The sequence below is a fragment of the Amborella trichopoda genome, chromosome 13 (genome assembly GCF_054954075.1).
Source record: "Amborella trichopoda isolate Santa Cruz 75 chromosome 13, AtrichopodaSantaCruz75HAP2 v2.0, whole genome shotgun sequence".
Classification (NCBI taxonomy): domain Eukaryota; kingdom Viridiplantae; phylum Streptophyta; class Magnoliopsida; order Amborellales; family Amborellaceae; genus Amborella; species Amborella trichopoda.
In genome coordinates this window covers 8,355,353-8,427,441 of record NC_142348.1, presented here as the reverse complement: position 1 = coordinate 8,427,441, position 72,089 = coordinate 8,355,353, and the positions used below count along the sequence as shown (strand labels likewise).

General features: G+C 34.2%; 4 protein-coding genes and 1 long non-coding RNA gene across 5 annotated transcripts; 2 read left to right on the top strand and 3 right to left on the bottom strand.

The window, feature by feature from the left end:
* Positions 1-2,097: 2,097 nt before the first annotated feature.
* LOC18432516 (uncharacterized) lies at positions 2,098-4,714 on the bottom strand. The gene is made up of 6 exons (XM_020666193.2): positions 4,612-4,714; positions 4,411-4,518; positions 4,091-4,178; positions 3,746-3,816; positions 3,562-3,618; positions 2,098-2,691 (listed from the first exon to the last, which is right to left on the bottom strand). Exons 2-6 carry the CDS (start codon positions 4,510-4,512, stop codon positions 2,434-2,436), a joined length of 576 nt encoding a protein of 191 aa, XP_020521852.1. The 5' UTR covers positions 4,513-4,518; positions 4,612-4,714; the 3' UTR covers positions 2,098-2,433.
* A 5,719-nt stretch (positions 4,715-10,433) lies between these two features.
* LOC148779003 (uncharacterized) lies at positions 10,434-11,027 on the bottom strand. The gene is made up of 2 exons (XM_088855351.1): positions 10,860-11,027; positions 10,434-10,697 (listed from the first exon to the last, which is right to left on the bottom strand). Exons 1-2 carry the CDS (start codon positions 11,025-11,027, stop codon positions 10,434-10,436), a joined length of 432 nt encoding a protein of 143 aa, XP_088711477.1.
* A 6,149-nt stretch (positions 11,028-17,176) lies between these two features.
* LOC110007107 (uncharacterized) lies at positions 17,177-20,006 on the top strand. The gene is made up of 2 exons (XR_016048684.1): positions 17,177-17,513; positions 19,061-20,006. It is a non-coding gene; the product is annotated as an uncharacterized LOC110007107 (long non-coding RNA).
* Positions 20,007-28,088: 8,082 nt separating this feature from the next.
* On the top strand, positions 28,089-31,530 carry LOC18432518 (NHL domain-containing protein). Its single transcript, XM_006842621.4, has one exon. It carries the CDS (start codon positions 30,259-30,261, stop codon positions 31,351-31,353), a length of 1,095 nt encoding a protein of 364 aa, XP_006842684.2. The 5' UTR covers positions 28,089-30,258; the 3' UTR covers positions 31,354-31,530.
* Positions 31,531-32,259: 729 nt separating this feature from the next.
* Positions 32,260-37,190, bottom strand: LOC18432519 (uncharacterized). The gene is made up of 2 exons (XM_006842622.4): positions 36,668-37,190; positions 32,260-32,734 (listed from the first exon to the last, which is right to left on the bottom strand). Exons 1-2 carry the CDS (start codon positions 36,734-36,736, stop codon positions 32,423-32,425), a joined length of 381 nt encoding a protein of 126 aa, XP_006842685.1. The 5' UTR covers positions 36,737-37,190; the 3' UTR covers positions 32,260-32,422.
* Between the last annotated feature and the right edge of the window lie 34,899 nt (positions 37,191-72,089).

Sequence of the window (72,089 nt, the reverse complement as noted above, 5' to 3'; positions counted from 1 at the left end):
ATAAACAGCTACCATGAACGCACATATATTGTACTTTTGTTAAGAAAATTGCAAATCACGTGCGGAGCAGGTGCATATAGCTAGTGCAACTAAGAGGTTTGACAATTACTATATCTCCAACATGAATTATGTATACATGATTCACATCATTGATTGGCATGAGCCAAAAAGCTTTGTAAGCTTTGTAGAAGCAGTAAGCAATCCAATTAAGAAAAGCCATGAATAAGCATGAGCCAAAACCTTTCAAAAAGCACCAAAAACCCCAAAGTGGCTATATGCTATGAAAAGGGAGAGGATTTCCAAGAACCAAATATAGGATTAGGTTCCTCTTCAAAAGAGCAAGAAAGCAATTTATTTCAAGTGGAAATCCAAAATAAATTGCTAAATTGAGCATTTGCAAGTAGATACACAAAATAAAACATAAATACCATGCTCAAATTGTCATGGGTGGTGTGCTATCATTCTGTTCATGCATGACAGCCTAGAACTCACCCTTCTGATCCAAACGAATTTCATTAGTCCAGCACATACACCAAGAGATTTGCAATCAAAAGAGAACTGCCATTCCAAAAATCTTTGCCTGGGTCCCTACATTCGTCTCTCCTCTCAGACTCATGGTACAACTTTCTCTCTCCTCTTAATACTTTATAGTACAAGTTTCTCTCTCAATTCCTAGCTTGTGCCCCTCATCTTTACCTCTATGTAATCTGACGTCTCTCTCTAAACCTCCTATTATAACTTCTCTATTATCACCTCACATTACAAACGCCCACTAATTATAGACTTCTAATACTAATCCTATTCCTAGCACAATTCTTTAGGTTTAACCTAAACTACTATTCTTGAACTCTTGGTTCGTGTGAAACTTTTTTTAAAAATTTTCTTCTCATACGGTCAAGTAAGAAAATATTTTCCTATCAATTGGTCTTAGTGCATCTTTTCAGATGAATGCATCTTTTTAGATGAATAGGTAATTCATTGATGTAATAATAATTCATGAAAAAAAAAAATTCATGTGAAAGTATTTTCTATAAAATATTTTCTCGCAAACCAAATTTGCAGTTAATCCTATCTATTTGATAAACCTGCATGCGGGGCTCTGCTTTTTTAACGTACATTTGTTTATGAAGAGCAAGCTTGGAAAAGCCTTCTTTATGAAGAGATTGGAACACTTAAACATAGTGCGGAAGGACGCATCCACGCTACCCAGCTCTTTGAACATTTCAGTGTCCAAATCGATAATATTTTGTATATGACGGTCTGAAAACAATAAAGTTATTTATCTTTGATTCAAAGCAGTCATAATCACGTATAACCATCTAAGGTGAAATTTAATGGCTTGTGTGTGACACAAAATTCAAGAATTTTTTTTTAAAAAAAAATTTACGTTTAGTCAATAGAATAAAAATAACTATCTAATTTCATCTCTAATGGTAAACACTTGTGACCACCTCGTACCAAAAATAAATAATATTGTATATTTTTATATACATGCACAATTTCTATAAATCCATATAGAAACTAATCACCTCTTTAAAAATCTATTTATAAGATGGATTTTTTGACCTAATTTTTAAAAATAATCTCTAACATAGAAATCATGAACATATAAAAATAAAAATAAAAATTAAAAATTAATTTCAAAATTAGAAAACATTTACAGTTAACTTTAAAATAGATGCTTTAATATACTTTACATTATGGTAAAGATTAAAAAAAAATTTAGACATTAATGGTCACTTTTATATGTTCCCATTTTTTTCAAAAAAATCTTAAACATACTTTAAAACACAAATTGATTCGTTAAAATCTATTTTTTTATTAATTTTTAAAATATGTTTTATTTTAATAATTCTTTATATGTTTTTCACATTTTAATCGATTTTTTTTATATCTTTTTTTATTTTTTTACTATACTTTATTGACCGCTTGAGAGGTTAGAACGGTTCAATCGACTGGTTTATTGGTTAAGCCATTTAAACTGCTTCCAAACCAATGTCGGCTAACCGTTCCGATTTGATTTCGTGAATACTGTTTAAATTTTACCGACCGACTCGATCCAATCCCGTTTGGAGTGAACATTTTTAAGCCACCTCCTTTTTCACCTCAAGGCTTTCGTAACATGCATCTTCAGTGGAAAGTAGAAGAATACAAATACTTCATCCTCACAAACAAACACACACAGCCCATCCCCTATACAAAATTGTCCACGTCACACGCCTATCTTCAACCACCGCTGTTTTGCAGTCCAAAGATTAATAAATACTTTCCTTCACACCCCCATTTAAAACAGACGCACGTGTTAAACTCTCAGAACAAACGTGTAAGAAGTGGACCCCAGTAACATGCATGCCTGCCATGGAACGCTCTGCCATTACGAAAGCGACGCGGAAGGACGTCATGTATTATCCCGCTGCGACACCCGGCGTAGTTTTAAGCTACGAAGGCGGCGGTTGTGAACGGCGAATATTGCGCCACGTTGAGCCGGCGGTCGGATCCGACGGCACTTACGCGAGCTCTCTTTGCTCTTTCACAAGCTCCTTCTTCCGGCCATTTTCTATGTTTTTCATGTGTGAAAAAGTATTGTTGGTCCTTCGGGTGTTCCGTCACGGACTCGAACCCTACTTCTCCCCATTCGGCTACCATTTCGGCAAACATATTTTGGAGGTCATCTATTGTGTAGCTCCTCTCCTGCCATACGAAAACAAAAGAATACTTCCTCAGAAACATAACTCAAAAACGAAAATATAAAGAAAAATGTGAAGAAAAGTAGCAAATCAGGATTTGCAGGTACTGTGAAAAACCGGTTCAGGAGATAAACAAATTTATTGCTCATAGCTAATTGGAGGATTAAACGTTTCATATTTTCTCTCTTTCCTAGTATCGACTTGGGTTCCGTTCATTGTAAAAATAACAATAGATTTACTCGATTTTTGAAACTTTAAATTTTATAATTAAAAATAAAAATATATTTTAAAACTATCACAAAGATATTATGAAACCATGTTTCAAGACACTATATTTGAAGGTGGGCTTTACTGTTGTTATCGTTTCGATCGTGGCCTTAGGATCCAAAATATAAAGGGAAAAGTTTATATAGAACCGAGGCTCTAAACAATTAAATTGGAGGCTCTAAACAATCAAATTGGATCCCACTTCAAAAATTTCACTTCAAAAATTTCACTAGAAGAGTTTGTTTTGATGTCCAAATATCCTCAATCATCAGGACGCATGGACGTGATAAAAAAAAATGGCTTCTAAATTTTAAAAATAGTATATTTTACGATGTATTTTTGGATAGTCAATTTTTAATATTTTTAAGTTTTTATAGATCACTCCACCTACACTATTTTTTTTTGTTTTCGAAGTTTTAAACTTTATAAATAAAGATAAGAAGTTATCACAAAAATTTACAGTATTGAAACCACATTTTTCAACAATATTTGAAGGTAAGCTCTGTACAAACCGCACTCGAATAAATATAAAACTGTTCAAAATGTGGCGGGGAACATAAAAAATTCCGTGGGAGAAGTATTCACAAGCTTCGGGTGGAATTCGTACCTCTGCTCTCACGTTAGCCATGAGCCCCACCATTTCCTGTACGAAATCGCAAAAACCCTGAAAATATAACAAAATAAAAATAAGCATTCCTCCAGTAATTAATAATAAGTAATCACTGTGGTTATTAAGTAAAATCAAACATTTGATCATGCAAAACCACTATTATAAATACTTTTATACTCACTTGGTCTGTTTCTTCCTCCGGACTATACAACCCTGCATCGTACAACGTCCTCTTGTTGTGGTCCGATAATACTGCCCCCCAAAATCACATAGAAAAATCTATTTAGACAAAAGTCCAAATAAATAGGAGAAAAAAAATCTGCCACTGGTGCTAAAGTTCGTCTTCGAGGCATTGAGAATGCTCATTGAATGATCAATTCAATAACAGAAACAGATCTCGGATCTCATTGATAATGGCAAGTTTCATACTAAGTATTCCGGCGATCCCCCTACTATCGGAGTCCGAACAATATTAATGTAGCAGAAGAAACAGAGAATAAACAAAAAGAAGTGATGGGTTGCGTACCTTCATATGCTTCTTGAATCTGTTGAAACCTCTTCTTCGCTTCTTCCACGAGACGGGGATCTCTCGCCCACTTATCAGGGTGCCATTTCTGATCAAACACGAGAGATAAAAGATCAATAAAGTATGAGTTGTATGACACGGCGAGTATTTAATGTCTCACATTTTAGAGAGAAACCCCATTCATAGTAGTTAGGAATAGTGTTCGAAAAATCGAACTGCCCTTGAAACCGGCCAAGGGGTGGATCCAAGTAACGGGCAAACCAGCAAAGTGCCAAACTTTTGGAACAGAGAATACCATCTGGTAGAGAAAGAGAGATTACCATTGCAAGCTTCTTGAAAGCACTCCGTATTTCGAAAAGCGATGCATTCTTGCTCACACCCAAGGTACTGTAATAAGAGGGCAGACCTTGATAGATTTCCATTTCTCTCTGCAATGAAACTTCAATCCATAAAACAAAGAGCACAATTTGAAATTCAGAGGAACTCGAATCGTCTACAACGAATGATAGAAGACAGTTTACAAATTTGAATCGAGAATAAATGACCAGGCCGGCAAGGATTTCAGATTTCTGCAAATGATTGGTGCATTTAGGGGAGAGACTTAGAGTGATGAACAAACGAAAATTAAGAACAAGGGAAAGGGGCAGATGGGATATATATGGAGTGAGATGAGACCCATGAGTATTATCTAGAGAGAGAAAGAGAGAGAGGAGAGAGAGTCTCAAGATGAATAGGGAAACATTCGGGATGTTTCTTCTTACGTGGCGCTCTTTGGGGCAGTGTTCCAGAAGATATTTTTTTGATGACGAGCATTATACTTTTGAAAATGACGAAAATATCTTTACCGAGCAACGAAAAATTACTGAAGTGCCCTTTAGTGCGGCGCGAATCCAAGCCACGGCGGGGAGCAGTGTTTTAAAACCCGACCACTGGTTTGGGAAAACCGCTGATTAGGGTCGAAGTTAGGCGCGGACAAAATTGGTTTTTGCCTTTTATTTTTTTTTGTATGCGTAAGATTTCTTAGTGCCGCAAAATCCCATCAAGAATTTTATTTTAATTTTCATTTTAAAAACAAATCATAATATTTTGTAGATTACCCATTCGGATCAATCTAAATTGTGGACCTAACGATCTAACATAGATCCGGAAGGTAAACAATCCAACCGATTGATCTATTTTCTAAAAGAATAGTTTATATAGAGCCCAGGCTCAATACAATCAAACAAGGTACCTCAAAAATTTCACTAGAAGAGGTTGTTTGGATGCCCAAATATCTTGGAATTGATCATCTCGACATCATGCTGCATAGACATGAGAAAAAATGGATTTAAAATTTGAAAATAGTGTATTTTGTAACACATATGTGGACGGTCAATTTTCAAGGTTTTCATGCTTTTATAGATCGTCCGATCTACACTACTTTTTAAGCTTTAAATTTTATAAAAAAAAATGAAAATATATTTTAAGGCTATCACAAAGATTTTTAGTATTGAAACCACATTTCTCAATAATATTTGAAGGCATGCTCTAATTTGATTGTTTAGAGCCTAGGCTCTACACAATCCACACCCTTTTCTAAAACACTCGCAGGAAGTAAAGGTACCACAGTGATATAATTGCTAGAAAATTTATTTTCAAAAATTGAAAATATTGACTACGACTACTATAGTAACTGTCAATTGGGCTGATTATTTGTCAGTGGGTTGATTACCCTTCAAAATGGACAATTTGTCAGTTTTCCTAAGATATCATGTTTTAATATAGTTATTAATGATTCAAACTTCAAATTATCTGATAAAAATTTGGGTACAGTTTGTATAGAGCCAAGGCTTTAAACAATTAAGTATATCGCAACTTTAAATAGTGTCAAGAAATGTGGTTTCAATACTGAAAATCTTTGTGATAGCCTCAAATATATTTTGATATCTAATTATAGAATTTAAAGCTTCAAATATATTTTGATCTCTAATTATAGAATTTAAAGCTTCAATTATATTTTGATATCTAATTATAGAATTTAAAGCTTCAAAAATAGAGTAGATGGAACAGATCTATGAAAACTTTAAAATCATGATAATTGACAGTTGAAACATACATTACAAGATGTACTATTTCCAAAACTTGAAATCCATTTTTTTCTCATGTCTACGCATCTTGAGGTCGAGATGATCAATTTGAGGATTTTTGGGCATCAAAACAACCTCTTCTAATGAAATTTAAATCAGTGGGGAGAGGACCCCTGCCCTTGGTAAGAATTGAGAGGACCTGGGCTCTTTTCCAAAGTTATATAAACATTTTCTTACTTAAAAGGTGAGGTTTGTATCATAGGAGAAAGCGGAAGGGGTGAAATACCTGCTTTGCTCACACTGAAAGAGATGAACTCTGATAAAAAAAACGAAAACCTAGAATCAAAACTTAGAAAATACCTTATATTAGTGATCATATACCTATCTTTGCTTAATTATGTCAAAAGCGATAGTTCTTAGTGTAATTTGCTATATTTCCATTAATAGAGTAAACCGGAATATATAAAGTGTATACAACCGAGAAGAGAGGGAGAAGTTACAACCGAGAAGAGAGGAAGAAGTTAGTGCATAAAGTTAAGAGAAGATATAAGGTTGACGTGGCATGGTAACTGTAATACTCCCCCTCAAGTTAGTGTGTGAGGGTAAAAAATACCCAACTTGTGTTGTAGATGATCAAAGTTGTCTTTGCCTAGTTCCTTGGTGAAAATTTCAGCTCGCTGATTATCCGTTCAAAGATACTTTGTTGAAATGATTCCTGCCTGCAATTTTCTCGAACAACATGGCAATTTAGTTCAATGTGCTTGATGCGTTCGTGGAAGACTGGATTTGAAGCTATGTGCAGAGTAGCTTGGTTATCATAATACAAGTGCATAGACTGAGAATGAATGAAGCCGAGGTCATGGAGAAGATGTTTAAGCCAGAGTAGTTCACATGTGGTGGTGACCGTAGCCCTGTATTCAGCCTCGGTAGAGGAACGAGATACCGTAGATTGCTTTTTTGTAAGCCAGGAAATGGGGCTATTGCCAAGGAAGGTACAATAACTAGTTACAGACCGGTAGGTGATAGAGCAGCTAGCCCAATCTGAATCTGAATACCCTGATAGCTAGAAGTCGTTAGACGACTGCAGAAAGATACCTTTTCTCGGGCTAGACTTGAGATAACGAAGGATGCGAAGTGCAGCACCCATGTGAAGGTTGATGTGGGTTTTGCATGAATTGACTGAGGACATTCACCGAGAATGTAATTTCAGGTCTAGTGATTGTCAAGTATATCAGGCTCCCAACGAGTCGTCTGTAAGGACTGGGATCAGATATAAGAGTTCCATCAACAATGTGGAGTTTGAGGTTTTGTTCCATGGGAAATGCTGCAGGTTTAGCACCTAGAAGTCCAGCTTCTTCAAGAATGTCTAGAGTATACTTTATTTGGGACAGAAAAATGCCTTTGTTGGATCTAGCTACTTTGATGCCCAAGAAAGATTTCAAGATACCAAGATTATTGATTTTGAAGTGGCTGTGTAAAACTCTTTTAATGATCTCAATAGTGGAGTTGTCGTTGCCAGTGAGTATAATACATATACTAGAATAATGATGATCTTGTACTGATTTTTTAAAGTGAACATGGAATAGTATGCTGTAGACTGTTGAAAAGCAGCTTGGAGCAGTGTAGTGGAGAACTTGGAGAACCAGTTACGAGAAGCTTGTTTGAGGCCGTATCGGGATTTTTTTAATTTGCAAACAAGGTGTTCTCCATGCTCCCCCTTTCGAGGAAATCCTGGTGGAAGTCGCATGTAGACCTTTTCTGCTGGGTCTCCATGTAAGAAGGCATTGTTCATATATAATTGAAAGATGGGTCAGCTTTGTGCAGCAGCAATGGAGAGAAGACAAAGAAAAATAAATAACTTGGCTACAAGAGCAAATGTTTTCGTGGTAGTCAATTCCCTCAGTCTGTGCGTATCCTTTGGCAACTAGGCGAACCTTATATCGCTCGATGCTGCCATCAGCATGATACTTGATTTTATATACCCACTTGCACCCGATGGCATGCTTACCGGGTGGTAGAGGGGTAACATCTCAAGTTTGATTGGCTTCCAATACTGCTATTTCTACAGTCATAGCATCTCTCCAGCAAGCATGTTTAGAAGTAGAGGTGAAACAACTAGGTTCTTGGTTAGAAGAGAGGGTAGCAAGAAAAGCTCTTTGGATGGGAGAAATTTTTTATAGGAAATGTAATTGGTAAGGGGATGATTAGTACCTGAGTGAAGACCTACAAAAGTAGAGTGAGTGGTCTCTCGGGAAGAGGCGACTTGGGCACACTTGTAGTCGGCGAGCCATCCAAGAGGACGATCATTGCGAGAGGAGCGGCATGGTGGCTGTGTTGATGATGAACTGAGATTTGTGGGTGAGTGTGATGAGGTGTTGAGTGGCGGAGAGGGCAAAGGGGTACTCGGTTCAGGTGGGGTGGATTGATCATCGATGAGTGGTGGATTGAGGGAAATGGAAGGAGGAGATGGTGAAGTTAGCTCATGGTGGACATCATGAATGATAAGTAGAGGAATAGGTGCGCTAGAATGTTAGATTGTATGGTAGAAGATACAGAAAAGAATGGAAACTGGGATTCATAGAATGTGACATCTCGATTGATAAAGAAGGTCTTGTCTTCCATGTCATACAGTTTATAACCCTTTTGTCTATATGGATAACCAACAAGCACACATTTCTAGCACAAGGTGAAAATCTATCTGTGGTCTTGGTATGAGCAAAGCATAAATAGCCAAAAACATGTAAGTGCTTGTAGGTAGGTTTGGAATGGAATAAGATTTCATGTGTGGATTTTCCATGGAGAATGGGAGAAGGCAAACAATTAATGAGGTAAGTGCCTGTTAAAACACATTCATCCCAAAAGGCGAGGGGTAAATCAGCTTGGAAGCGTAAAGCACTGGCTTTCTCAAGCAAATGGCAGTGTTTGCATTCAACAACTCCATTCAGTTGGGTTGTGTTGACACAAGAGCGTTGGTGAATGATGCCTTTGTCATTAAGGTATGCTTACATTTGAGAGGAAAGGAACTCAGGCCCATTATCAGAGCATTAAGGTTTTGATGGTGGAGGTGAGTTGATTCAACCATGGCAGAAAAATGTTTGAGACAAGAAAATGTCCGCTTTTAAACTTCATTAAAAAGGTCCAAGTACATCTACTATAGTCATCTACAATAGTTAAAAAATATCGTGGACCAATATGTGTTGGTGTAGAATAGGGTCCCCATATGTTACAATGGATCGATTGAAAAGGAAATGAACTGTCATTAGAACTAAGTGGAAAACAATTTCAAGTTTCCTTGGCTACAAGGCAAATGTCACAAGGAGTACATTTATTTACTGAAATAGAAAAAACAGAGTTCAGACACTAACTCCTGCAGTCGTTGGTTGAAAGGGTGTCCCAGTCGGTTGTGCTAGAGTTGGAAAGATGCCGCGTGATTACAGGAGTGTGTTATTCCTAGATCCTTGTAGAAATAGAGTCCATCACGTTCTTCACCTAGACCAATCACCCTCTTCGTATTGAGGTCCTGAAAAACACAAAATTTAGGAAAAACATATGGCAGCACAATTGTGAGTTTGGGTCAGTTTATTGATAGAAAGTAAATTCAAATTGAAAGAGGGTATGCACAACACATCATGTAGTTGAAGAGAGGGAGAGAGGGAACAATGTTCTTTGTGGGAGACAGTAACAATATCTCCATTGGGTAAACATACATATTGGGGTGGATGTAGCGGTTGTGTGCCAGAGGAAGGATTCATGGAGGAGGTCATGTAGTAAGATACTCATGTATCAATGATCCATGGGGATGACTGCGAATTTAAACTAGCACAATGGAAAGTCATACTTGCCAAATTTGCTGAAGACAAGTTGTTGGCAATGTTCAACAAGGACATCAACTGAGATTGTTGCTCAGGGGACAAGTGCACAACAATGGAGTTTTTGCCAAGAGCAAGATTCTCTTTGTTGGAGTGCTCATTGGAGTTGGATGCAACAACGTTTGAATGGCCAATTTGGGAGCCATGGAGTTTGCGGCACTGAGTCTTAGTGTAGCAAAAAACAACCACAGTGGTCGCAACGAGGTCGCTCACGTCCACGGGTACTGTGCAGCTTGTAGCTTTGGTCCCGCACATGACCAAAAATGCCACAGTGATCACAACGTTGCAAAGTACGCCCTTTCGATTGGTTAGGGTTTTGTCAGTCGGTTCGTCCTCTGCCACGACCATAAGGGTCATTGGAGGAGGCTGCCATGGCTTCGCCTTCGAGTGGCTGTGACAGGCGTTGTTTCAAGGACCTTGTCTCTCATCTTGCAATATAAGATCGTAAGTTTTGCTAATGGCAGGCAAATGATCCATGGTGAGAATGTTGTTGTGGACATTAGAGAAAGAATCATTCAGTCCCATCAAGAACTGAGTGACTCTTTCATTTTGTTTAGGTTGGGATATCTCTTTGGCAGCTCCACAAGAGCATTTGGGGAGAGAAGAAAGCGAGTCTAACTCGTCCCAATAACCCTTGAGGGTAGTGTAATATGACAAGACAGATAGATGGTCCTGTACAAGATTGGAAATATCTAGCGAAATGCGATAAATTTAGGCTGCTTTGCCTTGAGAGAAACGTTCCTGAAGATGTTCCCACACTTCTTATGATGTATCAAAGTATTTCATGCTATTGGTAAGATCCTTGTAGACTCCATTCTAGAGCCAAGAAAGTACTATAGTGTTGCAGCGTTTCCATGATGAGAAATTAGCATAATCATCAGCCGGTTTGGTGATGGTCTCAGTGATGAAACCAAGTTTGTGCTTGGCATCAAGCGTTGTGCTCATAGCATGCTTCCACAATGGATAGTTATCGTCATTGAGGAGTTGACAGACAAGAACCATGCCCAGATTATTCGAGTGGTGGAGGTAAAAGGAAGAAGAGTAGTTCGATGTTTCTTCAGATGATTTATCAAATCGTTCGCCATTAGAGGAGAAAAATAAATGACTAAGATGGATGAAACAAAAGATGAAAGGGATCAGTTTTGCTCTGATACCATATCAAAAGTGATAGTTTTTTTTGTGACTTGCTATATTTTCATTAATGGAGTAAACCAAAATATATACAGCGTGTAAAGAGAGGGAGAAGTTACAACCGAGAAGAGATGGAGAAGTTAGTGAAGGAAGTTAAGAGAAAAGAGGGAGGAGTTACAACCAAGAAGAGAGGGATAAGTTAGTGAAAGAAGTTAAGAGAAGATATAAGGTTGACCTGGCATGGCAACTGTAATAAATTCCTTTGTAGAAAAACTTGAGAGTACTCGTCTGGTACCCCAAAAACCCTAAAAATAACCATTTAGAATCCCAATTCCATAACCTATTTAAAACTGATCTAAAATTAGTTAATTGTAATGATAGCAAATCCCATAAGATTTTGAATGGCTAAAGGAAAAAAACCTTCCATAATTAAAAACGAATAAAATGCTGAACAACTTTTGAAATTTCCATCTGTTCATTTGGGGATGTTGTCCTAATTTCAAACTACTCCAAAACATGATTTTTAGTGATTTTTAGTCATAATTGGGCCGGGCAAGCCCTATAGGAAATGGGCCAGGCTGGGCCATCGGTGATGAACTCACTATCCTTGGTGGATCCACTTTGTACTAGTTTGGGAACTATCATGCTTTAAGAATTTTTTTTTAAATTGATATCTACAGTTAAGTAGTTAATGTTCATCCAAAAAACCCTAGAGAATTGGTGGTGTTGTACGACTAAATTGTACATTGGCCCGAACATCTTAGAACATTTGTTTAACCACACTACATTCAAATAATCTTTATTCATCTTTGATATACCTTTTTATTTGTGATAAATGAATTGTAAGAAAAACACCCATTCAACACCCCATCTAGGATTGAGTCTCCAGTCGACCACCCATCTAATAAATCAATAGATTTTAGATTTTGAAAGCTCAAAGTGAACATTTTATTTTCATTGAACTTATTTATTTTTAATTGATCATAAGGTGAATAAGAGAATTTTTGAAAATTTTAGAGTAATAGATGTCCCCTTCATTTGGAGTTCGGTTCCAAGGACCAAATGGTACTTTTGGTCATTTGGTCCTACACCTTGTATACTATACGCCCTTCTACTTTCCCTTCGTGCAAATTAAGCCCGAGGCAAAAAGCTCACGAACAACCACCAATACATGCCATAAAAAATGAACATCAACTTGTGATTTTTCTATAGAGCCAGTCCAAGGAGCAAGATGAAGTAAAAAGAGAAAATGCTGAGATGAAGTAAATTTTGCATATATTTCATTTTTTTATATAATTTATACGTAAATTCCTCTAGCTGACAGCAAATAGTAAAATGGTAAATGGGCCAATTTTGGGCAAAAATTATGGGGAATGTCGGGTAAATCTCTCGCGTTTGCTCTTGATGAGAATTGTTAAGAGTCGTCCAAGAATAATTTGGGTCTCTCCGCCAAGACGTTCTTTTAAATTCAACTTCAACGGGCATTCCTTTGGTAATCCAGGCATAGCAAATGTAGGTGGACTTGTTAGAAATTGGAATGGGTCTAATCTCTTTGGTTAAGCAGGCTCATGTGGAGTAGCTACTGCTAATTGGGTGAAGCTAGCATCGTCACTTCAAGGCTTAAAGATCATTAATGAGAGATTGAGGGGTCAACTTTGTTTGGTTAAAGGTGATTCTCTGATATCCAATGGTGCAGGAGTGGTTGAAGGTGATTCTCTTAATATCCCATGGTGCAAGAGAGAGCAAAGGGTGCCTTTACAAGATTTGCTTGTAAGGAGGGGAATGAGTTGGCTTACTCTTTGGCCAAGAAAGGGGTTAGGTTGGATGCTTCGGTGACTTGTGATGATGCAAATTCTATTTTGTAATCTCTGATTTTCCTTAATAAAATATCGAATATTGTTAAAAAAAAATTTAGGGGGAAAATCGGTCAACTCTTGTTTTTATTTTCATTTTCAAAACTACCTCTCTGTTTGAGGATATCGTCTTCGAAATGTTTTTTAATTTATTTTTTTTAGCTTTTTCTGTTCATAGGGCAGTGCCCAATATAGAAGGTAATTCGATATTCTCATCTTTAAACCACCTTATTTCTTAGCAAAACAAGTTACTATGGTCCAAGGATACCAAATTCATACCTCCCTGAAGTGCATAAGAGAAGGTGGTCCGAGAATGAGTAGCTTGGACTGCCTCTGAATGCTTAACAAAATCAACCTTTGCGCTACGAGGATGCCAACATCAGATCTCTTTGAAGAGCACTATAGAAGGCTGTCTCATGATGGTAACATCGGACCGACTAGACATTGGCTCCAAACATTAGGGCACAACCCTACTATAGATAAATAAAAAAAGAAAAAAAGACATTGCCCTTAGCATTAAGGCACAACCCTATCAATGAAAAAAAAAAAAAAGTGATTTGAGGATGGTATTATGAGACTAAAGGTAATTTTAAAAACCAATTCAGATTGACTGTCGTTATGTTTTCTGTACTTTTAATTTAATGTTGACTCATTTCATATCTTAGTTTTTTGTCCGTACGTAATTAACTCAATTATCAAAGACAAAAAGCTATGAGTGAAAAACAAATAATATGGACAGTGTCCTAATATATTGTGGACAAAAAGATCAGACGGAAAAGTACCTCCAGGAATGGGAGATTAACTTTTCACTGGGTTTAAAATGGCCAGTTCGGTGGCGTTTGATAACGGTGTAAAAGGGTGAAAGTCCGTGGTACCTGGCTTTCACCTCGACTGTACAAATCAAATCACGGGTTTGGGGACGTTACAAATGGGTGAAAGTCGGAGCATGTTTTACCCAGATTTGGGAACGTTACAAATGGGTGAAAGTCAGAACATGTTTTACCCCTTTTACTGTTCACTAAAGCAAGGGGTACGGTGTGCGTCAAAGACTCTCATGTCTCTCTCTCTTTCTTCCACGCTCTCTTCATAAACTTTACTAACCCACCGTTTTATCCGTAAAAAACCGTCGTTTCTCTCTCGTTCTTCCACACTCTCTTCATAAACTTTACTAACCCACCGTTCTTCTTAAGGTGACTAATACTTTAAAGAACTGATCTTTCATTGACGACTTATACCAGAGGTTCATGTTTTAAATTTTTTTTTGGTCTTTTGCACTTTATTTTGAGTAATTGGGGTTGATTTCTCTCTTTCCCTCTCATTAAGTATCTGTTTATGTTGAGAGGTGCAGATAGATTGTGGTGTCATTCATCCATTAACAATTTTATGGGTTTGAATTTTTCTTTTTAGTCCTTTGCTGTGTTTCATTCATCCATTAACAATTTTATGAGGTTGAATTTTTTTTGGTGTTTTGTTGTTTATTTCTAGTAATTATGGGGTTGAATTTTTTTTGGTGTTTTGTTGTTTATTTCTAGTAATTATGAGGTTGAATTTTTTTGGCGTTTTATTGTTTATTTCTTTTAATTATGCGGTTCAAATTTTTTTTTTTGGTGTTTTGTTGTTTAATTCTAGTAATTGGGGTCTTTATCTTAATATTTATTTTTAGAATGTTATGGGTTTCAATTTTTTCATCTTTTGTTCTTTATTAATAGGGGGTCTTTATCTCATTATTTATTTTTTTTGGGAACTATATGCTGAGAGTTGCTGATAGATTGTGGTTTTTTGTCCTAATTTTTTTAGCTATCATGAAGCACTGGAATTTCAATTTTTTTACGTGGAACTGAATTTGGGGTTTTGGGGATTCATATACATTAACACGAAAATTACATTTCATGCAAACCTAAAAATTTATTATATTGTTTTTATTATGAAAAATCAAATTTGTTTCTTATTTATATAAATATTGATAGCATCAGGGGGTCACACTTTTATGAAATCTCTAAGCATAATAAACTTTTATGAATTGTATTGGATGGATGGAGACAATCTTATTTAATTACACAATGTTATTAAAACATGACATTTCGTACTTTTTATTAATCGAATATATAATGAATAGTATTACAGGTAGTTTTCAGTTTTTATATTGCCAAGTGAAATTACCAGGTACCACAGTTTATTAAATAGGATTTATGGGTGTGATACTACCAATTTTTATCTACATCCCAAAATCCAAATAAGGTTTAGAGCTTCCACGATACCAAATTTCACCTGTATACCATAATAAAAAGAAAGTTATCAACAGGGTGATTCCCAAAAAAACTACAGTGAAAGTATCAACGTCAGGGTAAAACATATCCCAAACAATTGGTAGCATAGGGCTTATATGATGTGGATGTTACGTAACACATAGCCAAGGCATCTATCATCTGTTCTTAAGATGGAAGGTGGAGATGAGCCATCGTGCAGCAGTGATATACATATTAACCTTACATGGTTCTTCTTCACCGTTCCTCTTAAAAATAGATGGTGGATGGCGCATGATATAAATGCTAGTGGGTACAGAAGTGGCGCAACCACCGTCGGTTGAGAATACAAATGGCAGAGGTACTGCCTATTTACATCGCCATTGGATTCAAAGAACGGCTCATCTTCACTTTGTATTCTAAAAAGACAAGTAGATCCACTGCATATTTACATCAAAGCCGTTGTGCATTTAGTCTCCCTTTAAGCAGACCATTGTACTGGCAGAATGGAAAGGCCATATGATATAGACACACATGTGTGACCATAAGAAATAGACACGAATGTCAATCATAATAATTTTAAAATGGGTGTGGTTTGCATGAGGTTATCATAAATGTAATTTCGATATAAAAAATTCTTAAGAAGGTTTGAGAATCTATTTTTATATTTAATTATAAAATTTTAACTTTAAAAAATGGTTCAAATCAAGCAGATCTATAAAACATGTGAAAATTTGAAAAATAGACGTTCCAGATAATGTGCTGCAAGATACACTATTTCGCGGACTTGAAATAAATTTTTTTTTTTCGTATTCATACATCTCGTTGTCGACGCAAACAACCTTTTATGATGGATTTATGAGGCCCAACTAAAACATCCTTCATTTGGAGGTGCACTTTTAATTCTACATTTTAAAGTTTAACTTTATATAAAGTATAATCCTTTTATGGGTATTCTTACACATGGAGTATTTTTTTAATATACTCAATATTTTTTTGCACGAAATACCTTTATACCCATATGTAGTAACTTTTTTGTCTAGGGGTATATTAGATAATCAATTAAGGGTAAAATCGTTTTTATTTACAAAAAAAAAGTTATGTACTAAATACGAGTAATGATACTATGAGACCCTTCCACACCTATGTGAGTAGGACCTCAAATTATCAATATTAAATTTTGATACAGATCTCTAAAAAAGTTATGACATGGGTATAGGACTTGGATGAATGAGTTTTCTACATATGTGTGTCAAAATTTAATGGTGATCCTTTGGAGTCCTACTCATAAGGGTGTGAGAGGATCTCATAGAATCATTATTCATTAAATATAGTTGAGAATGTCATTATTCACATGAGGAGTGACATCACGTATCTAGAGTATTTTTATTGCTTATTACCCACTAATAGACTATTAATAGTTTCTTATAGAAATATATATTTTATCACTCTTAATGACCAAAAATATTCTTGCTAAAAAAAATTAGATAGCAAATTATTGTACTGAGTATCCAATATTGAGTACATTAAGAAAGAATAGGTGTACCCCAACAAAACCCTTTATAAAATTCTTAAGAAAAATAAGATTTCTATTGATATCAAATATTTTTTAAAAAATACAAGAGCTTAAGTTTAAAAAGCGCCTAATGTTAATAATAAAAACATTGGAGAACCTCATATCCATGTCATCACTAGATTGCAAACGAAGCACTCATGGTAATGGGAAAAGGGTTGGGTCGTGGTGGTAACACCCGCACACTCTAGTCATCATATTAGGGTTTCCATTTTTACCACTAAACCTTCAAAAAAAATGCATGACTTGTCTTCCCCAATTAATTATCCAAAAAAAAAAATTATGGTAATAGAATTTTTAAAGTAAAAGGTGGCAGAACCCCTCAAAAGTCGATCAGTCAACAAACTAAGCTAATAACCCAAAATATTCTCCTACCATTATCACCCATTGAGTGCCCAAAGAAAGCCATTCCCTTTCAAATTACTTTAATAACAGTGAAACCGAATCTCTAACTTTACAATAGAGAGAGCATATTTGTCTCCCTTTCACAGTTCATGGATTGAAGAAAGAATAAAATGATTGTGTTTCACTCAATAAGACCGCTGATAAAACCTTGGAGGTGAAAGGCCTTTTCCATACCTAACCACTTATTTAGAGAGAGGAAAGTGTTATGAATTGGAGGGGTGGATGAGAATGGGGTGCAATGCCTGTGGAAAGAAGATCAAGCAAGCCCTACGGTCTCTCAATGGTAAGGCCCTATTTTTTCTTTTCTTCTTCTATTGATCATTAATTCATGGGCTTCCTCTCGGGTGCACTTCTACCCGATTACATGATATCATTCACCTTCTGGTTTACTGCTTAGCCTGGTTCTATTCTTCCCATGAATTAACTATCTACCAGTGTTTCAAAACCACAAATCCGGGATGGGACTCTGCCCATGCCCGGGTCTAAGTAACTCGCGGGAGTTGAGCAGGGTCTTGGCCGAGCTAAAAACTGCTAAAAACAATTGAAAATATAAAAAAAAAAATAGGAAAAAAATGTTTAGAGTAAAATTAAATAAAACACATCTAAGAAAGAATAGGTAAAAAAAAAGTAAAAATGGATTTTGAAAAAATCAATATGTGATGGGGGTTACTTCATAAATAATCTAAAAAGAAGGGAAACTGTAAAATAAATATTCATGACCAAAACACTTTTTAATTTTTGCTTAAATGATAAAAGCTATTAAAAAATTTAATCTTTGAGATGTATTTTTGGATCTGAAACTTCATAAATTGATAATCTCATGATCATTAATCTCAAAAAAAAGAAAAAAGAAAAAAAAAGAGCATTTGAAACTCAAAAATCTATTATTTTATTTCTTTCACCACCATTTCTTTTCAATTCTTTGTAAATCATCCAATGTGCACTACTTTTGAATTGCAAAATCATGTTTTAAAAATGGAAATGCATATCAAAAGACAATGTGTTTCTGTTCGCAAAACTTGGCGATATAAAATGACAATGTAAATACTGCCCGGACTAGAAACCTCTCATAAAGAGGTAATATAAAATTAGGCACACTAATCAAAGACACCATTTTACTGCTTGATTGTCAAAAGAATGGCCTATATTATATATAACTTAATTTTTTGTCATTTTTTTTTTAAAAAAAATGAGTTGGGCTAAGGCGAGTTACTGGGACTCGCCTGAGTAACTCACCTAAGCCAGGTCCTAATTACCTTAAAATATTTTTAATATTTTTTATATTATAGTAAAGATTAAAAATCGTTTTAGTCATTAATAGTCACTTTTATATGTTCTCACCCTTTTATATAAAATTTTAAAAATATCCACGGGCACAAATCGATTTGTTAAAATCCATATTTTTCATTAATTTTCAACTTCATTTGAGTATTTTGTTTTAATCATTTTTCATATTTTAGTAGAATTTTTTTTTAGGTATCTTTTTTTATTTTTTTCAACACTTTTTTATATGCTCGCTGGTTAGAGCATTTGAATCCGCCGGTTTACCAATTAAGCTGGTTAAACCGCTTCCGAGCCTATGTCCGATTAACAGTGCTGGTTTGATTTTGCGAACACTGGTTTTACTTCAAAAATCCAGGCCATAGACGAATTTTAGAAGTTGACTGCATTTGAACATATGTTCCGGATTGTCAAAAACAAAAAAAAGAAGACTGCATTTGGGCACGACCTCATTTAAAATTTTCCCAATGCAATCTGGTGTAAAGAGAGAGAGATATTTAAAGTTTTCCATTAATCAGGTGTTATTGATCTTTTTTGTGACTGCGGCAGCAAGATTTTTCAAGCGAAGGGCACAACAAAGAACATGGAATGCTTCTCCAATGCAATCTAAAATCGATCAAACGCAAAAAATTCCGATTTCTACCTCCACCGAACCATTTGAACCTCAAGACCACCGACCCCCATTTTCTCTCTCAACCCACACCCAGATAGTAGAAGAGAATTGTGGCCCTACGATCACAAAACAAGCGGTGGTGGCCCAACAAGACCAAATTCCTCAACGCCCTGTTTCTCTCTCTACCCACGCCGAAATAATGGAAGAGAGTTTCGCCGAAAGATATGGAAATTTCGGCTGGTGCGACACCCGTCAGGGCTTTCACGAGCCACGAGACGAAACGCGGACAGGAATTTATCATGCTGCCCGAAACGAAACTTGGGGAACACACCGCCAATTGCGGCCAATTTATTCTCCGGAATATGGCTTTTGCCGGCCATATAATGCCGGATTCCCTCTAGAAAGAGAGTGGACCATCGATTTTCCGACTCCTGCTCGTGATGCGAATCGAATCGACTCGATGTTTAGCGAGGAGAACCCAAACGCGTGCTGTATAGTCTAGAAAGAGGCTACGGATTCTCTCTCTCTACATTTTGTAGGGAATCCGTTCTCTCTCTCCAGGTTTTGTACGGGATTTTTTACTTTTATTTGTAATGGAAGGTGCCGTATCTGATGAGGGGGAGATCGGACGGTGGGGAGTGGGGGTTGCGTGATAGTTTGGGCGATCTGGACCGTTGGTGTATGTTAATGTGGATAGGGTTTGGGTTTGGCTTTGCTTTGTGTAGAGTGTTGTTTATGAGTGGGGAGGGTGGGTTGTGAGTGCAGGGTCTTGGAATCAGATTCACATCTCAACTTCTCCACCACTTCCTCTTACTTTCTTCTATGTGAATTTGTTTTTTCAAATATATAGTGTTCTCAGTGGAAGTGAGGCTTGCTCATCAAGATTCATCCCTGTGCATTAGAGTGTAGGGAAAATCGAACCGCAACGGTTAACCGAACATGCCCTACCGAAAGTTGTCAACCGGCTTGACCGGTAAACTGGACTGTTCAACCGTATTAATCAAGCAAGTACCCGGCATTAAAAAAAAGTATTAAAAAAATTTAAAAATCGATTTGTACGTGGGGGTATTTTTTGAAAGTTTTCAAAAAAAATGGGAAAAGTCAAAATAAGTATTAATAGCGAAAACAATTTCCAATCTTTGATAGAATGATGAAAATATATTTTAAGATTATCACAAAGATTTTCAATATTGAAATCACATTTTTCGACACTATTTGAAGGTTTGTTTTACTTTGATTGTTTAACAACACCTTTTATATAATTTTTTATTAAAAAAAAAAAAACTCAGCCCATCACCAAAACCAACGGACCGAGGAAGTTACTGGTCAGAGTGCTCGACTTTTTATTCACTGGTTCACTACCAACGGCAATTGTAAGAATCTAGGGTTGTAAATGGGTGGTATCGTGATCGGGATCAAGTTAGGTCCTAGTGGTCCAATCCAAGTCTAAATAAAAATATAAGTAATTTATGTATGGACACAAAATAAATAAATAAAATATAAAATGAGTCAATTTTGGCCATAAATATTGAGAAAGGTTATTTACTGTAGAGTTTTTAATTTTTTCCCATAATTCCCTCTTTGCGCATCTAGCATCCATGAATTGGTTTAAATTTTTATTTTTTTTAGTTATTTTTTTATTGTTTGGGCCGTGTTCTATGTTTTAAGACAGTTGGCGATCGATCCGAGGTGCTATCCTCGGACCACCCACATTATGTATAGTGTTACACCACATTATAGGTAATTCGAGGATGAAGATCTCGGACTACCCAAATTGTCGTGTTACAACACATTATTGGCAGTATGAGATCTCCATCCTCAAACCACCTAATGTGATCGAACACCATAGTGTAGATGGTCTGAGGATGGGACCTGGGCTTTCTTTCAAGTCGGAGGCTTCCATGGGCTTTCTGTAGTATGTGAAATTGGGTATATGACTTTTTTCCTTCTTTTTCCAACTGCTTTAGATATGGTTAACTATATGGTTATTAGCTGTGCTTGTGAAATAACAATATATTATTTGAAGTTTGGCTAAGGATTATGCCTTTTATTGCGGAGTGAGTATTATATGAAGTGCTCACTATACAATTAAGGCATATCTCTAAATTTTGTCAAAAGATGTAGTTCCCGTGTTAGAAACTTTAGGATGGTTTTATAATCTATGTTCAACCCTAATTATGAATTTTAAAATTTAAAAAACAATACAAATTAAGCAAATCAAGAAACATTTGAAAATATTGAAAATAAACAATCCAAATAACTCGTTACTTGATATAGTATTTTAGGATACATATATATATATCGAAATCAAGGTGATCAATTGGTAAAGGTTCTCCAACTATTAGAACACGCTTTTTATTGGAGTTTTAAGGTACATTTTGATTGAATGAGGTTGCAACCTTATATAAACTTTCTCCATTATTGTTTGCCAATGTCATGAGTCGTTGAGGCTATCTTGCTAAGTCAATTATTCCTTTGTGGGTTCCCATTAATGAGAAGCATAAAAAATGAATTTTGCAAATAAAAAAGGCAAAAAACAACCAAGCGAAGGCCTTAGTTCATCACACGTCTACTCCCTTTCTCTTTTATATATATATATATATATATATATAGTTCATCACACGTCTACTCCCTCTCTTTCATGTAATATATATATATATACACAAGTCATTCTCTTCCATCACTGAAGAAATTATTATCTTCATCTATCTAGGCATGGCTCTCTTAGTCGTCCTCCTCTCCATATCACTTTGTGCCGCTTTGGGATATGATGCCCCTCCACCAAACCAAGAAGACTACATTCATCCTAAACCAAGCAAGGCCTCACCCTTCGCAATTCAAGGAGTTGTGTACTGCAATCCCTTCAAATATCCACCTTCTAACTTGCTCCATCAAGCCTTTCCTCTTCCATGTAAGCATTATGATGCATATTCATTTTCTACATATTTTTAACCATTTTATTACTGTTCGTATTTTAGTAGTCCAAATATTTGATGGTCTCCTTTTTTTTTTCTTTTTTTTTCTTTTTTTTCTTATAAATTGAAATTTCAGAAACGGTGATGATTTGGTGAGATGTTATGGTAGAATAGTGCTTGGTTGCCATTGGATTAGTGAGTAGGATGATCTACACCATCTAAACATTGCCACATGGGCAATGCTCCATCTCAAGTTCAATTCCTACCACGTAATTATTGAAAAATAAATCTTGCCATATTTTAAGAAGGGAATGTATATAATGGAAGTACTTATTTTTGGTATAATGAGATCGCAATTATTATTGACCATCAGATATGAAATCAGATGATTGGGGATGTGCCATTGATTGAGCAAAATGTTCAAAATAAATTTTTTGAATGTTATGACACATTTGAATCCATTAGATTTTACATGCAATAGCTAATAATGATAGACATGCAATGAATTAATGACTTTTTTTTAAATGATTTATGCATATAACTTTGTGTAGGGTGCAAAGTATAAAATAATACAGATAATATGACATCCCTTGGATTTATTTATTTTTTTATAGAAATGAGGAAATTTATGAACATGCCTAAATTGTATGTTGGAAAGTATTTTGACAGGGTTGCTACCCTATCAAAATAAGTAATGTGTCACCTCAAAACTCACAAAAAGTTATAAATCTAGCATTGAAAAACCTTTAAATCGATCACATTGGCTTTGACCATTATAATTGTAAACAAAAGATATGATTTCAAGCCCTAAAAATAAGTTGTATTATACAACTCATTATCTTGACCATTTATTTCATCCTAAACATAAGTGTTTTAGGATCTGCAATATTTGTACCATTTTTTTAGCTTCAAATTTTATAATTAATGTTGAAAATCGATTTTAGAGTCATCATGGAGATTTCCAATGCCTAAAGTACTTTCCATATGAGAATTCAAGGTGAGGCTTTACTTTATTTTCATATAACCTAGGCCCCATGTAAAGTGCATCCTTGTATGTTTAATTGATAGGAGTTTCATGAGTTCCCAATGCTAAAAAGATGTTTTGACTTAATAATAAGCTTGCCTTCGACATGAAAGGATCTTATTTTCAAAATGCCAATCCATTGTTTCAAAACATCTCTAGGTTTTGATTATTATAATATAAACTTCTATCGCATCGCAAAGTACGAGTTTTCAACCTATTAAACATGTCTTTTTTAAAATATAAGGGCAAGCAAAATATACTTTCCCTACTACATATGACTGATATATTTCTCACTATTCAAACGTCCATTCGAATGGACGGTTGAGATGACTTCAATTACAATGCCATATTTTTTCACTATTTTATTTTTAATTTTTTTCTACAAAACATTTTAACACAAAATTTTGGATGTTCACGCCTCTCTCAAACTTGCGCTTGTAAAAAATATAAAAATAATATTCTTAATAAAATAAAATAACCAAACTGCCCCTGAAAGTTTTATGGGTATTTTGGTTATTATATTTTATAGGTATTTTGATTATTAATATTTTTTAATATTATTTTTAAGTACCTTTCATTGAGATGATGGTACATACCAAATTTTATATTCATATAATTTGTAGATAAAAATTAAAAATAAATACTATGAAGGATCAGATCTATATCAAATGGTCAGTGGCGCACTTGATCTAAATTGAACGGCTCGATGAGGAGGAGAAGTATATATCTTTTATACAATAGAGAAAATATAAAAACCTTTCCCAAAATATTAAGGGTGAAATGGATCGCCACTAAAGGAGAACGGTGTAACTTATTCCATTGCTTCCAAACCTATATCATGGGTTGATTACATTAATAACTTATTAAACATGCACCTTAATAAGTTAAATTTTAGATTCCATTTTTTTGTTCTACGATTTAGATCAAATAGAGAAAAACGCATCATATATATTTGTTTTATGGATCATAAGACCCCATCTTTTCTTTTCAGTCCATACATAAATTTCTCACTTCATTATTAATTAGCGTTTCGGGACTTAACCGAGTCCATTTGGACTTGGCCGAGAAACTTGGTGTCGGCCCTATTTTTTTTTAATGATGATTTGGGAAGTTTTTTCTAAACATCCTTTTTTCTTTTTTTTTCTTGTTTGTTTGAATATTTCAAGGTAGAAACTAAAAATTTTAGTAAGTTTTTTTAATGTACTTTTGTGAACTTCTAAAGAATCCCATTGTGCATTTATATATTTTTTATTTTTAATAATTTTAGTGATTTTTAATATTTTTTTATTTTTTTTCTGATTTTGTATCCCCTTTTTGACAAGTGCATTATGCAGCCGAGTCAATGCACGGAATATTCTTAAAAAAAAAATTAAAAAAAAATGAACCAAAATTAATTAAATTTAGGGATTGTATACAATGAGACCATTTATCTTTGGAATAGGGAGATCACAATTACTTACAATTATCCGATGTGAAATCTGATAGCATAGGTGAGTCACAAAGTTTGTAAAATATGCATTTGAACTCTGAGCTTGGTCAATGAAATAAATACAACTACCTAATTTCACATTCAATGGTCAAGATTTATTGTGACTACTTCGTACCAAAGGTAAATGATCTCATTATATAATTTTCCTTAGATTTATAAAAGAAGTTCTTCTTTTTTTTTCTGTTTCTTTTTATAAGAGAAGTTCTTAATGGTCTTTTTTGTTTTTGTGGGTGGGACTTGGTTTCAGATGGTAGGGTGCGAGTGGTGTGCAATGGTGGGGAAATTGTGGACAAAAGGACCGATACAAACGGCTATTATTTTGCATGGTTTGAGAGGGAAAGGGAGGCGTATGATCCCTCTAAAGAGTGCGAGGTTTTATTGGTATCTTCACATAATGGGGCGTGCAAAAGAGCAACGGATGTGAATGGTGGGATAAAGGGAGCTGCCCTAAAATTGGAAAAGAAGCTCAATGAGACTAATACAGTCTTGTATTCATCAGGGCCTCTTGTTTTTGCCTATTGATTCGAGAGAGAGAGAGAGAGATGAGTTGAGTTGGGGCTCCCGACTGTTTCAGCATTTTTCCTTCCTTGAATAAAGTCAATTGTTTAACCCAAAACATTATTTAATCTTGCCGGAGCATATTGTTGATTCACTCCCCATGGGAAAGATTTTTTTTTTTAAGGGAATTTTATCTAATTGCATATAAGAATGGACTATTTAACAATGGAAAAAGTCTATATAAAGGTGAGGCCTTAAACAATCAAATTAAGGCACACATAAAAAAATCACTGAAACGACTTGTTCTAATGCTGAAAACCCCTCACTTCAATCATCCCGACATCAATATGTATGGACATGAGAAAAAATAGATTTCAACTCTTGGAAATAATACATTTATCTAGATCTATAATTTTCAATATTTTTTAAGTGTTCATCGGTTTGCTTATTCTACACTATTTATAATCTGTAAATTTTATATTTGGAGCTGAAAATAAATTTTCAGACCATCATAAAAGATTTCTGATAATGAAACAACATATTTTGGTACTATTTGACATTGCAACTTACTTTGATTGTTTTGGGTCTCGGCCTTATACAATACCCTTTAACAATGGTACGTATCTTTTGATTTAGTTTCAAAATACCCATTAAATTATACATCACACAGGGTTGGAATAGTTGGAAAACTGTTAAAATGTAAAAAACGTTGTGTATTTTGATAAGTTTTTATGAAAAGTACTAAATTTTTATTAGAAATTTATTCAAGGACTACAATGAAGATAATATAAAAATTGTTAATTGAAAAAGCAATGTATTCACGCCCACACCCTGTTTAGCCAGCCCATCTGCCTCCTCATTAGCTTATTTGTAGACATGCCCAAAAGACACTTCCATTCTACTACAACTATCATTATCTCAAATTAGAAGTACCTTAGTTTTCAAGAAATTTTTCGCTCATTCTTGCAGCATTTTATCATAGTCAACAAATCTCCTTTTGCAATGATCATGAATACCAAGTGTTCTACTTCAATAATCTTTGAATCCCATAAAATAGTTGATCTTAGTTATTTACGCAACAAAGGAGGAATATGATCATGAATATAAACCATCTGTATTATTTAAAAATTAATTTGTATAGGTACCTTGTCAACTATTTTATTAAAGACTCCCTTCTCACCAAAAGGTAGGGGCTCAAATCCCCACTGAGTCACATTTATGTAAAAAGGGCTAGGGTCAGATAGTAGCACCCCCTTACTGTAGTTATCAAGTTGTGATTTTCATTCCTGCTAACACCACTTCATTAATACCTTCAAAACAACTAACTAAAGTATTTGAAAAAATGGGTAAGAGCCTGACTTCCCCATTAGATTACCCAAAAAAGATAAAAAAAAAACCTATTTTGCTAGAAAACGTCACCAAACAGTGGAACTCTTAACTAGTGATGGCATTTTTGTTAACTTAACCACAAAATGGCCAAATGGTTGCCCAGTATCCCTCTTGTTATATGTTCCAAACTTGGAATAAGAGCTTTTAAAATATGTAAGTTTTGAAGCTTAAAACAGGCATTGGTGTACATACTTTTGCTCAGATGACTAGCTCCAAATTTGACTTTTTAATAAAAGGAAAAAGTTTGTATAGAGCGGGGGCACTAAACAATCAAATTAGAGCCCATCCCAAAAATTTCACCAAAAGCTGTTGTTTTGATGCCAAAATATCTCAAATTGATCATCTCAACATCAATATGCATAGACATGAGAAAAAAATGGATTTCGAGTTTTGAAAGTAGCACATCTTATAACGCTTTTTTGGACCATCCATTTTCAAGATTTTCCAGTTTTTATAGTTCTGCTCAGTGTTTTAAAAAACGCCGAGTCGAACCGGACTCGCCCGGTTCGACTCGAAAATCGTGAAAAGGGGACCGGATCGCCTAAAAAATCGGAAATCGTCCGGTTCTAGAGAGAACCGGACGATTCTGTACAGTGAATCGCCGATTCACTGTACGGAATCGGCAAGTCCGAACAATGAATCGGCGAGTCCCGTACGGAATTTTTTTTTTTTTTGTTTTGTAATCCATGATAGATTTTTTTGTAATACTTGATCGATTTTTTTGTAATCCATGATCGAATTGTTTTTTTTTTTTTGTAATCCATGATCGAATTTTTTGGTTTTTTGTAACCCATAATAGAAGTTTTTGTATTCCATGATCGAAATGTTTGTTTTCTTTTCTTGTAATCCATGATCGATTTTTTTGTTTTTTTTTTTTTTTTGTAACCCATGATAGAACTTTTTGTAATCCATGATCGAATGTTTTGTAATACATGATCGAAATGTTTGTTTTTATTTTGTAATCCATGATCAAAATGTTTGTTTTTTTTTTTGTAATCCATGATTGAATTTTTTGTTTTTTGCTTTTTTTGTAACCCATGATAGAGTTTTTTGTAATCCATGATTGAATTTTTTGTAATCCATGATCGAACTGTTTTTTTCTTTTTTTGTAATCCACGATTAAATTTTTTGTTTTTTTTTGTTTGTTTTTTTTTGTAATCCATGATGGAATTTTATGTAATCCATGATGGAATTTTATGTAATCCATGATCGAATTTTATGTAATCCATGATTGAATTTTTTGAAAATTTGTGATTTTTTTTTTTTAATCCATGATCGAATTTTTTTTTGTAATCCATGATAGAATTTTTTGAAAATTTGTGATTTTTTTTTTAATCCATGATCGATTTTTTTGAAAATTTGTTTTTTTTTTTTTTTAATCCATATTATTCAAAGAGAAAATGAGAGAGATGATGATTCTTAGGCCACCCTATCCCAGCCATATTATTCACATATCGAGTCCCAACAGCAACACTGTAGGGATGAGCACGAAATACTATAAATTAAATGCTGAATGGCCGTTCATGCAGGGAAAGAATATATCAATATTCGCATATTCATTCAAAAACATGAAAATTCTTAATGGAGTACCCTCATTTTTTATTGAATTCCTAAAAAACAATATTTATAATGAATTTTAATAATTTTTTTGAATTTTTTTTAAGCTTTATTCTGACCGATTCACCCGATTTCCGATCCGGATCCCCAATTCGCCGATCCGGATCGGTTTTTTGGAAGCCCGATCCGGATCACCGATCCTTTTTTTAAACCATTGGTTCTGCTTGATCTATAATATTTTTGAAGATTTAAATTTTATAATTAAAGATCAAAATATATTTTAAGACTCTTACAAATATTTTTATTATTGAAATCAAATTTCTTGACACTATTTGAAGGTGGACTTTACTTTGATTTTTTAGAGCGTCGGCTCTATTCAAACTGCACCCTTAATAAAAAGCATGGTGTGATGGGTTGCAGCTGGGAATACGAGAAGTAATTTAGCTCAAGTAACCTAAACAGATAAAATTATCCAAATATATCTTGAGGGTTAAAATGGGGAAAAATGACAATTTGGATATTTTAATGTGATTCTTGAGTATGCACTAAAATGAAAATATTCTTAAAGAACCAATCATTTTATTGTAAAACTGTTGTTTTAACGATCTAGATTTTCTATGGTGGAGTTCAACAATTCTAGTGATATTTTTGGTAACTAGTTTCAAATAAAGGGATGGTATTGATATAGATGCTTGAAGGGTGTTAGTACACCTTTCAATGGTTGATTGAACCGTGTCATCAATCGCCCAAAAAGAGTTTTATATTTTATTTTTATTTTTATTTAAAAATATTCTTTATATTTGGGGTATAGATGTATTTCTATGGTGTATGAAATAAAAATAATAACAAATATTTTAAACAAAAAATTTGACCAAAATTCCTTTGAAACAAGTTAAGGTTATCTTGATGAATTTTGTATTCAAAATATTTTTCCTATGAAAAACATCTATAGCCCAAAATTTAGATAAATGTTATTTTAAACAAACAATAAAAATAAAACACGAAACTCTTTTGTAGCCGTTAGATGTTGTTATGTTTAATATGAGCTATACAAAGGGGTTGCATCCCTCGACATCAATGTTATATACAAGGAAAAAGTTTATATACAGCCGAGGCTCTAAGCAATCAAATTATAGCCCGCCTCAAAAATTTCACTAGATGAGGTTATTTTGATGGCCAAAAAATATCTTCAAATTGATCATCTCAATTTGAAGATGGATTTCAAGTTTTGGAAATAGTGAATATTGTAACACATTTGTGGACCGTCAATTTTTAAGACTTTCAAGTTTTTATATATCTGTTCAATCTACAATATTTTTGAAGCTTTTAAATTTTATAATTAAAGATGAAAATATAATTTAAAGCTATAACAAAAATTTCCAATATTGAACGTACGTTTTACTTTGATTGTTTAGAGCCTCGGCTCTATTCAAACCGCATCCTATATATAATCCAACGATTTTCAATCCATATCACCAATTTGGATGAAATTGGTTGGGGATAAACTGGTTTTGAGATGGTATGTATCCCAACCCAATTCTTTTCCCAACCCTCTAATATAGTTTTTCCATTATTTTTAGGTTTATTTAGTATTTTCTTATGTCACCTTTAAATCATCACCCTATAAACCCCTATTTTTATTTTATTTATTTTCAAATAGTATTTTGGATAATCGATTTAGAACGACCAAGACCTGATCCAGATCACTAATCCAATGATCTCACACAGATTCGTGGCTCAACAACCCACTCCACCAATCTAGGTCTTAAAACACTAGTCCACATGATGCCGATAGGAGACTTTCTATCAATAAAATATAAGGGTGTTTATGTCAATCATATTCTAGGGTACATATATTATGCTTCCGCCGGAGCATAATTTACTTATAGTCTCTCAATTAAAAGACCTAACTGGGAGGATTTTCAATCAAAATTTTGAGAACTACTTAAGAATTGATAATTATTCTTAAAAGGATTGAAATTTGAGTTTTCAAACAATTAGATTTCAACATCTAAAAATTGAATGGTCTCTATTCAATCTCGAGTCATCATTTCCTTCCATCGTATAGAGGTTGTAATTAAGAATTTTTTTTATTGAGATTAATCTATAGGTTAATGATGCCACATCCATAATTTTGGTGTTCTAAAATTATTTCTAGATGGGATTTTAGGAGATTCTACTCGCGCCCATAAGTAATCTTTCTAGACCAGGCCTCATTTATCTCTCTGCCTCTGAAAACAATTATCTCAGATCGCAAGAATAATGATGGCCCTTTTTCTTTCTCTTCTTCTGTTTTCCTCCCTAAACGTTGTCAACGCCCGACCTCCTCACTCTATCGCCGTAAAATCGCCGGGATTTTCACCTGAATCTCTCTCATGGGACGATTCCGGTCAACACTTCGTCATCGCCTCCCCCATCCATGCGACGGTCCTGACACTTTCCGACGCCGGCATCTTACAATCCCTAATTTCTGACCCTGATTTCGCCGGAAAGTCCAGCCTCTCAAGTTTAGCCGTGGACGCCAAAAACCAGCGACTCGTGGCCCTCTTTGTCAATTCATCGTCTCCCTTCTTGGCCTCTTACGATCTAAAATCCAGAAACCAACGCCTCTTTGTAGCCCCACTCGCCGGGAAACTCACCGAGAAATTTTCCGGCCAAGTCGCCGTCGACTCTTTAGGCAACGCCTACGTCACCAACCCAACAGGACATCTGATATGGAAGATAAATCCTAACGGTGAGGTCAACCTTCTATCACAATCTTATTTATTCTCCTCCCCAAAAATCTCAGAAAAAAAAGAGGAAATAGCTGAAAATTCCAAGGAAATTGCCAGGAAAATAGAGGAAATTGATGGAAAATCAGAGGCAATCGATGGAATTTATGCAATTGCATATAGTAGAAAGGGTTATTTACTGGTGGCTCATATGATAACGGGCGATATTTTTAGGGTTGATTGCGATGATGGAACGGTAAATAGGGTTTTGTTATCTAAGAATTTGGATGGAATCAAGGGTTTCGCCGTTAGACGTGATGGTGCTTTGGTGGCCGTTACGAAAACGTTCGTTTGGCTGCTGATGAGTAACGATAATTGGGCCGAGGCCGTTGTTAAAGAGCGGGTCGAGGTTAAAGGCGGTGAGATAACGGCGGTTACGTTGAGAGGAAATGAGAGGGTTTATGTGCTGAAGGTAGGTGTGGAGAGAGAGGGGTTTTTTGAAGTTGATGAGATGGTGTTTGAGGAGGAGAGAGAAGGGGAAAATATTTGGGTTTTTGTATTGCTTGGGTTGGCTTTAATTTACGTATTTTATTGGAGGTTTCAGATGGGCCAGCTCATGCAGAACATGAATAAAAAGAAGAATTGATCTTCTAGTTTATGTTTTTTTCTTTTTTGTTCTTTTAGCCAATCTCAATTAGTTGAGAAAATAGAAAAAGACTGTAGTGATGATAATTTTATATATTTTTTGTCAGATGTAATTTGAAATAATTTGGGATTCTTTATTACTCAAATTGTTGTTTAAATGCCAATGCTATTTTTGTCTTTTTTTTTTGGATATTTCGTCATTTTGGTGCAATGTTCCATCCATAGCTTTGAATTTGGATGACAATCTAGTGGGTTTTCAGCTATAGGCCCAAAGCAATCCACAACAGTGAATTTGGTGGCCTTGTTATTTCAATGAATTTTAGGGAAAATAATAAAAAAAAGCATCCAACCATTTAGCATCTCAGCTATCTTTTAATTTAATTTTGAAGGTTCCATCAAAAGACAATAATCATGAGTTGTGGTTGTAGCAGATATGTTTTAGAGGGGATATTTGACTATAATTGTGACCGTAATAATGAGTTGTGGTTGTAGTAGATATGTTTTTTAGGGAATATTTGACTATAGTTGTGGTTGATATAACAATGATGTATTTTGACAAAGAGGTGAAATGTTTAGTAATTTGTCCAATAGGTGTATTTTGATAACTTTTTTACAAATTTTATCGTCTAAAATATGCCCAAAGCCTACAGAGAGCAAGGAGAATTCAGCAAAATCGATATTCAAACTGAATTTCGCAGAAAAACATTCTTGGAAAATTTCCTGATTTTCAATAGTATCCTTAGAAGGTGCATTTCAGCCAAATTTTACAGCCTTTTACTTCCAATGTCGGGCTTAAATTTAGTTGGGATTTAATGTCAATGTTTTAATTTGGTATAAAAACCTAATTGATGGATTTGGAATGAAAGTTCTTCCTCTCTAACCAGCCAATCAAAGTAAAAAGATTTCATTGCCTTTTGCAAATGGCTGAAATTTTTTTATTCATCCAATAATCTTCCACTCTACTGAAAACCAATGAATTTGACAAGGAAACGATTTCGTTCAGAATTCAACTTCAGAATTTATGTCTGACTCTCAAAAAGAAACAAAAAGATGAAAAATCAAGATATTCTTTAGAGTGCATTTGTTATCTCAACAAGGGGCTCAGCGGGAGTGATTGAGAGCTCTTTCTTCTGGGCTCTTCCCCCTACGGATTCCTTCTCATTAGTTTTCATGGAGTCATCTTCAATTTCTGGTTTCACTAACCCAGCTTTCTCCCTGAGCTTTTGAAGCTTCTCCATAATCTTTCTCCTCATCTCGCCTTTGGAGACCCGAGCTTCAGCTGGATGAAGAAAAATGACGAAAGAGGAGAGAGAAGCAGTCGTACCCACCATTATATCTCTTCGAAAACTCAGGCTTTCATGCCCCGATCTTTGACATCTCACCTGGAATAAGCAAAATCCAAACTATTATTAGTAAAAGAAACTTTAATAACGTAGAATTAAGATGGAAGAGGTATGAAATACATACAAAATCCCTATGTTGGAGAGAGGAAAAACCAGATGCTACATGGATTTTAGCATATGCTTAAGGCTTCTAAAAATCATTCATTTCAGCATCAATAGTAACTGTAAGTTCCTCCAATAAAATTCCAAGGTTGTTTCAAGGAGTATTACATTCAAAAGTCGCATGCTCCTCTTTGCAGCTATGGAGTGAGTTGCAGCTATGGAGTGAGAAAATATGAGAACAAACCCTTTTTAAGCATTGAACAGTTGGTATTGGTAATCTAAAATGTACACTAACTAATTTCCCCTACTTGAGACCCATATATGAGCTACTTTTTAAACAAAATCATTAAATGAAGAATTTTATTGCACAAATAGTATTATATTTTGGAAAAATGTTTATATACGGTTGCAACCTTATACGATATAAGGTGCACCTCAAAAACACAGCAGAAAATAGTGTTTTGAAGTTGGAAAACCTTCCAATTGATCATCTTGACCTTTAGATATATGGATATAAAGAAAATAAGAATTTCAAGTACTAAAATTACTGAATCTTGTAACAAGTTATCAAGACCCTCTATTTTCAAGGTTTTCAAGTTCTTATAGATTTGTTCAATTTACACTGTTTATGAAATTTGAAATTTCATAATTAGGTTTGAATATAGATTTTCAAGCCATCATAAGGTTCCCGATACTGGAACTACATCTTCTAACAAAATTTAGAGGTACGCCGTACTTTTATAGTATAAGGTGGGCACCTTATACAAACCTCACCATCTTATATATTTTTTTTCCCTTAAAAACAGTTAGATTCCAGAGCATTGACAGTGGAGATATTCTTTGGGGTACACAAGAATTGGAAACACAAATGATACTTCACGGACATTGAAGATTCAACACAATGACAGCAAAAGCCAAGTTAATTATAAGTGCAAAACCAGAAACAAACTCTCTCTCTCTCTCTCTCTCTCTCTCACACACACACACACATACACTCCTCTTGGCTGCACAACATGTATTAACTATTGAGTAGCAGACCTTCATTACTCAATATAAGTTCACCTCCTAATTCATTACAAGTCTTCAGACGAAAATACCAAAGAAAGATATGCACCTTAGCCACCTGAGCATCAATAACTCTGGCCACATCACATATGAAATCATGGAAGCACCTTCTCATATTCATACTTCAAACGGATTCCCCTCACCACTGCTTTCTACCATTATGTCCGAGCAACTAAATATTTATTTATCAGGGGGCTACATGTTAATTTGAAAGCATATTAAAAATAGATAAGAACAAAGGCCCAACAATACCCAAGGAGAACATGTCGCCAAACTATCAAGCAAATGGGTAAATAAAACGCAGCCACTCTTGATCTATGTTCAATTCTATTTCTATCCGCCTAAAAATCCCCATATCCTATGATCATGCACTATTTCTTGATCTAGGCCTCAATCGAAAATTTGACATCAAGGATAACAAATGCTCCCTGTGCCCGTGGATATGAAACATGTTGGAACCTTTTTCAGACTAAAAAAAGTGCAACTGGTGAACTTGTTTAGGCTTCCAACCAAAATAGTGGATCCAAAATTTTAACAAAAACTTCCCAACAGAGGATATTTGAGTAAGTCCAGGAAGAAGTAATTTGTAGAAACTAACACCCCCCCGTCCATCAAATGAGACAATGATGAGAAGGCTCTCAAGAAAATGAAATAAACATGGGCCTTCCCAAATAACTCAAATTACCATCCACTTTCTCTGATTCCTAGAGTCTCCAAATCATATCCCTATTGAGCTAGATATAATGTTTGGGGAGGTGATAATCCTTCTGATCCAACTATTTTTTATTTTTTATTTTTTGATAAATTTTCTAACCCCACTAGCTCGTAAATCAAGTTAAATCTTCTCCAAGCAATAGCAATCCTATGGACGAAATGATATTCATATTCTCTCTTTCAACCAAGAGATAATCTCTCATGACATGATAATCCATCGGGGCCCTCAATGTAGTACTACTAACACAAAAAATGGGCATTCATCATCCCTCACTCAACTACAAAAACATTGAGTTTTGTAGTTGATTGGTCTCCTTTAATGGATTAACACATCTATACATACCTTGTCCCTTGAGATCTCTTTACCTATTCTCAGACAACAGCCCTTACTCCAATTTGTCCACTTCTTCCATCAACCTCTCTAATCCTACCCACTAACTCACTAAAAGCCCGCTTCTTCCAATCACTTTACTCCTCCATGACGAAGAAAAACCAGGCTAACTTGCAAACATCAGTTGCTCTTCTCATCAACCACAGAAAGTCAATTGGAGTGCATTACATAAAATCAGAGGGAAAACGCAAGGGCCTCCAAAATATTTACTATAATGAACCATAATGGTTTCTCCCAACGCCCCTTTTCTAACCCTCCGATCTTACCCTGACTACTTGCGTCAATGTTCATTATTTCAACTTAGAAAACCAAGCAGTGTGCCACAGTTAAAATCCAGATTTTTGGACAACTTCAAAATCCAAGTCTATGAGAATACCCAAAAAAAGTACTCACCTTCACTTGAGATCATCCAAGTGATATCATTGTGACAGAAACTGAACGAAAGGTTTCGAGCATAGTATTGTGATGTTATTTTGTCACAGGGGCTCCAGTATGACATCAGTGTAAGCAAGAATTGGCTTTCATAGAAATTATTATGTTTGGATGTATGTTCTCCCTTACCAAAAGGAAGAAACACACACACAAACAACAGGCTGTCCCTTACTAGTTAGACAATATCATTGACTAACCAACCAGAGATCAAGAAACACACACACAAACAACAGGCTGTCCCTTACTAGGTAGACAACATCATTGAGTAACTAACTAGAGATCAAGAGGAACAATATGGATACCTTCAATCTGCACATTCATATCTTGGTCTTAGGAGCAAAATATACGCATAAACAAAAGAAACACAGAATGCCTATGTAAAAGTTGAAGTCAAATTAATCATTTATATAGGATTAAGTATTACGCAATTGCTTGACATATTGCTCAAAAACGTGGCTCGGCCACGGAAGGTCTGAGTAGACTGACACAAGGCTGAGCCGAGCTGAGCCGCCCAAAGAGCCAATAATATCCAGAAAAGAAGGGGAATAATCATGATTAATCAGGTAAAATTCATGGAAAAAAACTGATAAACAACATGTAAAACCATATAAAAGATGAGGAAAAGGTTTTCAAAAAATAGACACTGGTTAAAAATCATTTTCTCATAAAAAAGAGAAAAATAATTAAAACATAAAAACTGTGTACAAATAATATTTAGTCAAAGATTAGATAAAACCACAACTAATTATAGATCTATTCTACATACCTCCAAATGGTGGGCTGTTCTGGGCTGAACTGGTGAGTCCAGAGTCCACTAGCCCAAGTCGGCAAACGAAGACATTTAGACCAGCAAATATTCATCCTACACTACAATTCTTGTACAAAACACAATGCACCATTTTTTTTAATTTTTTTTCTTCGAACTCTCTCTCTCTCACACAAACACAAAATGTGAAGGAGTTTCAGAGGTAAATCTTCTATCAAGAAACAACTCAGATCTCATACTACATAGTTGCTCGCGAATTTAACATGATGTCAAAGAATCTACCAACCATAAGCCCCAAATCTCGGATTCCCCCAAAACCAATATCAATCTAATATTTCACTCCAAACTCACATCAAACGAAGAAAACAAACTATGGTGAAAATTAAAAGGAAAGAAACCCATAATCAATAATGAAATAATGAACTCAAAGAAAGCTGAAAATTGCTTAAAAAAGAGGAAACAATGTGCCAAAAAAATGGAAGAACCAAATGGGTTCTGCTACCTTCAAGGATTCAGCTTGTACTTTATCAGAATGAATGGGGTTACCCATTTTCAGAGAAGCCATCGCCATTTTCACGTGCTCCTACGAATCTTCACAATCTGCTGTCCTGGTTTTTTCACTCGCTAACAAGCTGGTAAGGCATGGAGGTCCACTGCAGGCTAATTCAGCTATGCTTTTACAGTAATCAACAAAATTCTTCATATTGCCACCAAAAACAAGGGTAGTTTTACCAGAAATCGGAGACCACAAGCCCTGGGGTTTTAATTTTGCTTTTCCGTATTAAAAACGTTGGGGTTCTCAAAAATGGTGTTAGCTTTTTGGTATTGGAAATGCGTTCAGTGCGCTGAGCCATTTGGGTCTTGTACATGGTGCACGACCAGGGTCTTGCATCGGTGGAGCATGCTGCAAAACTACAGTTCAGTGGCGTGTATAGTGCTCCCGCGGTACCAAATGGTACATTTGTTCAGGCAGGGAATATAGGGTATGTTACGAATTAACAAAAATAAAAAAAATAAAATAGAGCGCGTATAGCATATGCTCCTTGGAGCTAAGAAGAAGCATACGATTATTTTCGAAAAAGGAAAATAAATAAATTTGAGTTCTTCAACACTTGGAACGTACCCTCCAAAGATCGGATGTCCTTTTTTCAATTTGGGGACAATTTTTTTTTTTTTTTTAAAAACACATAGATTGTGAGATTTGAATTTTCTTTTTTTGAGTTGGTCCTAGGTTCGAAAGGTTACGTTCCATAAATTTGGGATCCAAAAGGCGCTCTTAGTTTGAGTTTTACCCAGAGGAGCAAATGGTAGTAGCACGATATCTTTAGGCAAAATAAGCACTGGGTGGGTCTAATTGCAAATATTTCGTTCATGTTTTATAATACTCAATAAGGACAAATAGGGTATTTATTAACTCTATTTTCTCGTGTGGTCTATCGGTGCCACACTTAAGTTCTTTCATATATATTTATTTTGATATCTAACCTTTCTTGTCTTGTCACTCATCTATCTAACTTGTCGGTATAGGTAAATATAGTTGCTAACTAAAGGCCCTTGATAGAACACTCTCCAACTGTGACTTTTTACATTTTTATCTGTTATTTTTTATTTTTATGTTGAAACTCTATTTATCATGTTATAACATATTTTTTTTTCCCTATTTCTGTTGATAAGAAGCCTTATATCAATGATTTTAAAAACGAATCCGATCACGCATCACAAAAACCTATCCGGATCGATGAATCGGCAGTCCAAATCATTGTTTTACTATGCAGAAAAATACTATGCCATTGAAAAAACATGTGCAAAAACACTAAATCGTTTAAAAACCGATCCAGATCAATGAATCAACATTTTCACTGTGGCAAAACGATTTATATAAACCTTATATACTATTATAAAGTGAAAATATGGGCAACCTTGACCCATTCCATAATTCCATTTTTTGTTGCGTTGGACTTAAGAAGCGGTTGGTAGAGGCCTCAAAACGCATCAAATGGCGTGGGCTCCAATCCTAAGCATATTTCAAACTAATTCTTACGAGAACCTGATGAGCTAGGCCGAACACATTTGTCTTACATAACATCCTTCTAGGTTAAAATAGGGCCAAGGCTTTACCAAAAAAAAAAGAAAGTAAATCTCACTTTAATGTTCATCGATTATTATAATTATGTTAGAAAATTTTAAAGTGATTATATCGACCTTGATTATTATAGTCGTAAAATAAAATTATGATCTTTAGGCTTAAAATTAGCGTATATTGTAACACGTTATCTAGACTGTGTATTTTCATGCTCTCACGTATCCATAAGATCTGTTCCATTTTTTGAGCTATAAAATTTCATAATCAGAAGTGGAAACAAATTTGATAGGCATCTTAGGTATTTCCCATTATCAAAGTATTTTCCAAACAAGACTTCGAAGTGAGGCTTTACTTGCCTTATAGAAATTTCATTCCATCTTAGGGATTTCCCATTATCGAAGTATTTTCCAAACAATACTTGGAGGTGAGGCTTTACATGCATTATAGAAATTGCATTCCTAAGATAGGCTAAACAAAGTCAGGCAAATTTTTTTAATAAATTGATTAGTTGGATAAGCTAAGCAATTGGGCAATTATTTTATATAAATTTCATCTTTTAAAAGTATAATTCTTATTGTTTTTACTTTTAAACCTGATCCAAGCAGTTCGATATGTGGCCACATTGGTTTTACCAAACTAGATCTCTCACTAATATAATTCCTAGTCTGATTCCGGTAACACCCTCCACAATTACTTATGAATAAAACTTTTCCTTATTGCAGTTTCACAACATTGCGTGTAAAACCAGGGTTTAAAAACGATGATCTAGATCGGGAATTGGTGGGCCCGGTACGGTCCACACCATATATCAAGAACCGGTTGATTCTCTAACATAATCAGTTAACTGTATAAGGGAATCGATCGATCATGCCCCGCCATTATTTTTATTATTTTTCAATTGTACTCCATTTTTCTTCACATGGGCAGCAAGCCATTTGCCAAATGCATTAGTTGCCAATTTGCATTAAATACCACAAAATTAGTGTTAACAAAGAGTGAGAGTCCAAAGACTTTCACCAAGGAACCTACAAACTACCAACTGCCATATTAGAGCCAAATAAATCAATCCCTTTCTTTCCAAATTAGCAGACATGATTTTATTATTTTATATAAGAGTTTAATTTCAAAGTGGCCATAATACCCCCGTTAAATTTTGTAATCTATCCATTAGTTACAATGTAAAATTTACAATAGAAGAAATAAAGACAAAGGCGAGAGAGAAGAAGAATCAACAAGCCATATATGTGGTTCGGCAATAGTGCCCACGTCCACAGATGATAAACCAAGATCTCATTCATAGAGATTACTTTGGTTTACCAGAGATTTATAGAGTTACAACTCTTATTTTTTAAGAAACAAGTCTCATTACAATTATAATATCTCAAAATAAGAAACACAATAAAATCAATATATATCCTCAATATTTGATAACTGTTAATCAATATATATCCTCAATATTTGATACCTGTCAACATACAAGTACTATTCACATTTAATTATAGAGAAGAATTGCAAAATAAGGGTTTGGATTTGGAGGATGACTACATATGGAAAGTCTTGCTTAGAAGCCTTTCTGTTGCTTTCCTTGCTATCAAAGAATATTGCAGCCAAGATAAGGCCCTTCACATTTGTAAGAGTTTGGTAAATTGGACCACTGATTTATTTTATAAGGCCAAAGTGGTCACAGTTGTGTTTTTATATCTACAAGATTGGTTCTCACTTCAAAGGAATAGACCCACTGGTTCTCCTTAGTCTGTGATATAAAAGAAAACTTGTAAGGCTCATAATGTTGCAAGAAACATGCTTGAATGGCAAAGCTTCTGTCTTATGAAGGCCTTTCCAAAATATCTTCGGCGTGTTATTCGGGTAATGGAAGCTTACTCTTCCTACTATGTTGTGTCTTTGCAATGGGTTCCATGGTAATGGCATTATGTGCCTTCGGTTCTCGTTCTCTAAGGAATGAAAGAGCAAGCCACAGTATGCCCATTTCTCCAACAAGAGAGAATTTTCACAGGAGGGAGGCAGTGGGTGAGGGAGATTCGTCTATATGGAAGAAGAGGATTTTGATCGGAAATCGGTGCAAGCCACTCGAATTTTCCGGAGCCATAATTTATGACTCGGATGGAAATCGCTTGCCAAAATTCCCTCCCAAGTCTCCTCGAAGACTTTTTCCGGTTCCTTGAGGTCTGTTCATTCTTCAAGAGTCTCTCTCTCTCTGAGACTGAAGCATGTCTCTCTCTCTTTCAAGAGCTCCAACAAGAGAGCATTTGTTATGATACAACATGCTTCTGATTATGTATCTCATGCCCCATGAAGAATAACATGAAAGTGAACTTTTACAAAAAAAAATAAAATCAAGTTCCCATAAACTGTCACTGAAATGAACAATGCAAGGCTTGAACTTTAAAATCTCACAAAACAAATCCAAATGGGAAGGGGGATTATGAAGCGGTAAATGAATGCTTCTTGACAATGTTCAAATAAAAGGTATTAATGTCACGCCATCCGGGGCCTCGTTCAAATAACAGACTTATCCAAGAAAGTGACATACATCAGCCACAATATCAATATATAACGCTCACCTGAGTTAACCAATATTTTTAAGCGAAATTTATGTATAGATCGGGTTTTTTTTTGCCGTTATAATGGTGTGGCTCGAAAATAGTATGTTATTACTTAGAAAGATGCATCCATAAATTTTTAAATTTTTTGTCAAGTTTGCCCCATCGCTTGGTTTAGCAAAAAAAAAAAAAAAACAGAAGGCGGTTTGGTGTTCAAATCATCGGACCATATTATTTACTTAAAAAAAAAGAACATCTGATGGCTCGAACATCGAACCACTTGTTGTACTAAAAAAAATGAACAAAAGGTCGTCCGATGGTTCGAACATCGGACCTCTTGTTTTACTAAAAAAATTCAACAAAAAGCGGTATGATGGTTCGAACATCGGCCCGTTCGTTTTACTAAAAAATCCAACTGACTATTTCTATAAAATCGCATAATTTCTGGTTTTCCTTGGGGCTGAATTGTGGATTTTTTACCTGGGTTTTTACCAGATCTTCTGTTCTGGCTACTGTAATCGTGCATTGGTAGCAATGGTAGTCTCCGGAGCGGTTACTCCTGGCCAGGTATCTGAATTGGTGTTGGCATCTATTATGCTTTGTTGCTGCTTCTGCTTCTGCGTAATTTAGAGAGAGAGAGAGATTGGGGATCTAGCTGTTATTCATTTCTGAAGCTCTTGATGGGTGGACTAATGGGATTTGTTCTTCATTTATGAAGCTCTTGATGGGTAGACTAATGGGATTTATCACTATAACAATAGGTTTTGCTTATTTCCTCTGTATATGCACAAATAATCTTTGTTCTTTTCTTTTATACTACAATAATGGGTTTTGCTTATTTCCTCTGTATACGCACATAGAGTCTTTGTTCTTTTCTTTTATGTAAAATCGACCTGTAAACCCAAACTAGGCGAGATAGGAGATAGCGAGATTTTTGGAAGGGGGAGAGAGAGGGCCGAGAGGAAGCAAAGGGCAAAGGGAGAAGAGAGCAAAGTTTGCGAAGGGGTAAATAAAGCGGTTTCATAGTTCAAACATCGGATCGGAGGCAAACTTGATAAAAAATAAAATGAAATAAACAATCGTGGAGAAGTCTTTCTAAATAATAACAGGTTATTTTCGGGTCATACCGTTATAAAGGTAAAAAAACTTGGTTTGTACGTAAATTTTCCTATTTTTAAAGGTGGCAACCGGGCGGTCCAACGTTGGCCCTGGCCAGGCCCTTGTCTTCATAGGCTGGCCCAAACCCGGCCTTAGCCCTAATAAGGACGAGAAAATAAGGCTAGGCCGGGCCAAACTGAGTTGGCACTTACCCTAGCTCGATCCATTGCCTTAGCCCTAATAAGGATGAGAAAATAAGGCCAAGCCGGGCCAAACTGGGTTGGCACTTGCCCTAGCTCGATCCATTGCCGGCCTTACATATTTGGACTTTTGTTTTTCCTTTTTCCTTAACATTGCTTTGCGGCAATATTCCAAATGCATGGATCCAGATCAAGAATCGCCATTCGAATTGCTAATGACCGTGCGGATTCTCTATCCGCATATTCTTTATATACGGATAACATAGGATAACATGTATATCATGTAACACAAAGCTGAAAGGGTTAACTTGGTAACAATCCTACAAAAGTAGAACTCTTAAGACACCCTACAACGAAAATTAAAGAATTGTGCTTTTTACATGAAGGGATTGAGATGTGAAATATGTTAAAGTCGTGCGATTGAAAAGTCGTCCGTATTACAGTAACACGGGTGATATCAACAGATTCACCAGCAATTTCAATCGGGACTCACACATCACAACGCCATCACTTTTGAAGTTCCCATTTTCACACTTCTCAAGTCCCCATTCTCATTCATTGGAAACGTAAATTATGTTAAGAGCCACGTCACCAATTCCCCTGGATTCTCAATTGCGTTGAATTTTTGGACATTTGAAATCCATTCTTTACCTTTTATAGGTAGTTGTACTTCTCAATGAAAACGATGTGGGACTAATTTCAGTTTCCCCTTGTCAACGCTTATTAACATAAAAATTGTAGTGTATATCTTATATTTTACAAAATACTAGGATATATGATATGCATTTATTTTTTTCTTTTTATTTTTTTCTGAATTTTGACATTGTTAGTTTGTATTATTAGGTGAAAATCTTTTCTTGAATAATTTTGTAATGCCATAATATTCATATTTATAAGGAAATTTATTTTAATTTTTATCGTACGATATAGAAGTGTTTTTTAATATTTTTTGAATCATAGTTGTTATAATATTATAAATAATAATTATACATTGATAATCAAATCTTGTATTTTATTTATTAATTTTTTTGTGTTATAAAATATTGTAACGTATTATTTTTGTTATAACAGTAAAATAATTTGTTTGTATTATTAATTTATTGTAGTTCATGTATGATTATATATTTCATCCATGATAATTCAATGTTTCTTCTTTTGTGTGATATAAATTTAAGGGTTAACAATAATTCGTACAGAAAATAACATCTCAATATTCGCATATTGATGCAATAAAATGTAAATTCTTAATAGAATACCCTTATTTCTTATTGGATTCCTAAAAAACAAAATGTATAATGAATTTTAATAATTTTTTTGGATTGTTTTTTAGGCTTAATCCGACCTATTCCCGATCCAAATCGACAATTCACCGATCTATATGTTACAAGCACTGCCTTGTAACATATCCTAGATCAGCCTAATTCGGCACCAAGTAGATAGTATAAATTTCAACATTTCCCTTCAAGAGGAAGAGATTCCCAAACTCCCTCAGAGAAACACACATAAAGGCTAAACCAGCCAATATTTTCTGCCACAAGTGCGATGTTCTATACTTCATAAACTTATGGAGAAATTTATCAACCCATGGTAGCTATCTAAAATGGGCAACTCAAATTATCCTCTTCGGTAGAAATCACAGGTTTTTGGAAGAAGGATTAAAAAAAAGGTGCGGTTTGTCTAAGGTTGCAATCTCAAACAATTGAATTAAGCCGGACCTCCAACTTTTATCATAAATATAATTTTGGTGTCAAAAATTTTAAAGGTGGCTTCAAAATCTATTTTCATATCTGAATATAAACTCTTAAACTCCAAAAATAGTTTAAATCAAGTAGATCTAGATGTTTGGTGTGTGGCGCTATTAAAGGCAGTGCTTGTAAATGAATTTATATAGCAGAACATGAATTCAATGGGAGTGTGGTCCCATGTAGACTATATTAAGCAAATGATATTTGTTGATACCATACTGTACTTTATGAGCTAAGTCAATCTGGTAGGAAAAAACTCATATTACCTAGGCATAAAAAACAAACCGATAAGGGTTATGATGGGTCATCTATTGATGAGGTCGGAATATGTCCGAAAGAGTGAGCCGAGAGACTTGTGACCCTTGTATGTGATGGAGGCCTTCAGAGACGAGGTCAAAGCCGCATCTGTGTATTATCACACGGCATGTACATTGATAGCCATTTTTGGAAAAGTGAACCACTTTTCAGGGTGAAACATGCGCATATGTGAGAGATAACCTTTATGCATCATCAAGCAATGGATTGTATCAAGTCTGGGGGACATTGATTTTATCCCTACGGAGAACCTGAAATCCATATACTATGAGTATGACCCTTTGCCCATTGGCTAGACTTTGGTGACCTGCTAATGATATATATTTGTTCCTAGACCATATGGATCATTTTCCCATCAAAATATTTAATTATGATTTTTATAATGATATATGATTTTTAAATCTGTTTTTTGAATTTTTCTAAATCTCTAGACATTTTATTTATCAAATTTGGATTTGTAAAAACAGATATATTGATTTTACATTGATTTAATTATTCAAATATGATTGTATAAATTTCTAAAAATCATAATATTTCTTTTGATTTTTTTATATTGTATGGGAGGTCCAATAATATAAATGGGCCCACCATGACAATTTGGCTGGGGCCCACTATGTGCCATCTAGGGTAGCACGTCCCACCTTGAGGGCTTTTCAATTTTGAAGAGCTCAAGCTCTTCCCTTAGGGCTAAGTAATTTGCATTTTGAATGCTTATGCCTTGAGAAAATGTTTTAATCAAAATTTGGTATGTATGAGAAGGCTTAAGCATGAAATAAGAAAGCATGATATTCATATATTATTTTCTTATTTGAATTAATTGATGGGAAAATAGTTTAGAAAATGGGGAATAATGGTTCTAGTACCTTCCATATGATCTTGGTGGCCTATCTATAGAATTGACGGCTCATAACTCCTACCCCATAAGTCACCCACGTCACACCTTGAGGTGCTTTTCAATTTTTAAGAGCTCAAGCTCTTACCTTAGGGCTAAGTAATTTATATTTTGAAAAGCTTATGCCTTGAGAAAATTTTTGAATCAAAATGTGGTATGTATGAGAAGGCTTAAGTATGAAATAAAAAAAGATAATATTCATATATTATTTTCTTATTTGAATTAATTGATGGGGAAATAGTTTAGGAAGTGAGGGATAATGGTTTTAATACCTTCCATATGATCTTGGTAGCCTATCGATGGAATTGACAGCTCATATCTCCTACCCCACAAGTCACCCAAGATCAATGGTGCATATTCAATCTCACATGAAGAGGTAAGCCATGGAAAACCCTAAAAAACCCTAAAACCATTGAGGCACTATAAGAAAGAAGAGCACCCTACCCAACATTCTCTACACCAACTTTTTATCTCTATCTCTCATACCCACATAAGCGGTACGCCCTACTCTTATAAGTTTTTCTCTCTCTTGGAAAGTTTTCTCTCTCCCCTATTTAAACCATAAAGCATGCCCCACTCTCTTGATCTCTTGGAGTTCTCTCATCTCTCCCTTCTCTCAACTTTTGATCTCTCGGAGTTCTCTCATCTCTCCCATCTCTCAACTTGTGTTGTGGCTAAGGGTTTAGGGTGTAGTAAAAAAGACTCTATCTCTCTCAACTAGGTTATCAAAGGGGGTTCACTTATGTTTGACATTTGTGATTGAAAGGGGTTCATGTTCCATTGGTTTGGCTTGACCTAAACTTGTTTTCCCGATTGAGATTGAAGGTTGACCATTGATCCTGTGCAATCGGATGGTGGTGACTCGATGTGGGATATAATAAGCTCAGTTGAGGTAATTTCTGGCACTCTCTTTATTGTTTCTTTTCATATTTACTTATTGTGTCTTTTATTATTCCCAACCACAGTTTGTGTCATTCTTTGTTATTGAAAGAAAGGTTTTGAATGGCTTCAAGTTTTGAGATTCTAGGTTTATTTCTTTAATTTCTTGAAGTTGATTTATTGCAAAAAAGACTACATATGAGTAATCTAAGCCGTGAAGAAAAAGAAAAAAGAAAAAAAAAAGAATATATACTCTGGCTAGATCACATAAAGTCATTTCACTGTAAATACTTGAAAATCTTGAAAATGGACGGTCAAGATAATTTGTTGTAAGATACATTATTTTTAGGATTCAAATGTTTTTTCTTTTCATATTTATACATCTCGATGTAGAGAAAATCAGTTGGAGGGTTTTCCAACATCAAAACAACTTAATATGATGGAGTTTTTAGGAACACCTTTTAAGGTTGCAACCTTATATAAAGTATTTCCCAAATTAAAAGAGTGCACTTTGCCTACAAAGGGAGACTTTTTCGAACCCCAACATTTACATATTATATGTATTTATCCGAGCCATCAATCAGCAAAAACAAAACGCATTTCAAAAAGGAAAAGGTTCATATTAGGTTGAAAGCTTATACTATAGAAGTAAGATGCACCTAAAAAATCTAATAAAAAAGAGTGCTTCGAGTTTGGAAAACATTCCAATTGATTATATGAATATAAAAAAATTTGAAAGATCTAAGTAGAATACATCTTATGACAAGTTATCTAGACCGTCTATTTTCAAGGTACCAAATATTTGTAAATCTATTCAATCTACATTATTTAAAAAATGCTAAATTTCATAATTAAGCATGAATATGGATTTTCATGTTATCTTAAAGTTTCCAACACCGAAACTACTTCTTCAGACAACATTTAGAGGTACGCCTTACCTGTATGGTATATGGTATAAGGCAGGCACCTTTTTCAAACATCATCCTTTTTAAAACTGGTTCCACTTGAACAAGCAAACCATCCAGTTGATGCAGCAGCCAAATGAAGGTTTCAAGATTTTCAGACCATTATTATTAATTTTTTAATTCCTCATCCAGAATAAAAAAATTTATGCAAAATCCATACAAAAAAATTCACCTAGGTGTTACCCTCTGGAATAAGTGTGCAGTGCACCAGCAAAAGGGATATGTACCAAGAATTCTACCCTTTGGCTGCTAAAGACTGTTCTTCCATGTTCAAGTTTGCATTTACCATGGAAAACCCACATTTTCAGTGACATTTACTTCCAAAAAAAAAGAAAAGAAAGAGGGTGGTGAGGGGGCCGGATGCCTCGACATAAAGTCAAGCCTTCCATTCCTACAATTAACATATAGAAAAGAAAAAAAGTGTTATTTTTTCATGCTAGAAAATTTGAAGTTCTAAAGGTACCCCTAAATAGGATTAACCAGAGAGTAGGGTACCCGCTGACTGACCCAAACTGGGTTTGGGTCTGTATCTGTTTTTGGATCTGACACGTTGGGTCTAGGTCCAAATGATTTGGACCAAACCCAGGTTGTGTCCTGGTCTGGCATGGGTCATATTGTTTCGGGTCGGGTAATAATATATACTATTTAGTATATAAAATAATTTTTTTTTTTATTTTACTTTTTAGACCCTGGTGTGGGTTGGGTCCATATCCAGATGACTTGGACCTGAGCTGGGTCCTGATCCATATGCAAGTTAGTCGGGTCAGGTCCGAGTCGGGGTTGACCCTATGCCACCCCAACAAGAGAGTTGTGAATCTACGATATGCACCTACAAAAAGCTTTGCCTCACCAAATTTACATGCCAGCGCATTCAGCATGCCCTTGCGGGAGCCTATTCTATAATTGCTCCCCCAGGACCGACCTTCCTTATTCAATACGAGGACATATTTTTCTTAGGAAAAATTTATATAAGGTTGCAACTTTAAAATAATATAGAATGGAAGACGCACCTTAAAAATCCATCCAAAAATATTATTTTAATGTTAAAAAATTCTTTAATTGATCATTTTTACATTGAGATATATGAATAGGAAAAACAAAAAAAAAAATTAATCTAAAATATAATTCATCTTACAACATGTTTTTCTAGACCGTCCATTGTCAATATTTTCATTTCTTTATAAAAGAATTTAAAATTTTATAATTAAATACAAAAATAAATTTTAAGATAATCATAATAATTGTTTATAAGGTATGCCTTAATTATATTGTTTAAGGTTGCACCATTATAGAAACCACGCCCTTTCCTAAAACATTTACAATGCAACGGGTAACGTTTTTTCATTATTGATTCGGTTGACATTTACAATGCAATGCGTAACTTTTTTTCATTATTGATTCGGTTGAGCTGGGCAAATCCGGCGTTTATTAGATATTAGAAAAAGTTTATATAAGGTTACAATCTTAAAATGTAGAAATAAAGATGCACATAAAAAATTCATCCAAAAAAGTTGTTTTAATGTTGAAATTTCTTCTAATTGATCTTCTCGACATCGAGATGTATGAATATTAAAAAAGAAAAGATTTTGAGTGTTAGAAATAATGTATCTTGCAACACAATATTTAAACTGTTAATTTTCAATATTTTCATATATTTATAAATCTACTTGATTTTAACTATTTTTTAAATTTAAAATTTTATAATTAGATATGAAAACAGATTTTAGATAATCATAAGAATTTTTACACCAAAATTATATGCTTTTGATAAAATTTGGAAGTACACCATTGGATTGTTTAAGGTTACCCCCTTATGAAAACCGCACCCTTAGATATTTAGCTATGGCACATTTTTGTCTTGGGAAAATAGGCATATAGGGTGAAAATTATACACAGGACTAATAGCGTGTGTGTGTTTATTGAAAATATATGCAAATAAATGTTTTAGGTAATAAATAGAATCTCTATTACACGACTTCCATGTTGCTATAGGTCACAAATTCGGCATGTTTTGGATAGTTTATTAAAAAGAGGAAACCCACATGTTTTGGATCGTTTATCAAAAAGAGGAAACCCATGCCTCCCATGTATCATGTTTTTTTGTATATCGCTCACTGAAATGGAATAATCTAATATTTTTTTAACTTGATTTATTCTCGCTTTTTATGTTTGAAATAAATCGAATGCCAATCATCTAATGTATCATTGATGAATGGAAAGAGTACAATCAAATATAGACAATGAAAAATATAATGCATTGGAGGAGACCAATAAAAGTTAAAGGTTAGTGAGTTTTAAATTGTAAAAGATTGAAAATATAATGCTTAGAGGAGACCAATAAAAGTTAAAGATGAGTGAGTTTTGAATTGTGAAAGATTAAAGTGTGAGAATTCCTTAAAATTTAGAGATTGAATAAGTGATGAAAGATTGAATGAGAAATTGAAGTGTGAGAATGTATTCTCTACCTTTAAGAAATAAAATTCTATCAAGAGATTAAAGTCTAGGTCTAAAAAGAATGGATGGTAATAATTTCAATTTTATATTAAAATAAAATGGAAAAGTTATTCATGTTGTTTTCTATCTTTTTTTTCTTATTTTGGAGTCAATTGATCATTCTCATAATGGATTATCTTGATTTTTTTCCTTTTTTTTTAAAAAATAATACATAATGGATATCTGGATTTTTTTCTTTTTTTAAAAAAAATTAATAATTTTGGAGTTAATTGAGCATTCTTCCTTTTTTTTTTCACAAGAAAAAGAATAAAGTGTAAAATGGCAAGAAATTCAGTCCCTCTCACTTATTGTTTTTGGCTTAAATTCCTCGTTTTAGTTTCTTTCATCGCTTGGTTTCATAGCTTTGCTTTGTTTCATGGCTTAGTGTTTCTTGTATTGTTTCATGGCTTTGTATTTCTTGTATATCTTTAGAACTAGTGGTAATGTTTTTTGGGCTTCGTTTTTTTTTTGTTTTTTGTTTTTTCTTCTTTGTCTACTAGCCAATTTTTGGTTACCTTGTCATGTAAATATGGATGTAAGTAAACGTACTTATTGTTAGAATTCGTGAGAATATAATGGAGAACAGAAATAACACATGATATTTATGTGGTTTATGTGTTTCAGGCCAAAGCCTTATATACATGGATCCAAAGCCCAATGACTATATTTTCATTATTTTGGATGGATGTGTACATCAATACAGAGGATAATCAAACAATTACATGAGATAAATATGGTATAAATATATAAACCCAAGATATCCATATCCTAACACTCTCCCTCAAACTCAAACTCAAGATGTCTTGACACAAACCGCCGCTATTTGAATAATATTAAGTAGAGCTCGAGTTTGAACAATATTAAGTTGTCAAGAAAATCGAATAGTGATGAAGTCCATGATAAATTTCACGGGTTACCATTGTCTTCCAAGAAAGAACACTGATCTTCTCTCTTCATAGGCTTCTCTGAAGACCCTCTCTCGAAGATCTCTCTCTTTAGAGGCTTCTCTAACGATCTCTCTTCAAAGGCTTCTCTTCGTTCTAGAGACTTTCTCTCTAAAAGAAAAGGATTATCATATAGGCTTTTCTAAAGATCTCTTTTCAGAGGCTTCTCTTGAGGCTTTCTCTCTAAAAGAAGAGGATTATCATAAACTATGGAGCGGAAAACTTCATCATCAAATAAGATTGAGTAACAAAAAAATCAATCATTGAAACATAGGCATCTGGAACAAACAGATCATTACACATGATGGAGTAACGAAAAACTCCATCATCAACCAGAATCAAGAAATTCGATCATCTTCATCTCCTCATCTGAAGATGGAATTTTTTATCATCAATCAGGATCGAGAAATTCGATCATCTTCATCTCCGATAACTCTTAATCATCAACGAGGATCAAGAAATTCAATCATCTTCATCTCCTCATTTAGAGATGGAACTCTTAATTATCAACCATAAATTCGGAACTCTTGATCATCAAACTGAAACTAAACTGAAATTGGAGTCTTAAAATCAAAAAGCCTTGAAAAATCCGCTAATCATGAATGACTAACGAAATACGCGAATACCGAAACATAGCGAGGAGCTAAGAGCAAATAACACGTAAAAAAATGCACAAATACCAGAACGGACGAATACCAAAACTGATGTTCTTGTCCACATAGTGGGTACAACAACTGAAAAATGCACGAATACAAATGCACGAATACCAGAACTGTTCTTATCCACATAGTGGATATATTAGAGATGTTGACTATATTTATATTCATCTCACCTCCATATCTTCTCATATTCTCCTTATCTTCTCATATTTTCCATATCTCCTATACTAATGCACGAATACCAGAACTGTTCTTGTCCACATTGTGGGTACATTAGAGATGTTGACTACATTTCTATTCATCTCATCTTCATATCTCATATTCTCTGTATCTTCTCATATTCTCCATATCTCCTATACTCTCCCCCTCAAGTTGGGTGTAGATGCGAAGAAACACCTAACTTATAAAATACACAAATTTTTTTTTTCTTTTCTTTTGAGTACAAGGATATAAGAAAAAATGCCAATGAAATTGAGCTTCTTGACAAAAGTCCATATCTTAAAAAAATACCACTTTTTTTTTGTTTTTCTTTCTTCTATACTTCTTCAATTTTTTTTGTTCTTTTATATATGGAAACCCAAAATTTATCATGGAGCGCGTGTACATAATGGTCCGCTCCATCACTTGAAAAATATCATAAACCCTGGCAAAATCCTCCCTCTGTCTCGCTCCACTTCTCTCTTCAATTGACTTCTCTCTCTCAAACTGCTTTTCGATGCTTATGCCACCGTACCAGAGAAGAGAGAAAAAGTAGGGTTACGTCTTTTTGGCAGTTCTCTTTTCTTCAGTGATGGGGAAGAAGAGGGAGATTACATGGGAGATCTCTCTCAATTTCTGCCCCTGCAACCTCTCACCCACCTTCTCTCTCAATTCTGCCCCCTGAAACCTCTCACCCACCTTCTCTCTAATGATTGCAGAATATACCTTCTCTCTAAAATGATTGCAGAATGTTTCTGCCCTTGAAAAGCAGAAAGAGAGAGAAAGGTAGAAAGAGAGAGACCCGACCCGAAAAAGAAGGAGGGTAACGAAGTTTTTGTAACCAAACGATGAGATTAACTAAAAGATGAGATGAAACGAAGGAAACAATAGACAATAGTGTTTTAATTGGTGATTGAAAGATTGATGAATGCAATGAAAATTTGAAAGATCGATGATTGCTCCAATCGTAGATGAAAATAAAGTCAGATTTGAGTACTAACCTTCACAAAACAAGCAATTTGTGAACAACAAATCAAAACTTTCGCTAAAGGAGAATGGCGAGAGTAGTAGAGAGAACAGAGAATGGAGAGAGAAGTAAAGAGAATAGAGATAACACAACATTTATATGGTTCAATATTTACATAGTTCAGGCCGAAGCTTTACATGCACGGATCCAAAACCCAATAGCTATATCTTCACTATTTTGTACATCAATAAATACCTCTATATATATAAAGATGACAATCACAATTACATAAGATATAATTGTACATCCATAATGATGTATATCAATATGCCTAAGATATTCATATCCCAACACTTATAATTTCAATGTTAATTTAGTTTTTTTTTTTGGTTTTGATTGGTCAGTAAAAAGAACAATGGAAAATATCGATTACATTTCTCCTTATAAGTTCTACTTTTTTCTTACATAAATTTGAAATTTCTATATGTATATCTATCTCTCGACAAAAATGATTACAAGAATGATCAAACGTTTTGAAGAATTCCGACGATTGAAATGCTGCGTGAGAGAGAAATAAATCAAATGATAGTGATCAACAGATGTAGCTACAAGTTAATTGAGTGAAGTATGGCTACAACAAACTACCCGTATTAATCTGATCCTCAAGTATGGGTTGAACCTCCTGGCCCACATAGAAATTTAACGTCATAAGCAGCAAAAGAGCATGATTCATCATCATATCGAAGAAACGAGAAAGAACTACTAGCATCAAAACTCTAGCAACATGAAATAATCAAGAAAGAACGGCTAACATCAAAGGTCTTGATGGCTAGTAATACACAGAAATTCGACCTCCTCAGCACCAAGGGAATATCGCTCATCATCGGATCGCACAAACGAAAAGAACTAGTAGCGTCAAAGTTGTTGATTGCTACGTAGATGAAGTTTGATTATTAAGTACATAAAGCTAATTCCATTATTACAAAAAGTTTGTTTACATGAAGCTTCATTGTACATAAAGCTAATTCGGAGTTGTTTACTATTTTGTGGGCATCTAATATTAGGGTTTACGTGATCTATATATATATATATATATTTGATTGTTTCTATTTTGGGATTAGCTAATTCATTATCATATTCCTAATAGGACGTGAGATATCCATATCACGTTAGTCTCCATGGGTTATTCTCTTTATAAGAAGTTAATAACTACTCCTAATAGCACTTTAGGTTCTCTTTACAAGAGGTAAAGAGGTTATTATTATTCTTAATAGAACTTTGGGTTATTCTATTTATAAGAGGTTATTAATTATTACTAAGAGCAATGATCCAATGCAACGGTTGTGACACTTCTAGAAAACTATGTTTGTGGTATTTATATGACCACAAATTTTACATACACACACTCTTCATCTCAATAATCAATTTCCCCCAAAAAAAAAAAGTTCAATTTGAACCCTAGATATGGTCAAAATGAGTCCCCTCCAAAAACGAATCTAGACCATTCATTTTGTGAATTTCAAGATCTTAGCCTTTATAAACTCAAAATCTTTTTTTTTTTTTTTAACATTGTTCATCTAATGATAATAAAGTCATCCAAAAAATTAGAAATGAAAAAAATCCTTCTAAGGCCTAGATCTAAACATCTCACCAAAATGAACGGCCCATGTTAATTGGGCTAAAAAATACTTTATAGGTTATGTTTTCAATTTTTTTTCCTTTTTTTTATTGGTCATTAGAATGAAAAGAGTCTATATTTCAAATCTTGGATCAAACAAATAGCCATAAGATGATCTTTTAAGGTTGTTGCATCATATTACTACACAACAGTTGCATGAAATCATTGCCCTATTACTAATAAAACTTTGGGTTATTCTATTTATAAGAGGTTATTAACTATTCCCAATAGGACTTGAGACATGGGTATCAGGTGAGTCTTCTTGAGTTATTGAGAAAAATATAAATAAAATGATTAGTTATTTATTCTTTTTGAGTGGGTATTCTTGAGAGAGAAAGATTATGTTTTAAGGCTTGAGAGAGAGCCTGTAATCCCATGTATTCTTCAGCTTTATAGAGAGCTTGTAATCCCATGTATTCTTCTTGTTTGTATCGTATTTTTTTTATTAGTGAAAGGAAACTTTACTGCCCCATGGACTTGCCGAACGACGTAAATCTTTGTGTCTATGTTATTTTATTTTTCTGCACTATTTTTCTTTCTATAATTTTTTCCAAACCTTGGCTTTTATCCTCTAAAATTGGTATCAGAACCTTGGGTCTTTGTTAGGCATAAGGTTTGTGGTTGATCGTAGATCTTTAAATATGGCTAGAAAAAGTTTAACCAGATATGAAATTCCAAAATTTGATGGTTCAGATTTCTCAACCTGGAAGTTAAGGATATATGCGGTGTTGGTAAAAGAAGGTTGTGTAATGGCTTTAAAAGGAAGAGAAAATAAACCGAAAAATATGGATGAATGTTGAATTTGTCAGGGGGGATATTTTCTTGCCATTTGATGAGTTTGTTTTATTCAATGTCTCTTCAGAAACTTTCACAAAAGATTTAAGGGGCACGTTGAAAAATACATATGAAGGTAAGTCTCTTTCTAATAAAAGTTTTTTTTATTGGAAACTTTACAATCTCAAGATGAGTGATGGTGCACCTTTGCAAGGGCACTTAAATGAGTTTAATGTCTTGATTAGCAATTTGATATCACTAGATATAAAAATTGATTGAAGAAGACAAAGCAGCTATTTTACTTTGTTCTATGCCAAAATCTTGGGATGGATTAATCATGAATCTTAGTAGTACAAAATCTATGGAAATTGATTCCGTTGTTTCAGCACTTTTGACATAGGAGTTTAGGCAAAAGTCTGGTCAAGATTCCTTTAGGAATATGTTCATAGCACACAGAAGATTAATAGAGAGAACTACAGAAGATTAATAGAGAGAACTACAAGTAGAGATCAGTCAAGATCCAACTTAAAAAGGCATAAGAAAGAAGTGTTGGAGCTGTAGAAAGTTGGGCCATATGAAGAAAAATTGAAAGGCAGAGAAAAGGAATCAGGAAGCCCTTAAATCTTGTTCTAATTAGAAGCTTAGTTTCAAGTGGTTCTAAGGAAATCTGGTAAAAGATATTGAGTTTTCTACAAATGGGGAATTTTTGTCTATGGATAGGGACGAAGTTTTGCAGTATTAGCTACTTGATTCAAGTGCATCCTTTCGTATGACTCCACAAAGGGTTGGTTCTATAGGTACCAACCATGTAATTGAGGTATTGTTCACATGGGAAATAATGACTCATGTAAAATAGTGGGAGTTAGAGATGTGAGAATCACGATGTTCAATGGAGGCATATGCACCATCCCGGGTGTCAGACATGTTCGAAGTCTAAGAATGAGTCTTTTATCCTTGGGAAAATTTGATGAGCAAAGATTCAAATTTGCAGGTGAAATAAATATCTAAAAATCTCAAAAGGAGCACTAGTGGTTGCGAAAGGAGAGTTAGCAAACAATTGTACAAACTTGGAGGAATTTTTTTTGGGAGAGACGGATATTACATAGGCGGACTCTATCATGACGTGACACATACGTTTGGGTCGTATGAGTGAGCTTGGACTAAAGGTACTTCTCGATTAAAACCATCTCCCTAGTTTAAAATCTTATAATTTAGATTTTTGTGAGTCATACTTATTTGAAAAGCAGAACAAATTGTAATTTGTTTTATCCACCATTAAATATATGAATTTTTTGGAATTGATTCATTCAGACACATGGGAATCACATGTTATTTCTTTGGGGGTGCTACATGTCACTTTTACTGGTGATTTTTCAAGAAAAATGTGGGTTTATGTTTACACTCCAATTTGTGTCGATCTCTGGGATGAGATCTGCTCAAATTTGAATTATTTTTAAAAAAAAAGGTAGAAAAAGTGGGTTCGCTTGAATTATGGACTCAAAAAAATTTCAGATCTATACAGATCCGATCGTTTTTTGAGTCCATTGGTAGCATCAGCTCCAAATCCATGTTTTGACCTAAAAAACACTTCTAAATTTAATTAAATCTAATGATAAATAAATTTTAAAAAAAAATAAAATAAAAAAGAGAATTAAATAAAGAAAAACAAACTAAATTAAGCAAAAAAATAGATACTTACCTCTAGGGACCCGAAGTTTCGAGCTTGGATCAGGCCGTTCTTTTGATTCGCGCTACCATCTCTTTTCTTGGATGTCTTTGCTTGGGGAAAGTGGTAGATCTAAGGTTCTTTGACCTAGATCTAAAGTTCGTAAAGTAGGTAAAAAAACTAAAAATTTAAGGTAGGGTCTACCTAGGCTAATCTTGAAATTAGATGGGAATTTTCTTAGTTTTCTAAAAGTTTTGGTATGGGATTGGATGAGAATTTCTTTAGTTTTCCAAAGCTTTTGGGATTTCCTAATGCATGGGAAAAATCTAAGAATTTTAGATGGGGTCTACTTAGGCTTTTCTTAGGATTGGAAGAGAATTTTTTAGCTTTTTTTTTTTTTTAGTTTTCTAAGGGTTTTGAGATTTCCTAATGTTGAATATGAATTCTGAGACTTTTTTTAATTTTTTAGGAATTTTCTAACGAACTTTTCTATTTTTGAGTTATTTTTCTAATTTCTTAAGGATTTCTTGATCTTTTTTCTTCTTTTTTTAGGTTATGGATGGGGTATTTATAAGATTCAATTGGTGATTTTTATTGATTTTTTGGATTTATCTTGAAGTTTTGGCTTTATCTAATTAAAAAAAACGTGTTTACTGCATCATCACGCCACGTCTAGGCCTGCTAAGCCGCATCACAGCCCGACCCTCGACCCAACACTTGGGTCTCACATAGACTAAATTATCATTTGTTGAATATTTTCATCTCTAGGTCCGATTCAGGCGATTCTTGGACCGTTGAAAGCTCTCGGAGTTTACTTTAAGTTGGGATAGGTTTTGGGCAGTTTTAGAGCAATTATATTGGGTCTAGGTTGCCTATAGTTTACTAGAATTTTTGTAGTTCGTTAGGTTCATAATCAATGTTTTTAGGAGTTTTCTTAGCCAGAATTTTGAGGGGGGTGTGTACAGTTTATATGCTGAAAAAGAAATCAGATGCATTTAATTGTTTCAAAAAATTTAAGGCCTTAGTAGAAAATTAGAAAGACAAGAGCATCAAATGCCTAAGAGCTGATAATAGGGAAGAATTTTGTTCTGATGAATTTAACAATTTTTGTAGTGAGCATGATATTGCTAGGCAGTTAACAATTCCTAGAACACCTTAGCAAAATGGTGTTGCTAAGATGATGAATTATACTATTATGGAACGTGTCAGGTGTATGTTGAGTGCTGCCCCGATTATAGTATTATTTTTTAGCAGAAGCAGCTAGCACAACTTGTTTATTAATCAATAGGTCTCCCACTTCTGCTATTGACTACAAGACAGTATAAGAGGTATGGACAGGTCAACCTATTGATTATTCTTTCTTTCATGTTTTTTGCTGTGATGCATATTCTTTGATTCCAAAGAAGAAAGAACTAAGTTGAATGAAAATCCAAGAAGTGTATTTTTCTTGGCTATGGAGATGGTACAAAGGAGCACAGATTGTGGGATCCTACTAACTACAAGGTTATAATTAGCCTAGATGTTATTTTCAATGAATAGTCCATACAAAAAAAGAAAGATGAGATAGATGCTAAAACTGATGAGGTGGAATGCACCCATGTGAACTATCGAGATGGTAGTCAGGACCAAGAACTTAAAATTGTCTAAGAGCATGAAAAATATTTAGGTAATCTTGAATTAAGATAATATGATAGACCTAAAAAGACTCATGTAGGGTTTAATGATTATGTCTTGTCTTATGCTTACCTAACATAAGAGAGTAAGATGGTTTCTTTTCATGAGGCATGTGAGATTGATGAAGCAGGTCAATGGAGAGCATCTATGGAAGAAGAAATGGAGGCTCTACGAAAAAATAAAACATGATACCTTGTCGAACTACCAGAGAAGGGAAAGACAATTGATTCCAAGTGGGTCTTCAAGAATAAGAAAGGTCTTGATGATATTGTTGAAAGGTACAAAGCTTGATTGGTCGTGAAAAGGGTGTGCTTAGAAATCAAGTATTTATTTTGATGAGAATTTTTCTCATGTTGTGCGCATGTCCACTATTAGAGTTGTTTTGGCTGTGGCTGCTATTCTTGATTTAGAGTTGGAACAATTAGATGTGAAAACTGCATTTTTGCATGGTGACTTAAAAGAAGAAATTTATATGATCCAACCTGAGAGTTTTATTGATGAAGGTAAATATAATTTAGTGTGTAGGATCAAGAAATCTTTGTATGGATTGAAATAGGGGCCGAAGTGTTGGTCCAAATGATTTGACTCTTTTATATTGAGCTTGAGTTTTAGTAGATGTGAAGCTGACCATTATGCCTATTTTTGCGACTATAGTGATGGAAGCTTTATTAGCTTGTTATTATATGTCGATGACATAATTGTTGTAGGACCAAATAAGGAGAATATTACAACATTTAAAGCTCAGTCGATTAGGGAATTTGAAATGAAAGAATTGGAAGCCACAAACCGAATTCTTAATATGAGTGTACTTAGAGATAGGAAGAACATAAAAATGTAGTTAACTTATAAGAGTTATGTGAAGAGGTTCTGCGGCGTTTCAATATATAGAATGCCAACTAGTTAGTACCTTCTTTTTTTTTTGGATATGAAGTTGTCTTCGAAACAATGTCCTAGGACCAAAGCAGGGAAGACACAAATGTCTTGAGTACCATATTCATCTGCAGTAGGGAGCCTCATATTTGTTATGGTTAGCACCAGACCTGAAATAGCATAAACAGTGGGAGTTGTGAGCAGATATATGGCAAATCTTGACCATGATCACTAGACTGCAGTGAAATGGATCCTTAAGTATTTGAAGGGAACTAGCGACGCTGGTATTTGTTACAATGAAATGCATTTGAAAGTGACTGGTTATGTTGATGCTAACTTTGCAGGCGACTTGGATAAAGAAGGTCTACTACCATGTATGTTTTTTCTTTGGGAGGTAGTGCAGTTAGTTGGTTATCAAGGTTGCAGTCTGTGGTGGCATTGTCTTCTATAGAGGCTAAGTTTATGTCACTTACTCATGCATTTAAAGAAGCAATTTGGATAAGTAGGTTACTTGGTGAATTTTGAGTTGTGCAAAATACTATTCCGCTTCATTGTGATAACCAAAGTTCCTTGTTTCTAGTAAGAAATCCAGTCTTCCATGACAGGACTAAACATACTGATTTTGAGTTTCATTTTATTCGTGACATGGTAGAAAATGGAAAAAATTTATTGCGGGAAATTCACACTGATAACAATCCAACGAATATATTGACTAAGGCCATAGGTAAAAGGAAGTTCACTTCGTGGAGGACTTCCTTGGGGCTTGTGGTTACTTCATGATTAGTAACCAACGAGTAAGAATGGAAACATGTCTTCAAGTGAGAGATTGTTAGATATACGTTGAAACCCATGTTTTGTGGGATATAAGATTTACTTGATATCTTTTGTTATGGAGTTTCCAATATTTGTGGTATGTCATGTGACCACCCATGTGTGGTTCCTTATGGTATGAGATTTGAATCCACGTGATTATATTGATGCCAAATATAAGTCCTATTTTGTAGCAAAGTAAAGCCTCTTAGATATGGGAAATCCAGTTAAGATAGGAATGATTAAAGATGGGTCAGGTAGGTCTTTGGGTTACTTTATAATCATGTTTTGTAGAGAAAGAAAAATATGATGGAATAATTATGTAAGAGAGAAAAGGGTTAGTTCTTTAGTCTTTTTGGGTGGGTATTCTTGAGAGAAAATTACCCAGTTTTAGGGCTTGAGAGAGAGCTTGTAATCCTTTGAATTTTTCATGCTTGCATGATATTTTTCCATTGAGAGAGAGCTTGTACTCTTTTGTATTTTTCATGCTTGTATGGTACTTTTTTTATTAGTGGAATAAAACTTTGTTGCCCCTTGGATGTAGGGAACTTGCTGAACCACATAAATCTTTTTGTCTTTGTTTTTTTATTTTTCTGTAATATTTTCCTTTCCCTTATTTTTGCCCAACCTTGGTTTTTATCCTCTACATTTTTATTATTTTTTGGGTAGTTTTTTTAAGTGTGAGTTGGTGAGAAGTATGAACTTCCCAAATTTGAGCTTAGTTTGTTGTTTATAACACAAACAATCAAGTTAAATACAATATCAAAAAGTGAGACTTGAGAATAAAATATAAAGTATACAAAACAAATCTTCAACTTTGTTTAAAAAACAAAATTTTTCTTAAATTTCTCTTTAAAACATACAATTAGAAATATCTAGAATGCTTTTTGGTTTGATGAACTAATAACCCAAAATGAAAAGTGAATGGACGCACCCAATTTGCTCCACTAGTTCTCTTGGGACCATTGTTCGTAAAATCGCCCAATCTAACCGCTAACCATCCGGTTAGATCGGAAGTGAGCGGTCCCGGTTTTGGGCTGTTAGAGTGATTAATCGGTATTTAAAAAATAAAAATAAAATGTATATAAATTCTCAAAAATAAGGAATTTGATTTGTAATACATTTTTAGATATTCTTTAAATTATGGTGAAGATTAAAGATTATTTTGGTCATTAATACTCACTTTTATATTTTCCCATCTTTTTTAGAAATTTTTTAAAATAGCCATTGGAAAATATAAAATCGGTTAAAATCTATTTTTTTCATTAATTTTCAACTTCATTTGAATGCGTTTTGTTTTAATCATTCTTTATATGCTTTTCATATTTTATTTTATTTTAGTTTTTTAATACTTTTTTGACCGCTCGGGACTTGCCCAGTTCGAACGATTGAATCGGCTGATTTACCCGTTAGGCCGGTTAAACCGCTTCCAGGCCCATATCCAGTTAACCATTCCGATTCGTTTTTGCGAACATTGCTTGGGACACATGAGACCACTTTATGCTGGACGGGGCACGTGACTCCCCACCACTAGTATCACATATTTAGCTATCACACATTTTTATCTTTGGAATATGGGCATATAGTGTGAAAATTAGACGCCGGGGTGTGTGTGTTAAACGAAAATATATGCAAATAATTGTTTTTGGTAATAAATGTAATCTCTATTACACGATTTCCATGTTGCTAGAGGTCACAAATTCGGGGTGGATCTTTTATGGAGAAAAGAGGAAACTCATGAGTCCTACATGTATGATGTTTCTGGTATATAGTTCACTGAATTGGCATAATCTAGTTTTTTTTTAACTTGATTTATTCTCACTTCTAATGTTTAAAAGAAATCGAATTTATATCATCCAAGATATCATCGATGAATGGAAAGAATCAAATACAAAGAATGAAAAGTATAATGCATTGGAGGACATCAATAAAAGTCTGTCACTGTCAGATCTGAATCTGTCAGATCTGAATGAGCAGCTAAGATGGATCCTATTGCAATATCACATCTCTATATTGTTTTATTTTTAATGTTTTGTTTTTATGAAATATTTTCGGTAAATTTTTGGCACTCACTCATCTCTTAAACTCACACCTGCAAAAAAAATTAAAAAAATAATACTTTCAATAAAATAAAATGAGAAAAATATCTCAATATTTTAAGGATATTTTTGTTATTTCATTTTATTAAAATAAATTTTATATTTATTTCAAGGAGATGATGGCACGTACCAATCTTTATATTCATAGAATTTCTAGAAAAAAATTAAAAATAAAATAATCTGAAACATCAGATCTAGATCAAACAATCAATGACTTATTTGATCTAATTGAGCGGCCGGATGGCAGAAGCATAAGAGTTCTCTATATAAGTATAAAAACGTTTCCCAAAAGTTAAAGGTGATTGTCTCCATTTTAGAAATAAAACTCTATTGAAAGATTTATAAGTGTAAAAAAAATGTAATGCAAGCATACTTTAATGGGAAATGATCTTGTGAGACCCTCTCACACTCATGTGTGTAAGATTCCAAAAGGTTACTATTAAATTTAATATAAATCTCTAGAAAAGTCAAGTCTCACTCTTATGCGATAACCTTTCTAGGGATCTATGCCAAATTTAATGGTGGACCTTTGAGGTCCTACACACATAGATGTGGAAATGTCTCATAGGATCATTACTCTACTTTATATTAAATAAAATAAAAACTAGAATAGTTTCAATCGTAAATCTCAATTGTTTATTCCTTAAGAAAGATATTTGTTTCTTGTTATCCAAATTTTTATCCATATTTTGTATCAATAGTGTAATTAAAAAATAAAATATGTGTAGATATTTTTAAGTTTTTGTGGAGAAGGACACTGACATCGATATGCAAGAGGCAATCAAACTCTTAAACTAGCTAAAGCTAACCTGACTAAAGCCTTAGGTATTTTGTCCCAATCAAAGTATCATCAGAATAAATAAAAAAATGTTGTTGACAAATGGATATTAGAAGGACAATTTGGTTCAATGAAACAATAGTGGGGTGGGAATAATAATAACATTCAAAATCAATAAAAAATGTATAATAGTAGGGTGGGAATAGTAAACATATGCAAAATCAATAAAAAAATATAGATAAGTTTATTAGATTGTATTGACTCCAGTACATAGTAAGTTATACCTAATATTGAATTTCAACCAATGACTCAAATAAATAACTCTTTGTAATGGAAGATTTTGTAATGGAAGATTGCATTCTAAATCAATGCGCGAGAAATGGAGGTATTGATGATTGGAAAACTGGTTTAAAAGTAATTATTAATACAATTTGGGTGAAATCTGTATAAGGCTCTAACTTTAAACAATCCTCAAAACTATTCCGAAAAGATGGAATTTCGAAATCGGAAAGTCTTGTGATGGCATGAAAATCTATTGTTACCCTTAATTATGAAATTTAAAGCTCTAAAATAATACAAATTGAGCAAATCTATGAACTACTAATTTTCTTTTAAATGAATGGTCCAAATAATGCGTTATACGATGTACTATGTTTATGACTTGAATCTTTTATATATATATATATATATATATATATATCATGAGCTTGAGATGATCAATTTAAGAGCTTTCCAGCATCAAAACAATATTTTCATATGGGTTTTTTGAGGTGCATCTCAATTTGAACATCACAAGGTTGACACCTTGTATAAACTTTTTCCATACAATTTTTCTTATAGTAGATGGTCTAGATTAGATCGCGAAAATGGCGTGAAAAAAGTTGATTATGATTCATACTCGCGTGAGAAAGATTGATCAACTTTTCTCTTGGTGTTATAGAAAATTCATATGATCCACGTTTGGTTCGCGTGAAATTCTTTTCTAAAAATATTTTCACATGAAAAACTTCTCTTATGTGGCTAAATGTGGGAATATTTTCATACCAATTGATCTTAATGCATCTTTTCACATCAAATAACAACTAATTGATGTAAAAATACTCCCATATTTAACCATATGAAATAAGTTTTCATGTGAGAATGTTTTTCGAAAAACAATTCCACGCGAACCAAACGTAGTGTTATTTGAAAGGCATATCGATAGTACTAGAAAACCATAAATTCATAATGCATATAGTGTTCTAAAAGCCACGCTTAAATGGCAAAGCTACTCATTGAAAAATCTTATGCTGAAACACTTTGCACTCGATTTTCTTTTGTACTTCCTTTCTCCTTTGCAACAGGTTCATGCTTTTTTTTCTTTGCACCTCAGTAGTCACAGTAATTTGATGATCGACAGTATCACTGTGAAAGAGAGAGAAATATTTTGAGGCATTCTCATAAATATACCCACGAATATTACCAAATTAAAATGTCGGAAAGCAAACGTTTGGTTAATTCTATAAGAAATGGGAGTCGTTGATTTAGTTGGTAAATGAGATTGAATTGCTTAATAACTCATATTAATTTTTTCATATGGATATCTTGCCCTTTTTTTTCACTTCCTTTCTTCTTTACATTCACATGTATCACTTCCTTTGCTTTGCACTTCCTTTCTTCTTTCGAATGGCTTGATGCCTTTTGTTTTTTTCTGCACATTCTTTGCACTTCCTTTCAAATTTCCAATAGAAATTTGATGAATTTGGTCGGAAAAATTAACAGGAGACTGAGAACCATTCATATGGAAGAAAGGATTTTGTTAGGATAGTAATTCTCTAACTCATAATTTATAACCCAAACTATTTCCCATAAATCACAATCATAGTCTATCTGGATGTTGGGTTCATGTGGCCTTTAAAGGCTTTATGAGTTCTTGTAAAATGAAATGATATAATGGAACATGAACCCAATGAGAGTGTGGTCCCTCATAGACTATATTAAGAAAACGATAGTTTGCTGATACCGATCTGTGCTTAACGATTTAGGCCAGTCGGTTGAAAAAAACCCATGTTACCTAGGCGTAAAGAACAAACTGATAAGGATTTATGAAAGAAAGACCTATGTGATCTTTTACCGGGGAGTATATTTTTTTTTTTCCTTTCTTTTGGCAAAAGATCACTTACAGGTGGTCTTTATTATAATAAAATAAATTTCAAAATAAAATCAACATAACAATAAACCTAGATCTTATCAACTTGATGCCATTGAAACAACTATGCATTATGCTTGAGAATAAAAGATAAGATTGCAAGAAACAAAAGGAAGAGTGCCGAAGATTACCTCAACCGGGTTTATTACACCTCACACCGAGTCGCCACCATCCAATGGCACGAGATCAACGATCTAGCTTCAATTTCAAAGAGGGAAATCAAATTTCGGCCAAGCCACTCTAATGGAACATGAACCCCTTGATCACAAACTCAAACCCTATGTGAATTCTCTTAGCAACCTAGTTTGAGAAAGATGAATTCTCTTTTGCTAAACCCTAAAACCCTAAACCATAAATCCATATTTGAGAGATATGAGAGAAGAACTCCATAATATAAACCCTTAGGTTCTTTCACAATGTGGGAGAGAGAGATCAAATATGAGAGAGTGGTGCGTGCCCCCTTTTTGGGATATAAGAGAGAAAGATAGGAATTAAGTATGAGAGAGTGGTGTGTGCCTCCTTTTTGGGATATGAGAGAGAAAGATGAGAATTAAGTACAAGAGAGATGTAGAGATTTTTGAGTAGAGACAATCCAGTTTTATAGGCTTTGAATAAGAATAGGATTTCTTAGGGCTTTTCTTAGCTTGTCTCTTCTTGTGAAATTGAACATAGACCGTCGATCAAGGGTGACTTGTGGGGTGAAAGATCTGAGTCATCCATTCCATAGATAGGCCATCAAAATTATGAAAGGGACATGAACCATTATCCCCCTTTCCTAAACCATTTTCCCATCAATATATTTAAATAAACTAAATATCATGCATTCTATAAAATTGCACGATGCATATCACGTATTCCATAAGGATATGTCAAATAATATCAAGTACATAAATACTATCAAATATAAATAAGTTAATATCCATATCAATTCAAATTGACCATATCTCTTTAAAACAAACTTGCTAAAAAATAGATAAAGCCATGGTCAATATATCCCTTCCAAAATTTGATCACATACCACAAATCAAACTAACCTTATCTTAAAAGCAAACAAGATAATCCAAAGAGGGTAGGGCGTGCCACCCTTTTGTGGCACTTGTGGGCCCCCACCCACATGCCACATGGTGGGCTCATGAGCACTATGCGCCCCCATAGAATATTATAAAAAAAATTATTATTTTTAAAATTGAATAAAATAATTTAAAATATATATTTGAATTTTTATAACTTTCTAAGAATAATAACTCTGTTTTTATAAGTCCAAAAATCACAAATAAAATATTGAGAGATTCATAAAAAATCAAATAATAAAACTAAAATCAATTCAATAATAAAATGAACACAATTAAATTAATATGATGGGAAAATTATCCATTTGGTTTTAGGAATCCAATCTGTAATAACGGGGTACTCCACCTTCAACTGTAGACTACAGACCATACTAGCTTTATTGAACCGGATAGTAGTGACTTGGTGTGGGGTGTAATTAGCCCGGTTGAAATAATCTTCGGCACTCTTCCTTTTGTTTCCTGCAATCTTATCTTTTATTCTCAAGCATAATGCATAGTTGTTTCAATGGCATCAAGTTGTTAAGATCTTGGTTTTATTGTTATATTGATTTTATTTTAAAATGTATCTTATTATAATAGAGACCATATGTAAGTGATCTTTTGCCAAAAAAAAAGGGTGAGAAAAATGCTTCCCCAGTAAAAGATCATATAGGTCTTTCTTTTATTGGTATCAGAGCTATTGATACTTGATGCCAATAGTTATCTTTTCTCTTTATTGAGTTGAGATCAAGCTTGGGAATGAGATATAAGAAAGCTATTGACCTTTGTGGTTATGAAATACACCCACAATTAATAATTATTTAAATATTCCGACACCGAAATGGCACTCTGCATAATGAGTATTCTGGGCTATTTTAGAATAAAGATATGAATAATATAATGAGGCATTTTTTAATTACATATTTAAGTGATATTTTGTATATTTAAGAGTAGGAATTATCTGCAAAATTTTAGTGGTAGATCCTATAGGAATTGAGAGTTATGGACTCAATAATGAAGTGTGTCAGTTCTGACCATATAAAATTCAAGAACTGTCCATTGAGTATCGTGATTTTTCTTACCAATCATACGATTTTATTTCTAGCTGAAATTAGACTGTGACTCATAAACTTGATTGTATTTTTAAACAAAAAAAAGCTTCATCAAGAAAGTCCTTGTGGTTTAAAAGATATGATCAATTTATTGAAGGATGCACAAGTGTTGTTTTCTGCAACGAAAATTATTTTCATGACTAGAAAATTAAGATTTAATTTCTATTCTTAACATAATGTTTCATGGTTCACACTAAATTTTTAGACTTCCATTTTGAGTCTAATTTGTAATAAAATTTATTTGAAAGAAATATCTATGAGAAGAGAGGAATAAATAGATTGAAAATAGGTCATCCTGAATTTTTTGTAATTTGATACGTCCTTCATTGGAGAAATGAATGGCTATACTTATCAAGCCTACTTAACAGAGTGATATAAGTCTTGTGAAAGTATATGTGTTACTATTATGTGTATAATTTCAAATAAAATTGGTTTGAAAGGGAAACTCCATGATGGTAGAGAGAAAAGATAATTTTACTAGATAGTGTTCATCTTGGAATTCTGCGGTATGATTTATTTTGTGACGTGAATGTCACTTATTTATTTCTCTAAAGAAAAGTATTATTTGGGATTCAAACTATGATGTTATAATTTGGTTTTGAGTCTAGTTTTCAATACAAAAGATTCCATAAAGAAAGTCTTTGAGGATTGAGAGAAACAATTTTTTTATTGAGAGGTGCTCAACTTGATTTTCAACTGAAAAGATTGCATTGTGACGTAAATGTCACTAAAATGAATATTCACTAAATGGTATGATTAAGGGATGGAACTGAGCAATATTTTATATTCTTTTGAGTCTATGTCAATGCTCAAAAGGATTCGAATATTAACTCTTTATGAGTTGAAAGATGTCATATTTTTATCATGGGATGCTCAAGTTCAATTCTGCAGTAAATTAAAAAGATGTGGCACGTTAAGAGACATCTTTGAATTCTTAGTTATGAAGACCTTTTTTTTTGGCTCATTTAAAAAGGTTTTATAGTGTGCTTTGAGTATGGTTTATTATGATAAAACTTCAGAGAGAGTTTATTATGATAAAACTTTAGAGAGAGGTAATACAAAGTTGATAAAATATGACATGCTATGTGAAGTGTATTCGATCTGGGAATAGCAGAAAGAAGAAGAAACACAATATCTATAAAAACATCTTAGTTTCTTCGAAATGAAGGGATATATAGAGAGACATGGTGGTAGCATAGAAACGCTAAAGATCAGTGAAAAAATCGAAATTGTGATATTTGAAAGAATCAGATGAAGAAGATATTTTTTTCAAGGAGTAAGACAGGAGAATTCAAGTGCCGAAGAGAAGGACACTTCGTGACATGTGAAACCAATGACCAATATATTCTCCATCAGTTGTGTGTGATTTCAAGATCACAAAAGCTTGCCAAACAAGTAAAAACGATGAATCAAAAGAAAACCCAGGTAACACACTACATGGTTTTGAGGTACGAAATCTATCCCACATTATATGATAAGGTCATATAGGGAAAGGTCATTTAGGGATAGAGGATTCAATAACTTTGTTTAATGTGCTTTAGTTATATTTTGGCTAATTATTTTATGAATATGTATGTAGTGTATAGACATTAAGTAATAAGTTCTAACAAATTTGAAAGTGCCAGTTTTGAATACATTGTATTTTTGTGCTTCCTTGTTCTTGAGTATGAACTTCTTAAGGTAGTGATACACATGGAGATGTTATTTGATCAAGAGCTTTGAGCCCTAAGGATGAAACACTAGAGATGAGTGTGGCTCATTCAAATATGTAAGCACAAAGTGAGTGTTCTAATGGAACTTGGTCTTAGAGATCATCCTCTCAATAATGTCTATAATATGATGTGTTGCATGTGATACTGATCTCTTAATAAATTCTCCATAATTGCCAAAAATGAAGTATTTTATCAAGGCTTTAATAGACATTATTTAGTCGTGCTTTATTTTTTATAAAATTATAAGATGGTATATATGATTTTTTTTTATGAACTTGACTTGATAGGAAATTAAAGATGAATGTGGTAAAATGATTTGTGAAGGCTAAACATGTATTTTATAATTAAATTGGATGATTTGATAAAAGCCTAAGTCTATGAATATGGTTTTGAGAAAACCACATAGTCTTGCAAGGTCCATTAAGTTTTTATGAAAATCATTTTAAATTGTCATACTATTATATAATTATTGCTTGTGAATGCATATATATATACCAAATCAATTTTTTTATTAAAAAGAAAAATATTTTGTCTTGAAGGTATTTATAAAAGTGAGAGAAAAACTATCATGCACTGTTTTTTTTTTTTTTTTAAATAACTATATGCCTTGACCCATGTTTCTAGTTATTTAGAATCCTCGATTACCTAATACTTTGAACCAAAGTGAATGTTGTAGAAATGCCATTATGTTGGGCTTCTCTGACACATATTATATTGATTAGATAACTTGGTGTGTATGAATTTACCACCAAGATGTCTAGTGTGGTTAAACCTTTGTGGTCCATGAAGGTTATTAGATATTGTGAAACCAACGGGTATTGAATTACATATTGCATGAGACTTAATATGCTACTTTATTATATATGCATAAGAATGTTGATAATGTATATGTTGAATGTGCAATAATTGAGTGGGAGCTGCTACAGTTCCACATTTTTTTAGCTGTTTGGATATTCAGATATACAGGTACAAGCTATCTCACAAATCCAGATAATGCGAAGTCTATATCTGGATCTGTGTTCATGCTTGGAGGGGGTGCAGTTTCTTGGAAATCAAATAAACAGGATGTGACAAAATTATCCACCATGAAGGCAGAGTTCGTGGCGTGTTGTTTAGTGATCGAAGAGGTCGTATGGATTAAGAAATTTCTTAATCGACTTGACTTTTACCTCGAGCGTTGTGAGGCAGTAAGAATTTTTTATGCAGCATGGTAACGATATGCATGTCAAAGGAGCCACGATTCCATAAAAACTCCAAGCATATAAAACCATATTTTTATCACCTAAGGAATGAGGCGAGATTGAGAAAGATCGAGATCCAGATAAACTAAATATTCCAGTGGGAACACCTGCTAGTATTTGGCATGCTAAATGGAACAATAGACTATAATGTTGTTCACCCGTGGAACCTAAATGTTTGGTGTTGGTTATATGGCTACAAAAGGGAGCAGCTTATTTGAATAACTCTTTTGAGCCCATGAACATACAACCCCATGCGATGAGGGTACGTGATGGTCTTTTACGACAACACGTCCATGATTCGCGATGCGATGTAAAAGATGAGCTACGACCATTTTTGAGATGAGATCCGAGCAGTAAAGAGAAAAATGTGTTGCCTCTATAAATCCTTTTGTAAAATGATTGATGGCGAAAGCCATGATTAATATATTAAGAGAATAAGTAAAAATGCTTGAGAAAGATTATAATTGGGAGAGAAAGATGGTAATGAGAGAAAGTGAGACAGAGAGAATGTAAGGCTTTCAAAGGCCAAGTGGGAGATGTTGGGTTCGTGTGCCTTATGAGTGCTTGTAAAATGAAATGATATAGTGGAACATAAACTCAGTGGGAGTGTGGTCCCTCGTGGACCATACTAAGCAAACGATAGTTTGTTGATAACGATCTGTGTTTAACGATCTAAGCCAGTTGGTTGGGAAAAACCCATGTTACCTGGGCATGAAGAACAAACCGATGAGGGTTTATGAGTTAGCCCTTGATGAGGTCGGAGAACATACCCAAATGAGTGAGCCAAGGGAATGTGTGACCCTTATGTGTGATGATGGCCTATAGAGGCAGGGGCTAAAACCTCATCCATGTACCATCACACGGCATGCATATCTATAGATCATTCGAAAAAACCAGAAATCCACCTTTTAGGGTAAAGTGTATGCATGTGCGAGAGATACCCCTATACGCTATAGAGATGTGGTCGCATAAGGTCTTGGTGACCTTGACTTGTCTCTTGGGGAGGACCTGAAATCCACAGACTGGGATTGCGATCCCTTGCTCATCAACCAGACTTTGGTGATCCGCTAATGAGCCCCTGCTTGGACTGTGCGTCATGGGAAATACTGGATCGGTCTGATAAAGCAAATGTGGTATGTAGTCAACAGTTGAAGGTGGAGTGGCCCATGATTGTTGATTCTTAAACTATATGAATTATTTTCCCATCAAATTAATTTAATTGTATTTGTTTTATGATACAATTTATTTTAAGATTATTATTTGAATATTTATGAACCCCTGGATATTTTATTTATAATTTTTAGATTTATAAAATTAAAGATATTGATTTTACAATTGTTTAAATATTCAAATAATATTCTAAAATCTTTTTATTAATTTTAACTATATAAAAATATCATAGGGGCCCATTGTGCACATGGGCCCCCCATATTTTTAGAAGGTCGGGGCCATGAGTGCCTCCCTTGGGTGGCACGCCCTACTCTTGTTATCTTTCCTATTTTTTGGTGATATGGCATGTGGCCATATAGTTGGAAGATATTGACTAAATATTGACTTGATATATCTTTGAAATATTTTGTGGAAAGATTGAGTAGACTTGTGTTATTTTATGGTATGCACAATTTTTTTATTAGATTTAATTTATTTAATTTTTATTGGTAGAAAAATGGTTTAGAAAAGGGGAATAATGGTTCATGCACCTTCCATAATGTTAATGGCTCATCTATGGAATGGATGGCTCATATCTCTCACCCCACAAGTCACCCTTGATCGACGGTCTATAGTCAATCTCACAAGAAAAGGTAAGCCAAAGAAAATCCTAAGAAACCCTAATCTTATTCAAAGCCTATAAAAAGGGATTGTCTCTACCAAAAAATCTCTACACCTTATCTTTCTATCTATCTCTCTTAAAAAAGTTTATCTCTCTCATGTTTGATCTCTCTCTCCCACATTGTGAAAGAACCTGAGGGTTTAAGTTAAGGAGTTCTTCTCTCCTATCTCTCAAATATGGATTTATAATTAAGGGTTTTATGGTTTAGCAAAAAGAGAATTCATCTCTCTCAAACTAAGTTGCTAAGAGAATTCACGTAGGGTTTGAGTTTGTGAACAAAGAGGTTCATGTTCCATTGATGTGGCTTGGCCAAAATTTGCTTTCCCGGTTAGAGATTGAAGCTAGACTGTTGTTCCTGCACCATCTGATGGTGGTGACTCAGTGTGGGGTGTAATAAGCCCAGTTGAGGTAATTTCCAGCACTTTTCCTTTTGTTTCTTACAA

Bases quoted from the DNA above. Each gene is read 5' to 3' on its own strand.
- LOC18432519 (XM_006842622.4), bottom strand. From the start codon at position 36,736: ATGGCGATGGCTTCTCTGAAAATGGGTAACCCCATTCATTCTGATAAA. The intron at 32,735-36,667 runs GTAGCAGAACCC...TGCTTATTCCAG, and splicing joins TACAAGCTGAATCCTTGAAG to GTGAGATGTCAAAGATCGGG.
- LOC18432518 (XM_006842621.4), top strand. From the start codon at position 30,259: ATGATGGCCCTTTTTCTTTCTCTTCTTCTGTTTTCCTCCCTAAACGTT.
- LOC18432516 (XM_020666193.2), bottom strand. From the start codon at position 4,512: ATGGAAATCTATCAAGGTCTGCCCTCTTATTACAGTACCTTGGGTGTG. The intron at 4,179-4,410 runs GTAATCTCTCTT...GTGTTTGATCAG, and splicing joins CTTTCAAGAAGCTTGCAATG to AAATGGCACCCTGATAAGTG. The intron at 2,692-3,561 runs GTACGAATTCCA...TTCGTATGGCAG, and splicing joins TGGCTAACGTGAGAGCAGAG to GAGAGGAGCTACACAATAGA.
- LOC148779003 (XM_088855351.1), bottom strand. From the start codon at position 11,027: ATGGTTCTTGTCTGTCAACTCCTCAATGACGATAACTATCCATTGTGG. The intron at 10,698-10,859 runs GTACTTTCTTGG...AATCTTGTACAG, and splicing joins GGAAACGCTGCAACACTATA to GACCATCTATCTGTCTTGTC.